This window comes from Rhinoderma darwinii, chromosome 10 (assembly GCF_050947455.1).
Source record: "Rhinoderma darwinii isolate aRhiDar2 chromosome 10, aRhiDar2.hap1, whole genome shotgun sequence".
Classification (NCBI taxonomy): Eukaryota; Metazoa; Chordata; class Amphibia; order Anura; family Rhinodermatidae; genus Rhinoderma; species Rhinoderma darwinii.
Window position 1 is genome coordinate 53,993,658 of NC_134696.1, and position 72,089 is coordinate 54,065,746.

Below are 72,089 nucleotides of genomic sequence, written 5' to 3' on the forward strand. Positions count from 1 at the left end.
ACAGGACAAGATTTAGAACTGTTCCTGCTGTATGGGGTGCCGCTGTTTTTGTTTTTTTTGTAAATATCTTGCCTATCAAATAGGTGTTTCATTAATCTTTCCCAATATTTCCTGTTCTACTTTCTTCTGGTATATGTGCAGCCATTCAAGGATAGCAAAGAACTTTAACGTATTTAAAAACTCTAGATAAGGCTTTAACCACAAATTCAGAATAATGATTTTAGCTGTCAGAGTTGTCAAGGAGATAATTCTCCTCATCTCAATTGGACATTTTTCTAATTCAGTATTAAAAATAAGGATCCAGGGATCCAGAGTTATAGGCTCACCTAATACAGCATTTACAAAAAAAAGTATTGAGTCCGAGAACCTTTGAATCAGTGGGCACCTTCACAGGCAATGCCATAGTCGAGCCTTAGGGAGTGCACATTTTGTGCATATATCAGTTGGTTGTTGTTTCTCTTGGGTTTTTTGGGTCACAATAGTCTTAAGTTTAAACGTAACATTAAAAGTACTATAAACTCTACAACTTATCTTCCATTGAAGTTAGTTTAATATCTGGGATTTTATCGTTACATTAACCCCTTCATCACAGCCATACGGCTATATATACACGTTCCAACTGCCAATAAACGTTGGCAGCCTGGAACGGGGTTTAATGAGTGCAGTACTGCTTCAGTGTGAGCAGCACTGCACTCTCATGTTTGCCGGGGCTTTGAGATCCCTGAAATACACCCCCTCTGTAGATAACGCCACACGCAACCCCCCTGTAAATAGCACAAACCCCCCCTGTAGATATCTCCACCTAAGCCCCCTCTAGGAGAGGAATCCCCGGTCAGTGCGCTCCTAGAGGGAGCCCCCGACGTCTCTCTATCCCCCTTGTAGCACCATCCCCCCTGTAGATAGTGCCACTCCACTGCGTATAGCGTCACCCATCCTGTAGATAGCACCCCCATGAAGATAGTGCCACCCACTGCAAATGCTGTCACCCCCTGCATATAGCATCACCCCTCCTGTAGATACCACCCTCCTGTAGATAGCACCATCCCCCCTGTAGATAGCACCCCCCCTTGAAGATAGCGCCAGCTAATCTCCCTCTAGGAGCGGAATGCCCGGTCAGATCACTCTGGCCGGGGATTCCACTCCTAGACGGAGCCCCTGACAATAATGCCCATATATGGACAGTGACGTTAGGGGATCCCTGCAGGAGTGGAATCCCCAGCCAGAGTGTCAGAAACACTCTGCCCGGGGAATCCGCTCCTAGACATAGCCCCTAAATTCACTGTATAAATTGATATAAATATAATTGTGCTCCCACAATATGAAAAAATTAAAGGGTTCACTGAAGTGACAACTGAGTAAAATATACCTTTTAATAGTAACTCGTTTTAAAAACAGGGGTAACACACCACTGTGAAATGAGCCCCGACGTGAAAATTAAAAAATGTATTAAACAGAAAACACTGAGTCATTATGATAAATATATCTCAGTGTTTGTAACAATATTTTTCTGGAACCAGCATATATCCTGGGCACAACAATAGTACAATCCCCAAAAGAAGCACCAGTGTCCGAAATAAATCACCGGATCTACTAGCGCTGGGTGTAACACAATGTTCCTGTCCCCTATGCAGACATTCCATATACAATAAACGACCCTACGCGTTTCAGATACTCATCCTCAGGGGTCCGTATCTTGGTAACTCTGGCCTCATCACCAGCGATAATAGTATTCAACAGCAGATATTCTGCTGTGCGTCACGGGAAGATGCATGTATCGATGTCAACGGCATACTTCATTGCAGGCGCTGGGTTACTATAAACACCTAAACTCCACCCCTCGTATTTGGCGGCGATACCTGAACTGACCAATCACAACACCCTCTCGATTCGTGACACCTGCCCATGTGACCCCCCGCCGTCAGCTGACAGCCAGGGGTCATCATCGACCGCATCATGCCGAACGCGCAGGCGCAGTAGAAGCCAAGGACGTGTCGCCCGGACTGCCAAGCAAGAGGAAGGTAAGCGCAAAACGATAATTAATTTTGTAAGTATGTCTTGCGGGACAGTTACCCACCGCAAGTGGACTACCTCACAAAGCAACTCTTAGGTTAATAAACACATATTAGGTGGACAAGATTACTGAGTCCCTCCCATTTGAAAAAACGACAAAAGATCTCTTTATATGTTGGCTGGCCAATACGGCCATATCGAACATAGTGCACTATGCAAATAGAACCCACCCACCCACAAAGGCAACCCAAGGTGAAATTTGGCCACCTTAAGGGGAATGGTATTGCATATTAAATAAAACACGTATAATTAGTCTGCTCGTTTAAACCCGCTGGTTGTATGCATGCCAGTCTATGGATCCATTGGGCTTCTTTGCGTAGAATTAGGTTGTCCCAGTCACCTCCTCTTTTTGGGGGTCTAATGAGTTCAATTGCTTGAAATTTTAAACATGCTGCATGGCCTTGGTGTTTAGCATGCACATGCTTAGATATTGGGGTGTCCCTAACATGGATAATATCTCCAACATGCTCCCTTATCCGGCGTCGAAATTGTCGTGCTGTTTTGCCCACATAATTTAGGGGGCATGGGCATGTAATTAGGTAGACCACCCCCGCTGTTTTGCAATTGACAAAATCCCGAATGTTGTATTTTTTCTGTGTTGCAACACTGGTGAAGCTGTTCCCTTTGAGAATGAAATCACACGCTTTACAGCTACCACATCTGAAAGTGCCTGGAATTTGTCTATCCAGCCACGTACCTCTAGGTGTAATGGGGTCAAAACAACTGTGCATGACTCTGTCCCTAATGTTTTTCCCTCTCCGATACGTGACAGAAGGCCACTGTGTGATCTGATCTACCAAATCTATATCAGAACTGAGAATACGCCAGTACCTTTTCAGGATCTGCATAATATCATTTTGTTTAGAATCATAGGTGCCTATGAGTCTCGTAACTTGTTCTTCTTTACGTTTTTTAGGAACCAGGAGACATTGCCTGTCTGCGTCCCTTGCTCCCTCATAGGCCTTCCTAATTACACTCTTGGGGAAACCTCTATCCTTCAATCTTGTTTTGAGTTCCTGGGCCTGGCACTCAAAATCACCCATAGAGCTACAATTCCTACGTACTCTCATAAATTGGCCTTTCGGAATGCCACGTTTGAGGGGATAAGGATGACAGCTATTCCATTGCAAGAAACTATTGGTTGCTGTTTCTTTCCGATGTACCTTGGTACGGATTGTGCCTTCTTCTGTTTTTATAATTTTCAAATCCAGAAAAGACAATTCTTTTTCACTGATCTCACATGTGAACTTTAGCCCTACATCATTTGTATTGAGGGCTGCTACAAAACTATGGAACTCCTCTGCTGTAGAGTTCCAGAGAAGCAGCACGTCATCAATATATCTAATCCATAATCCAACGGATGAAGTCCATTTGGCAAAGTTGTCCCCAAAGACAATTGTCTCCTCCCACCAGCCAAGAAATAAATTTGCATAGGTGGGAGCAGCAGGACTCCCCATTGCAGTGCCACATTGCTGATGAAAGATCTTGTCTTCAAAGATAAATATATTTTTTTCAAGAACAAATTGTAATAACTGCAAAACAAACTGGTTATGGGCTGCAAACTGAGTGCCTCTTGATCCAAGGAAGTACTCGATCGCCTTATAACCCAATTTGTGAGGTATGGATGAATACAACGCCTCAACATCCAGGCTAGCCAGGAGTGTGTCTTTTTCTAAAGAAATACCGTCAATCTGTTTCAAGACATCCATAGTGTCACGTACATATGATGTGAGACTCAAGACAAAAGGGCGCAACACCTGATCAACATATGTACTCACATTTTGAGTTAAATTATTAATGCCTGAAACAATGGGTCTGCCACGTAAGGGGGGATACCCTTTGTGGATTTTGGGCAGGCTATAAAAACACGCCATGATAGGAAATTGTGGGAACAGGAACCCAAACTCACTCGCACTAATCAAAGATCTGCTCTTTGCATCACTCAGAATGCCCAGCAATTCCTTCTTGAATAGTGCTGTGGGGTTGTCCTTTAAAATGGTGTAACAGTCAGGGTTGAGTAAAATGTCCTCACACATTTTTTTATAATCATCCCTACTCATGACCACGATGTTCCCACCTTTATCAGATGCCTTTAGAACAATATTTTGTTTTTTCTCTAAAGTGGTCAGAGCTACTCGTTCGGACCAAGACAAGTTGTTATCTATGCCCCTAATATCCTGACTAAGATTTTTGATCTCATCTCCCACCATCTCCACAAATAAATCCACATTGGTAAAATCTCCTATAGGTGGCAACTTTCTACTCTTCATTTTTAGGTTGGTGAAGGGACCTAAACCTGGGGTTCTACCAGATTCCTCTAGTAACCCCTCTAAGGCCACAAGGCCTTCCATATCAGATTCTTCTAGCCCCAATTCCATGCATTTTTTTCTATTATGGTGTTTGAAGAATTTGATCCATTTGAGCTTACGAGCAAATAAATTGAGATCCTTTAACCAAGAAAATGAGTCAAATTTAACTGTGGGGACAAAGGAAAGTCCCTTTTCTAATAATGTACTCTCTGATGCACTCAATGTGTATTCAGATAGGTTTATGATTTGTAGCCTATCCATATTACTTCCCTTCACTAATCCTTTTGTCCCCTCAGCATGTAGCGGGAAATGGGGGGATTGTTGGCTAAAAAATTATTGCCACTATTAGAAGAGGCTCTAGCACGGCCTCTATTTCTACCTCTAGCTCCTCCCCTGTATTTTTGTTTCCCACCACTACCGCCAAAGAAAGGGCCCACTCTTTCAGAGTCTGTTGTTTCACTCTCTGATGTGGAAGGGTCAGATTCCCTCAGCCCCCTATTGGTCTGTTGATATTGCTGTTGTTGGGTATTAACAAAGTCGTAAGCTTTTTTCTCCCTAAATTCCTGTAGGTCTCTCTGGAATTGGAAGTGTTTACGTTCCTTTAAATGATTAGTGAACCTTTCTAGAGTTTGTTGAAGGATTTTGTCTTTTTTATCAAAACCAGGGGTATCTACCAAAGACTTAGCTGCCTCAATTTCTTTTTTAAGCTCAGCACTAATAGAGTCAAACTGGACTTTCTCTTCCTCCACTAAAATCTGCATCAGCCTAAGTGAACTCCCTGTGATCTCCTGTTCCCACCTATCTTTTATATTAGTGGTTTTTAATCTTGATGCTGGAACAATGGGGACCCTAAGGCCTCTGGGAACTATATTGTTTTTTAAATAGTTTTCCAGACTCTGAATCTCCCACCAACTTCTAGTGTAATCCTTATGCAATCTATTAAGGTTTTTAAAGGTAGATTTGAGAGATGCACCCTGTGCTGTATACACCAGTTCACATTCAGAAAATACACTTTTTGCCTCACTCATCCACCCTTCTGTGTTTAAATCAGAGAGTGCAAAGGCTGCCATACCCAGATATAATGAAATTAATAACTGTATGAACTAAATATAAATTCACTGTATAAATTGATATAAATATAATTGTGCTCCCACAATATGAAAAAATTAAAGGGTTCACTGAAGTGACAACTGAGTAAAATATACCTTTTAATAGTAACTCGTTTTAAAAACAGGGGTAACACACCACTGTGAAATGAGCCCCACCGTGAAAATTAAAAAATGTATTAAACAGAAAACACTGAGTCATTATGATAAATATATCTCAGTGTTTGTAACAATATTTTTCTGGAACCAGCATATATCCTGGGCACAACAATAGTACAATCCCCAAAAGAAGCACCAGTGTCCGAAATAAATCACCGGATCTACTAGCGCTGGGTGTAACACAATGTTCCTGTCCCCTATGCAGACATTCCATATACAATAAACGACCCTACGCGTTTCAGATACTCATCCTCAGGGGTCCGTATCTTGGTAACTCTGGCCTCATCACCAGCGATAATAGTATTCAACAGCAGATATTCTGCTGTGCGTCACGGGAAGATGCATGTATCGATGTCAACGGCATACTTCATTGCAGGCGCTGGGTTACTATAAACACCTAAACTCCACCCCTCGTATTTGGCGGCGATACCTGAACTGACCAATCACAACACCCTCTCGATTCGTGACACCTGCCCATGTGACCCCCCGCCGTCAGCTGACAGCCAGGGGTCATCATCGACCGCATCATGCCGAACGCGCAGGCGCAGTAGAAGCCAAGGACGTGTCGCCCGGACTGCCAAGCAAGAGGAAGGTAAGCGCAAAACGATAATTAATTTTGTAAGTATGTCTTGCGGGACAGTTACCCACCGCAAGTGGACTACCTCACAAAGCAACTCTTAGGTTAATAAACACATATTAGGTGGACAAGATTACTGAGTCCCTCCCATTTGAAAAAACGACAAAAGATCTCTTTATATGTTGGCTGGCCAATATGGCCATATCGAACATAGTGCACTATGCAAATAGAACCCACCCACCCACAAAGGCAACCCAAGGTGAAATTTGGCCACCTTAAGGGGAATGGTATTGCATATTAAATAAAACACGTATAATTAGTCTGCTCGTTTAAACCCGCTGGTTGTATGCATGCCAGTCTATGGATCCATTGGGCTTCTTTGCGTAGAATTAGGTTGTCCCAGTCACCTCCTCTTTTTGGGGGTCTAATGAGTTCAATTGCTTGAAATTTTAAACATGCTGCATGGCCTTGGTGTTTAGCATGCACATGCTTAGATATTGGGGTGTCCCTAACATGGATAATATCTCCAACATGCTCCCTTATCCGGCGTCGAAATTGTCGTGCTGTTTTGCCCACATAATTTAGGGGGCATGGGCATGTAATTAGGTAGACCACCCCCGCTGTTTTGCAATTGACAAAATCCCGAATGTTGTATTTTTTCTGTGTTGCAACACTGGTGAAGCTGTTCCCTTTGAGAATGAAATCACACGCTTTACAGCTACCACATCTGAAAGTGCCTGGAATTTGTCTATCCAGCCACGTACCTCTAGGTGTAATGGGGTCAAAACAACTGTGCATGACTCTGTCCCTAATGTTTTTCCCTCTCCGATACGTGACAGAAGGCCACTGTGTGATCTGATCTACCAAATCTATATCAGAACTGAGAATACGCCAGTACCTTTTCAGGATCTGCATAATATCATTTTGTTTAGAATCATAGGTGCCTATGAGTCTCGTAACTTGTTCTTCTTTACGTTTTTTTAGGAACCAGGAGACATTGCCTGTCTGCGTCCCTTGCTCCCTCATAGGCCTTCCTAATTACACTCTTGGGGAAACCTCTATCCTTCAATCTTGTTTTGAGTTCCTGGGCCTGGCACTCAAAATCACCCATAGAGCTACAATTCCTACGTACTCTCATAAATTGGCCTTTCGGAATGCCACGTTTGAGGGGATAAGGATGACAGCTATTCCATTGCAAGAAACTATTGGTTGCTGTTTCTTTCCGATGTACCTTGGTACGGATTGTGCCTTCTTCTGTTTTTATAATTTTCAAATCCAGAAAAGACAATTCTTTTTCACTGATCTCACATGTGAACTTTAGCCCTACATCATTTGTATTGAGGGCTGCTACAAAACTATGGAACTCCTCTGCTGTAGAGTTCCAGAGAAGCAGCACGTCATCAATATATCTAATCCATAATCCAACGGATGAAGTCCATTTGGCAAAGTTGTCCCCAAAGACAATTGTCTCCTCCCACCAGCCAAGAAATAAATTTGCATAGGTGGGAGCAGCAGGACTCCCCATTGCAGTGCCACATTGCTGATGAAAGATCTTGTCTTCAAAGATAAATATATTTTTTTCAAGAACAAATTGTAATAACTGCAAAACAAACTGGTTATGGGCTGCAAACTGAGTGCCTCTTGATCCAAGGAAGTACTCGATCGCCTTATAACCCAATTTGTGAGGTATGGATGAATACAACGCCTCAACATCCAGGCTAGCCAGGAGTGTGTCTTTTTCTAAAGAAATACCGTCAATCTGTTTCAAGACATCCATAGTGTCACGTACATATGATGTGAGACTCAAGACAAAAGGGCGCAACACCTGATCAACATATGTACTCACATTTTGAGTTAAATTATTAATGCCTGAAACAATGGGTCTGCCACGTAAGGGGGGATACCCTTTGTGGATTTTGGGCAGGCTATAAAAACACGCCATGATAGGAAATTGTGGGAACAGGAACCCAAACTCACTCGCACTAATCAAAGATCTGCTCTTTGCATCACTCAGAATGCCCAGCAATTCCTTCTTGAATAGTGCTGTGGGGTTGTCCTTTAAAATGGTGTAACAGTCAGGGTTGAGTAAAATGTCCTCACACATTTTTTTATAATCATCCCTACTCATGACCACGATGTTCCCACCTTTATCAGATGCCTTTAGAACAATATTTTGTTTTTTCTCTAAAGTGGTCAGAGCTACTCGTTCGGACCAAGACAAGTTGTTATCTATGCCCCTAATATCCTGACTAAGATTTTTGATCTCATCTCCCACCATCTCCACAAATAAATCCACATTGGTAAAATCTCCTATAGGTGGCAACTTTCTACTCTTCATTTTTAGGTTGGTGAAGGGACCTAAACCTGGGGTTCTACCAGATTCCTCTAGTAACCCCTCTAAGGCCACAAGGCCTTCCATATCAGATTCTTCTAGCCCCAATTCCATGCATTTTTCATAGCCCCTAACGTCAATGTCCGTATATTCCTGGTCAGAGCTTAGGTGGCGCTATCTGCAGGGGGGGGGGGGTGTCTGGTGCTATCTACAGGGGGGATGGTGCTATCTACAGGGGGATGCTATCTTCAGGTGGGGTGGCACTATTTACAGAGGGGGTGGAACTATCTACAGGAGGGATGGTGCTATCTACAGGGGGGATGATGCTATCTACAGGTGGGTGTGGTGCTTTTTTCGGGTGCCATGTCGTATTTGCAAAAGCCCCAAAACAGTGGAAACCTCCAAAAGTGACCCCATTTGGGAAACTACACCCCAAGGAATTTATCTAGGGGTATATTGAGCATTTTGACCCCACAATTTTTTTGCTGAATTTATCGGAATTAGGCAGTGAAAATCAAAATCAACATTTTCTTCACTAAGTGTTGAATTTTTTCATCTTCACATGGAATAAAGGATAAAAAGCACCCCAAGACTTGTAAAGCAAGGCCCTTCCTACCCTGTTGATGCTAGGCTGCTGCTGCTTTATTGTATCTGGCTGGTTATGAAAAATGGGGACCCCACGTCATTTAAAAAAATAAATAAATAAAAATAATTGGAAAGAACGATGTGGGGTCCCGCCCAATTTTCATAACCAGCCAGATACAACACAGCAGCAGCAGGCAGCATTACCAGGGTGGTAGGTACCACTGTTTTTGGCCTTCCCCAGCCTAATACTACCAGCCTGCGGCCACCCCGGTGCCTGCCCGTCACTACAGATGGTCGGGTACTGATTCGTACCCGGCTCTTCCCTGCATCCCTGGTGGTGGTGGGTACCGGGGTAATAATGGGGGTTAGTGTAGCCTCTGCACCGGCTAACATTAAGCCTCGCCTTAGTAATGGAGGTTGTCAATCAGCCAGCGGCCATTACTAAGGCGGTGATAATAAAGTTTAAAAAGATACAAGCACATAGAAAAAATATTTTATTGAAATAAAAAAACACAACCCTCATTAACCATTTGATTGAGAATAAAAAAAATGCCGTCATTGAAGTCCTCGAATCCGAAGTCCAACAACCGAACCTGTAAAAAAACACAAACACAAAAATAATCAGTAACACAAAGAAGCAAAATTATTATTCTTACCTATCCTGGGTCCAGCGCTAGAGCCGCAATGTCAGCGAGCTGAGCCCTGTATCTAATCCAATCATGTGTGATACTGTCTGCTGAGCTGTGTATCTAATCCAATCATGTGTGATACTGTCTGCTGGGCCCTGTATCTAATCATATCTTGTGTGATACTGTCTGCTGGGCCCTATATCTAATCCGATCATGTGTGATACTGTCTGCTGAGCCACTGTATCTAATCCTATCATGTGTGATACTGCCTTCTGAGCCACTGTATCTAATCCTATCATGTGTGGTACTGTCTGCTGAGCCACTGTATCTAATCCTATCATGTGTGGTACTGTCTGCTGAGCCACTGTATCTAATCCTATCATGTGTGGTACTGTCTGCTGAGCCACTGTATCTAATCCTATCATGTGTGATACTGTCTGCTGGGCCACTGTATCTAATCCTATCATGTGTGATACTGCCTTCTGAGCCACTGTATCTAATCCTATCATGTGTGATACTGTCTGCTGAGCCACTGTATCTAATCCTAGCCATAGTTTATAGGGTCGTAGTGCTATAGATATGCTATGCTCTCTCCTATACACACATTTTTTGGGGGGACACATATGTATTGGGGCTATTTCCCTGACATTTTAAGCCCTCAGGGTATGTTCACACGGCAGCGTCTGTTACGGCTGAAATTACGGTGCTATTTTCAGGAGAAAACAGCACCGTAATTTCAGCCGTAATGGCATGTGCAGGCGTCTTTCGCTGCGTCCATTACGGACGTAATTGGAGCTGTTTTTCTATGGAGTCCATGGAAAACGGCTCCATTTACGTCTGAAGAAGTGACAGGCACTTCTTTGACGCGGGCGTCTTTTTTACGCGCCGCCTTTTGACAGCGGCACGTAAAAAAAAATGACGTCTGAGCCTCATTTTCTGAGCCTCATTTTCGGACGTAATTCAATGCTAAAACGCCCGAATTACGTCCGTAAATAGGGTGTGTGAACCCAGCCTTAGTGACGCCCCTGGCTGCTGGTGCTGCATTGTTGGGTCACTTAGGAGACCCAGCGATGCAGCTGAAAGCAGCGGACCGTCGGCCATGAGAAGTTTGCGGAGGGGGGGGGGGCAATAAGAACTTTTGCATCGGGGCCCATGAGCCTTTAGCTACGCCCCTGGATAAAGGCTAGTATATATAGCCAGGTTGTGTATTTTGGTATATTTGCCAACAACCCCATTTTGTGGGAGACAGGCCAGCAAGCCGGGTTAGGAAAGGTGGTGTTTATGCAAATTTGTGTTTTCAGGCAGAAAGGGGGCGAGTCATCAATGCTTTGCTACTATGGATTTGGGTTGATTGGTAATGATAAATAGTACGGGGAAGGGGTATGAATGAGATTATAACCTATTTGTTCATCCACACACTAACGCTCTGTGCAGTAACGGGACGTCTCTGTAATGGAAATGTCTCCAGATTTATTATTGACACAATCCATTATAACGTTCATTTTTATATCCATGTTACAGACAATTCTTTTGGTTATTGATATAAATTAGACTTTCAATGTTAGTGTTTACTGAAAATTACAATGTTATATATGTCTCATAATGAGAGCCACTGTCGTTTATATGAGAAGAATGTGTTGTGCTGGTTACTATGGTGATATCAGCCATCTTGGGGCTTATGTCAGAAGAATGCATTGTGCTGGTTGCTATGGTGATACCAGCCATCTTATATGAGAACAATGTGTTCTGCTGGTGGCAATGGCAGACATCTTGGAGCTTATGGGAGAAGATTGAACCTCATTTAACACAACTGTCTAATAGAAAAACTGGATTTGTTGATTATAACAACCAATCACAGTGCAGCTTTCATATTTCCAGCGCAGTGGGGGGAAAAAATGAAAGCTCAGCTTTGATTGGTTGCTATGGGCCACAGGATATGTTTTTCTATTAAACAGTTTTGATAAATGTTGCTCAATGTGCTGTGCTGGTTACTATGGTGACGGCAGCCATCTTGTTACAGTGAAAGGCAATTGGTGTGAGCTGCCTGATACTGAATAGAACTATATAAAGTTTGTTTGTTTGAAGCCCGATCAGGGAATAGCTATTTTTGATTGGACATTGAAGAAAGTTTGCCTCCTTTTGCGATTTTTGATTGGATTAAACATCGCTTTTACTGAAAGTCACTTTTACTGAAATTTACTTTTCACTGCCATTCACTTTTCAATTTGCATCGAAGTACACACTTGCCTGATCGTGATTTTTGATTGGTTGAAAAACAAACCAACACGATTTTTTATTGGTTGTAAAACAAACCAGTAGCGATTTTTTATTGGATTGGACATTTCACAATGTTTGCGACCTTTTGCAGATTTTGATTGGTTTAAAAGTCACTTTGATTGGTTGAAAAACAAACCAATAGCGATTTGTGATTGCATTGGATATCGAACAAAGTTTGCCTCCTTTTGCCACTTTTGATTGGTTTAAAAGTCACTTTTACTGAAATTTACTTCTCACTGACCATGGCTCCCAAAAGAAAAACTCCTGATCAAAGAGATGGTCGCTGCTTGGCTCAAAGAATACGTCGAGCAGCAGAAACGCCAGAAATGACCAATGCTGGGCTTGAAGATCAAAGATTGCGACAAGCGACCGCAAGAGCTGAAGAAACACCTCAAGCGACTGATCATCGGGTTCAAGCACAAGGCGCAAGAAATATTGTTTCTCTACGAACATCTTGGGATTGCATGAACAAAGCTGCTATGCAATACGACCCAACAATTGAATATGATCTGCACGACTTGGTCAATATTGGAAACATGGACACGACCTGTGAACATTGTGAAGCACAGAAGTGGAAGTCAGAGCCACCTGGCATGTGCTTCTCTGCTGGCAAGGTTCAACTACCCCCACTTACTGCACCACAGGAACCACTCAAGTCACTGATGACTGCGAACACTCCCCAAACCAAGCACTTTCTGGGAAATTTGAGGCGCTACAACTCTTGCTTTCAGATGACTTAATTTGGTGTGAACGAAATTCGAGAGAGAGGCTTCATGCCCACCTTCAAAATTCAGGGACAAGTTTGCCATCGACTTGGGTCGCTCCTGCCATTGCCCAATGAACCACCAAAGTTTCTGCAGATTTATTTCATGGGCGATGAAAAGCTTCAAGTTCAGCAATGACAGAGCAACGTCCCTGGAACTCGGGCCGACATTTTGCTGGAACTGCAGCAGATGCTTCACGAACATCACTGTTATGTCGAGATATTCAAGAGCTCTTTGGAAATGATGACTTCGGATAACTACAAAGTGGTCATCAAGGCTGACCGAAGGCCAACAGGAGAGCATGAGCGGCGGATACAACGCACCAACTGTCAATGAAGTTGCTGTCGTCATAGTTGGGGAATTTGAAAATCGGGATATTGTGCTGCAGAAGCGTGATAATCAACCTCAGAGAGTTTCTGAAAACCATCGATCATATGACGCACTTCAGTACCCACTGATCTTTTGGCAAGGCGAAGACGGATACGATATTCAAATCTTCCCAACAAATCCAAGTACTGGAAATGTTACCGCTGGAAAAAAGTTTTGTGCATGGCCTTCTACGCCTATCGAATTATGATGCGGGCGAGCCATTCAAATCACCTCTTGATGTGCCAAAATATTTTCCATCAGTTTTTGGTTGATATGTATGCCAAAATCGAAACAGAGTTACTTAGCTTCATCCATTTCAATCAGAAGGCACTTCACGCTGAAAGCTATATCCAACTTCGAGATGCTGTCGTCAACGATGGAAACACGAGCAATGTTGGTCAGATGGTTATCTTTCCTTCCAGCTTCACAGGGAGCCCTCGACATATGCACGAATACACTCAAGACTCCATGACATATGTGAGGCCTGGCCTGTTTATTACTTCTACGTGCAACCCAACATGGAAAGAAATTAGCCAAGAGCTCTTGCCAGAACAATCGGCAACTGATAGACACGATCTGGTAGCCCGAGTCTTTCGACAAAAGGTTATCAAGTTCATGAATGTCCTCACGAAGGGCAAGGTATTTGGAGAAACTCAATGCTTCATGTGCACAATCAAATGGCAAAAACGAGGTTTGCCTCATGCACATATACTAGTCTGGCTGAAGGAAAAGATCCAACCAAATCCGATCGATTCTGTCATTAGTGCAGAGATCCCAAATGCACAAAAACTTCAAAAGCTATTCGACATCATCATGAAGAACATGGTCCATGGACCATGTGGAAGACTGAATCCAAGCTCCCCATGCATGAAAGAAGGCTTCTGTACAAAGAGATTCCCAAGACAGCTGATCCATGAAACTCAGTCTGGAGATGACAGTTTTCCACTATCGCAGAAGAAAAGTGGGAGAAGGCGGGTTCACTGCATTGATGAAGATGAAGATTGGCAATAGTTACCAGGACAAGGTCGACAACAGATGGATTATACCCTACTCGCCATTTCTTTCCAAGACCTTTCAATCTCACGTCAATGTTAAATATTGCAACTCAGTTAAGGCGGTCAAGTACATCTGCAAATATGTCAACAAAGGATCGGATCAAGCAGCATTTGGCTTGGAAAGACAAGGAAGAACAACTGATGAAATCAATCGCCAAGAAAGACAAGAAAGGACAATTGATGAAATTGATCGCTTCCAAACTGGATGTTACATCAGTAGAAACAAGGCTGTATGGCAAATTTTGGACTTTCCAATTTACGACCGCTATCCGACGGTAGTTCATCTCAATGTCCACTTGGAAAATGGACAGAGAGTCTACTTCACCGAGGAAACTGCTGCACAACAAGTTTTGCAGCCCAAAGACACCACGTTGATAGCATTCTTCAAGCTTTGCCAACAAGATGACTTTGCAACGACACTCCTATTCTGTTCCAAAGTATTATACGTGGAATAAATCTACAAGAGTTTTCAAGCGAAGAGTCCAAGGAACACCAGTTGAAGGTCATGTTGGAATCAAGTCAAGTGATGCTCTTGGCAGAGTCAACACAGTGCACCCAAACAACAAGTGCTTCTTCCTCCGGTTGCTTTTCACACAGTAGCAGGCCCGACATCGTTTGTTAGCCTCAAGACTGTTGGTGACCATGTTTGTACAACCTATCGGCAAGCACGTCAAGAAAGGGAACTACTTGAGAGTGATTCTCATTAGGACAAGACTTTAGAGGAAGCAGCAACCTGCCAATTACCAGCAAGCTTTCTAAACCTATTTGCTGTCATACTCATGACGTGTGGAGCATCCAAGCCACTTGAACTGTGGGAAAAGTACAAAGAGCACCTCTCGGAGGATGTTCTTCTGCGAGCACGACGGCAAAACCCGGGACTCAGATTGGACAGCTGTACTCCGCAAATGTTCAACATGTCATTGATCCTACTTGAAGAAAAGACCCTCATGATGGTTGGAAAGAGACTTGAGCAGCTGGGACTTCCCGCGACGGAAAGGAACAACGACGAAAGACTTGGACGGGAATTGTTTTGAGAAACAAGCTATGACATGAGCGCTCTGGAGACTTATCTTCCAACTAATTAACCTCTTTTGGTTGCTGACAAACAATGGCGTACAAGCACAAAAGACGATATAGCACAAATAACCTGCTCCACTTGCTCTCAAATGTGAGAGCAAGTGGAGCAGGCTGAAACAAAGTCTTTAGTGTCTTGGGACATGGAAGGCCACCAGTACTGACGGCCAATCAAATTGAGAGTCTTTTTGATGCCAGGGTGCCCAGAAACCCTGGAGGCATGACCCCAACGAAGAACACAATCCCTTTGTTTAGGGGGTACGTAGGTCTTTCCGTGTGGAATGTGTACCACTTCAGCTGGAGCAACGATCATAATACTGTTAGGATCTATAATAAACTGCGGGCTGGGCTCTTGGTCTGTGGGGTCAAAACAGCGAGATAAAGCGTCAGCCTTGGTATTCTTTCCTGCGGGTCTGTAGTGAGGCTGAAAATCGAACCTGGAGAAGAATAATGCCCACCGAGCTTGATGAGAATTTAGGCGTTGAGCAGTCTGTAAGTTTAGGAGGTTCTTATGATCTGTGTAGATGATGATAGGATGCCGTGCACCCTCAAGCAAATGTCTCCATTCCTCCTGGGCTAATTTAATAGCTAAAAGTTCTTTATCTCCAATACCATAATTTTTTTCAGCAGATGTGAATGATTTGGAGAAAAAAAAACACAGGCCACCAGTCTCCCTCTACAAGTCTTTTGTGAAAGAATAGCTCCGACTCCCACAGATGAAGCATCAACCTCCAGAACAAAGGGTTTGGTGGAATCCGGTCTATGTAGGACTGAAGCCGAAGAGAAGGCAATTTAAGGACTTGGAATGCAGCTTCAGCCTCCGTGGTCCAGTCTTTGGCATTAACCCCCTTTTTGGTCAGCGCTGAAATAGGAGCTGTCATAGAGGAAAAGTGAGGCATAAACTGGCGGTAATAATTTGCGAATCCCAGCAGGCATTTGACAGCTTTGAGTCCTTGCGGACGAGGCCAGTTGAAAATAGGAGATAGCTTGGCTGGATCCATTTGAAGTCCCTGGTCTGAAATGACATACCCCAAGAAAGGCAGGCTGGTTTTCTCGAAGAGGCATTTCTCTAGTTTGGCAAACAGAGAGTTCTCTCACAGACGCTGTAACACTTGGTGCACATGCACATGAGTTTGAATATTGGAGGAAAAGATTAAAATGTCAGCTAGGTATACCACCACACAGCTGTACAACAGATCCCGAAAAATTTCATTAACAAAAGCATGGAAAACCGCAGGAGCATTACAAAGTCCAAAGGGCATGCTGAGGTATTCAAAATGCCCGCCACGAGTGTTGAATGCGGTTTTCCATTCTTCTCCCTCGCGGATAAGGATGAGATTATAAGCTCCACAAAGGTCTAGTTTGGTGAAAATTCTCGCCCCCTGTAGGCGGTCAAAGAGTTCTGAGACCAATGGTAACGGTTACTTGTTCTTTAGCGTGATATTATTCAATCCTCGGTAATCAATACTGAGACGCGGGGAGCCTTCTTTTTTCGCCACAGAGAAAAACCCTGCGCCAGCGGGAGAGGAGGACTTACGGATTCTCTTGGATATACCGAGACATGGCCTCCATCTCGGGCAAAGACAAAGGGTAGACTCTACCTCTGGGAGGCGTGGCGTTGGGGACCATGTCTATGGCACAGTCGTATGGCCTGTGAGGAAGCAGCGATTCAGCTTGTTGTTTACAGAAAACATCCGAGAAGCTTTTGTATGGAGTAGGAAGTCCTGCTGAGTTAGGTTCTGTAGACTGATGCATGGGTGGGCGAATAGATTGTAGACAATGTTGGTGAAAGAAGTCACTCCAGCGGGTAATTTGACCTCCAGTCCAGTCAATAACAGGAGAGTGCTTCTGCAACCACGGTAGACCTAGTAGCAAAAGGGTTCAGAGAGTTCTTTAAAACATAGAAGGAGATACGTTCCTGGTGCAGCACCCCTGTTAACAAGAGAATGGGCTCGGTGACGAGATTGATAGTCTCCTGTAGAAGCCTCCCATCTACAGAAGCAATGGACAACGGTTTGGTTAGTTTTTGCACTGGGATTTGGTAGCGATTTACCAAGGACTGGCACAGAAAATTCCCAGCGGATATTGAATCTAGGAAGGCTTCAACGCAGAAAGTGGTTCCTGCAAAGGACAGTTTTGCTGGTATGGTCATTTTTTGAGAGGAAGGTATTCCACCTAGGGTAGCCTCTCCTACTTGCCCTAGGCGTTGGAGAATCCCGGCCTCACTGGACAGTCCTTGAGGAAGTGCGTTTTACCACCACAATACAAACATAAATTCAACTTGCGTCTATTCTGGCGCTCCTCAGGTGTGAGTCTTGTTCTCTCCACCTGCATGGGTTCATCCGACCGAGAGGAAGATGAGGCCAGAAGAGGCCTTTGGAAAGTTGTTGCCAACCGTGATTTCCGATTGCCTCGAGCAAATTCTTGTTGTCTCTCGGAAACGTATATCTATTCGATTGGCAAGAGTGATCAAGTCATCCAAGGACGGTGAAAGGTCTTGGCCAGCAAGTTCATCCTTGATTCGGCCTGCCAGACCCTCCCAAAAGGTAGATACCAAAGCCTCATTATTACATTGGAGTTCTGTAGCCAGGGTGCGAAATTGAATGACTGTAAACAGTCAGTAGGAAGACTGGTAGAGGGTAGGTATGTGCCACTGAGATTTTTTATCTCAGTGGTGTAAATCTCTGGGAAGTTTGTTGCTCAGCAAGGTTAGCTGGTGAGAAGGAGTTTTTAGGCTGGATTTCAGGGTCTAGGATTTAGGAATGGCTGTAGAGATTCTGGGTGGGATGGCCATTTCCATACCTCCACTCCAGGTTTTGGTTTCTAAAGGTTCTGAGTCTCAGCGGGCCCTGATTAAAAGGGAAGCTGACAGTGTGAAGAGGAAGAGAGAGTGAGGAGGAAGGAGATTGTTGTTCCTCCAGGGAGACTGCTATGAACGAAACACCTAACAAAGGGCACTTGCATGCTCAGGTGGTGGCTGCTACAGCGTGAGAACTTTAAAGATTGTTTTTCCACAAGTTATATTGTTTTTTTTGTTGCTTTACCCAGTGGATGCAAGCTCTGTACAAAAAGGATCTGTTTGTTTGGTGCACATAAAAAGTACCCGCTGTTTGTGTTTACCCCGTTTACATGTGCGTGACTGCCCAATACAGCAGCCCAAGTATGACGCCAGCTCACATATGGTGGGGAATGCGGGCATCACGCTAAGGGTAAACGCACAGTTCCTTAATTTAATTGGACTTCCCGTATGTCCTGAGTAAAAACAGCAACAGGATTGAAAAAAGAGACTGTTATGGAAGAGCTCGTAAAACAGATGGTGCAGGCAAACCTGCAACTGCAGCAAGCGATCGCACAGCAACAGAGAGCTCATGCGGAGGCTATACAGGTTCAACAGAAGACCAACCGCCTGATGGATGAGCAAGTTTCCACCCTAAGAGAGACGGTCGTGGCTCAATCACAGTTACCACGGGAAACAGCCACCACTCTGATAAATGTGCGCAAAAAAGTGCAAAGCAACCTGCAAAAAATGACTGCTGCAGATGATGTGGAGGCATATATAACCATGTTTGAAAGGTTGGGGGAGCGAAAGAAATTCCCTCTGAAAGAGTGGGCAGAGGTCCTGGCACCATTTTTAGTGGGAGAACCACAAAAGGCATACTTCGACCTGACACAGGAGCAAGCCAGTGACTATCACCTATTGAAAGCAGAGATCCTGGCTCGGTTGGGGGTTACCCTTTCTGTGCGGGCTCGTCGGGTTCATGCTTGGCGGTACGAGAGGACTAAACCGCCGCGATCCCGGCTGTTCAATCTCCTGCATCTGGCACGCAAGTGGCTTCAGCCGAAAATCCTAAATCCTAAGGAGATGGTGGAAAGAGTGGTGATGGACCGCTACATGAGTAGCCTGCCAAGAGAGTTGTATCGCTGGGTTACCCAGGGAGACCCCCAGACTCTAGACCAAATGCTTTCGGCAGTCGAGAGGTATACCTCTACTGAAGATTTTCTTGCCCCTGAACCAAAAGTGCGACCTCCTGAGCGAGGCTACGAGGTCCACCCTGCTGCGGTAGGAGCGAATCCAGTCCCCAGGACCCGAATGATGGAGTTGCCACGAGGAGGGAAGCTAAAGTTTAAACCCCTAGCACCAGGCACCAACAGTTCCAATCTCCAATCTGGAGTAGACCTGACTTTCTCTGTTGGAGGTGCCAGCAGCCGGGCCACATTGCGGTCCACTGTACCCAAAACGCGGAACCGATGGATTGCAGTGCCACTCGACGATGCTCCCTGTTTGCCCATTTGGCCTGCAGTGCTGGTTCCCGACAGGATGAGGGACTACAGGAGCGACAAGTCCTTGTGAATGGGGCCGTTGTCACAGTCCTCCTGGACTCAGGGAGTCTGGTCACACTCTTGCGGGCCACCCTACCACAGGAACTGGTTAACCCGGAAGACGGGTGGGCGTGATATGTGTACATGGGGACACCAAGGACTACCCGGTGGCCAATGTCACTATAGAGACTGACTGTGGGTCTCAGGCCCATGAGGTCGCGGTTGTAAATAATTTGCCTTTATCATTGGCCGTGACTTTCCCTTGTTCTGGGAGCTGTGGGACCATAGGTCGGCTAGGGTAGGCAGGAATAATGTTGATACTTTGTCTTTGCACCCTGTTCCTTTAAATGAGGATGGGCCCACTGAGGCAGTAGCGGTAACCGAAAAGGGGGCCGACAATTTTCCATTTTCCTCTGGCGGTTTTTGCAGGAGAAGAGGGTGAGTCTGCAGGTCCCAAGGCAAGTCCCCCTGATCTTGAGGTATCCCGGGACTACTTTGGAACAGCTCAACTGAGAGACCCCACCCTAAAAAATGCCTTCGGAAATGTGACCGTCATTAATGGTGTTCCGCCCCCGTGTAGATAGTGCTGCACCCTCCCTGTAGGTCGCGTCGATATAGCCGTATAAGGGCTTGTTTTTTGTGGTACGAGTTGTAGATTTTCAAGGCACCATTTATTTTACCATAAAATGTAGTTGGAAACTGTAAAAAAATATTTGTTGGGTGGAATTGGAAAAAATAGCGATTCCTGAATGGGTGGTTTCGTTTATACAGCGTTTACCATGCAGTAAAAACTGCCTGCTAACGTTATTCTGCGGGTTAATATGATTACGGCCATACCAAATTTGTATAGTTTTTTTTTTTTACTACTTTTACAAGAAACAAATTATTGTTAAAAATAAAATTTGAGTTTTGACGTTTTTTTCTGAGAGTTTTTTTCAGCGGTATGAGGGCTTGCTTAATTTGTGCGGGGCGAGCTATAGTTTTGGGATACATAAGACTTTTTAATCACTTTTTGTTCAATTTTTTGTGGCAAATGAAGTGACCATAAAAGCAATTCCGGCGGTCTAATTTCGTATGGCCTTTACCGTGTGGGCTAAATAATGTTATATTCCAATAGTTTGGACTTGATACCAGTTATGTTAAATTGTAATTTTTTTACATTGTGCAAAGGGAAAAGGTGAAAAGATTTTTTTTTATACTTTTAACATGTAATTTTATTTTATATATATTTATATATATATATATATATATATATATATATATATATATATATATATATATATATATATATACACTACCGTTCAAAAGTTTGGGGTCACCCAGACAATTTTGTGTTTTCCATGAAAACTCACGCTTATATTTATCAAATGAGTTGCAAAATGACTAGAAAATATAGTAATACAGTGACAAGGTTAGAAATAATGATTTTTATTTGAAATAATAATTTTCTCCTTCAAACTTTGCTTTCGTCAAAGAATGCTCCATTTGAAGCAATTACAGCATTGCAGACCTTTGGCATTCTAGCTGTTAATTTGCTCAGGTAATCGGGAGAAATTTCACCCCATGCTTCCAGAAGCCCCTCCCACAAGTTGGATTGGCTTGATGGGCACTTCTTGCGTACCATACGGTCAGGCTGCTCCCACAACAGCTCTATGGGGTTGAGATCTGGTGACTGCGCTGGCCACTCCATTACAGATAGAATACCAGCTGCCTGCTTCTTCTCTAAATAGTTCTTGCATAATTTGGAGGCGTGCTTTGGGTCATTGTCCTGTTGTAGGATGAAATTGGCTCCAATCAAGCGCTGTCCACAGGGTATGGCATGGCGTTGCAAAATGGAGTGATAGCCTTCCTTATTCAAAATCCCTTTTACCTTGTACAAATCTCCCACTTTACCAGCACCAAAGCAACCCCAAACCATCACATTACCTCCACCATGCTTGACAAATGGAGTCAGGCACTCTTCCAGCATCTTTTCAGTTGTTCTGCATCTCACAAATGTTCTTCTGTGTGATCCAAACACCTCAAACTTCGATTCGTCTGTCCATAACTTTTTTCCAATCTTCCTCTGTCCAATGTCTGTGTGCTTTTGCCCATAATCTTTTCCTTTTAGGGTATGTGCACACACACTAATTACGTCCGTAATTGACGGACGTATTTCGGCCGCAAGTCCCGGACCGAACACAGTGCAAGGAGCCGGGCTCCTAGCATCATACTTATGTACGATGCTAGGAGTCCCTGCCTCGCTGCAGGACAACTGTCCCGTAGTGTAATCATGTTTACAGTACGGGACAGTTGTCCTGCAGCGAGGCAGGGACTTCTAGCATCGTACATAAGTATGATGCTAGGAGCCCGGCTCCTTGCGCTGTGTTCGGTCCGGGACTTGTGGCCGAAATACGTCCGTCAATTACGGACGTAATTAGTGTGTGTGCACATACCCTTATTAGCCAGTCTCAGATATGGCTTTTTCTTTGCCACTCTGCCCTGAAGGCCAGCATCCCGGAGTCGCCTCTTCACTGTAGACGTTGACACTGGCGTTTTGCGGGTACTATTTAATGAAGCTGCCAGTTGAGGACCTGTGAGGCGTCTATTTCTCAAACTAGAGACTCTAATGTACTTGTCTTGTTGCTCAGTTGTGCAGCGGGGCCTCCCTCTGGTTAGAGCCTGTGTGTGCTGTCCTCTGAAGGGAGTAGTACACACCGTTGTAGAAAATCTTCAGTTTCTTGGCAATTTCTCGCATGGAATAGCCTTCATTTCTAAGAACAAGAATAGACTGTCGAGTTTCACATGAAAGCTCTCTTTTTCTAGCCATTTTGAGAGTTTAATCGAACCCACAAATGTAATGCTCCAGATTCTCAACTAGCTCAAAGGAAGGTCAGTTTTATAGCTCCTCTAAACAGCAAAACTGTTTACAGCGGTGCTAACATAATTGCACAAGGGTTTTCAAGTGTTTTTTAATCATCCATTAGCCTTCTAACACAGTTAGCAAACACAATGTACCATTAGAACACTGGAGTGATGGTTGCTGGAAATAGGCCTCTATACACCTATGTAGATATTGCATTAAAAATCAGACGTTTGCAGCTAGAATAGTCATTTAACACATTAACAATGTATAGAGTGTATTTCTGATTAATTTAATGTTATCTTCATTGAAAAAAACTGTGCTTTTCTTGCAAAAATAAGGAAATTTCTAAGTGACCCTAAACTTTTGAACAGTAGTGTATATATATAAAATTAATTTTACTGTATTTAACTTTTTTTACTAGTTCTCCAGGGGACTTGAACCAGCCATCGTTGGATCGCTTGCATGATATACTGCAATAGTAATAATTTTTAGGAGCGAACTGTGGTTTCCATTGGTACCATTTTGCGGTACATTAAGCTTTTTGATCACTTTTTATTCAATTTTTTGTACGAGATTAAATTCCCCAAAACAGTGATTCTGGCTTTTAATTATTTTTTTTCGGCGTTCACAATGCGGGCTACATAATGATATATTGTAATAGTTGGGACTTTTACAGATGCAGGGATACCAGTTATGTTCATTTTATTTTATTTTTTACATTGTGCTTGGGGGAAAATAGGAAAATGTTTTTTTTAACGTTTAATATTTAAAAAAAATGTTTATATATTAAAAAATATATATTTTACTGTATTTACCTTTTTTTTTTTACTAATTTCCCAGGAGACTTGAACCAGCGAGTACAAAGATAGCAGACCTGGGGGCATTCATCAGGCCCCCAGGCTGCCTTGCCAACCATCGACACCCCGCAATCACATTGCGGGGGGGCTATTGCAACGTTACCCCCTGTTTCTAACCACTTAGATGCCGTGGTCACTATTGACCGTGGCATCTAAGGGGTTAAATAAGTGGGATCACGCTCGAGTGGGATCCCGCTCGTTACACTGAAGTGTCGGCTGTAAGATGGAGCGGGCTCAGCCCTCGAGCCTGCTCCATACTCCCCCACCCGACGTGTGGCGTATATGAACGACAGATGTTAGGAAGGGGTTAATAAAGTACATTTCAGTTCATTGTGTGGCAAGAACATTCACAAAAAGGTCATTTGTTATCAATGAGTCCCGCAGAGAGTTTCCAGAGATAATTGTCCCAAGGAAAATCAGTATAAGTATTACATCAGCATCACCAAATGTGGCGTATAATAAACACGGCTGTCAATATGGGAAATACAGCATAGATTTTTTTCTTGCTGCATCATTGACCTTACATGCAAATTGGATACCTTGCCTGAGATTAGATATGACATTGTCATGAAATTCCGAGTCTGCTGCCACTAAGCTTCACATCTGCTTTATATGGAAACATAAGCAGCTCTTGTTCGGGGAGAGAGTACAAGTGTGTATGTGTGAGGTCTGTAGCTGTCACGAGGGCCAGAGCTACAAGAAGGACTTGACCTATATAGATCAGGGGACACAAAGCAATTTTACATAACTACTTGGTCTTAGTACTGGAGCTGGTCATTTAGAGCAAATTCAGCCAATCCAAATATCCTATAATAATGTGATTACATTTAGCAAATCATAAAATTTATATAAAGGGCAATAAGTTTAAGTTTCTGTTAGTATTTGATATCAGTATTAAATGCAATTCAATATGTTTAAGATCTACTATCTCAATATTGTTTTAAGCTTCTGCATATTAAGGAATTTATTTTCTTATACTTCTTTTACTAGATGTGCAACAGAGCTATCTAGCACTACTGAGATGGCAGCTGAAAAGAATTCAAAATCTCTATGACTGCCCATCTATGGGCGGCCCTGGGGAAGGTACACCTGCTGAAGGGAAAATTTACATATAAATACGAAATCATGTATATATATGTATATTTTTCATAGTTAGGCACTTACAGTACTGGGGGAGGAGCCAAGGACCCCCACAGAGGGACAGGACATGTGAAGGGCTGTAGTGGGTGTTAGATGTTGACAGAAGGGCACAAAAATTGTCTGCCAACAAAAAATTAAAGGCCATACATGACTGAAGGTGTGGCCTGCTTGAGAGGTGCAGTCAAAGCCACCAAACAATTGTGGCCTATAGGCTCCTGAGATGTAAATCTGTCACTGGCTGGTGACATCACTTGCGTGTATTTATGTAAGTTTCCTTTGATTACTCTGGATACCTCGCACAGTATCAAAATAAGTTTCTAAGTAAATTGGCTTTCCATGATATCAGTCCTAGTTTATGTGAGTATTTATACTTGACAGAAACTAATGTGAATGAAAATTTCTTCAAAGAAATTGCAGACATTTTATAGCAGCAGCAGCTATAAAATAACATGTAATAAATCAAGGTAATAAATAATTGTGCAGTATAAAATTAATCTTATTATAATCATTTTATATTGCATTACATTATGTTTGATATTGTGAGGAATAAGCTGGCACTAGACATGGGCACTTGCCAGCGATGAGAATTCTTAACAGAACACAGTGTTCATACATACTTGGCATGCTAACCAAAGCTATGGGGCCATTCTGTTTTCTTTTATTGTGTATGTCAAGATATAATTCTTTGGGTGCCATTGTGGATGTAGTCTAAAGTTAAAGGGCATAACTATAAATACCCCTCATCCATGGAATATGATATATGCTGTCTGCAAACTGGATACAGCTCTATAGCCGTGTGTGAGACCTCTGGTCACAAAACTTGCGGGACTACCCTTAATTTTCTTTTGAAAAAGACAAAAAATGAAGGTTTTGTCTGCTTTGGGCAATGTTTTTTTTTTTTAAATTAGAATAGTCCTCCAAAAATAAGCCGATGGTACACCGAGTGTTAAGCTGTATATAGGTAGCAAATGAACATGGTAGCAAGTATTTAATACCCCTGCAGTGCCACCACAGGGGGAAATTAAGTATTATATGGTACACATTGAATTCCATGAGCTGTCCGTGTAGTGCATGGATGCGCCGTGTCCTCCAGAGAGAGGTGCTATTTGTAGGCGCTCTCTGTGCCAGCTAATTGATGGAGGTCTCTAATGAGGGATTTCCCTCATTATCTTAGAATGCCCAAAAAGGGTCTTTGAAATTGGGATTTCAAAACCAGACAACTCCTCTAATAGTAGCACAACAGTGACCAAAAATGGTACCAGAGTATGTCTAAATAATATCACCATACAGTTCCTAAAACAGTACCTGACTGTGTATACATAATACTGCCAATTGTGCTTAGGAAATAGTGCTGTATAGTACCCACATAAAACCACTATACATTGCCTAAATAATACCACAGCCTGTGGTATAAGGTATGCATGAGGGGGCAAGTTGGTGAAGGAGGTGAAGGCGACTTAATGGTGGAAATTGCCTTTTGTATTCTAGCTTTGAACTAAAACTGGCCATACACTATCGGATGAACACCCATTCAACCAACAGCTATTCCTCTCAACTACACCCTAAACACCATAAACATGAACGTCCGGCTCAGCCAAGCAAGCATTCTTTTTTCAATTTGAGAGGGAAATTGCTAGACACCTCTGGTAGCATCTTATCTCCTGCAGTAACAAAGGGACGGGCATGTTAAAATATAACATGCCTCAAACCTTCTTTCTATGGCAAAGATGATATTTGTGAGTCTCATACACATTAAAGAGTAGGCCGATCTCACTGAAATCTACGTTTTACCTATTACAACTCTGTGAATATACTGACATTTCTGCCAAAACACTATTTTTAATCATGTAGTAGGCTTATAAGTTTCTACTTCTAAAATGTGTCCCAATTGTAGAAAGGGTGATGTGGGAATATTGAATTCCTAGTTTATCTTTATCTGAAGTCTGATCACACATCTGATCTGCTAGAAATAAAATATTAAACCTCAGCTCATGAAAGCATTACAATAGGAAGAATGGCATAAAATATGACATTAAACTAAAGATTACAGACAGAGATAGATGTTGTACATAAAGCCTATATTATAAAATCTCTCTCCCTCCCTCTCTTTCTCGCTCTCTCCCTCTTTATGTACAAGTATATTCTCCAGCAGAACATTTACTATTGTTTCTCCTTTTTGTTGTAGGATTGGTTAAAAGTTCTGCATCATGAACATTTTGTGCCTTTAAAACTTCTGGGGACCTGATTTTCAGATCAAACCGACAATCTCTCAACCATAGGATGGGAAGCACCACCATCCTCCCTCGTGGTGCCCTAGCCATGGGGGTAGCGCGTGCCATTCGTCGATTCAGCACAGAAATTCCTGACCCACTCCGTGAGGAAGAGGAATCAGAACTGACTCCGGGAATGAGGCCGACTGCCTACCGTAATGGAAAAGTACACACTAGGCCTGTTCGTCAGCGCAGTCGCTTTGTACAGAAAGATGGCCATTGCAATGTTGAATTTATCAATCTCAGTGAGAAGAGCCAACGTTACCTGACTGACCTTTTTACCACATGTGTGGACATTCGCTGGAGGTGGATGTTTCTCATATTTTCCTTTACTTTTGTAGTTTCCTGGCTCATTTTTGGTTTCACCTTCTGGCTTATTGCATCAATGCATGGGGACTTGGCTCCACCGCCTGAACCTGGCTCAGAGGAGACCCCTTCCTCTCCATGCTTTTTACAAGTCACCAGCTTTATGGCAGCCTTCCTTTTTTCCTTAGAAACTCAAACGTCCATTGGCTATGGATTTCGAAGTGTTACAGAGGAATGCCCATTGGCAATATTAACAGTGGTTCTGCAGTGCATTATGGGATGCATTATTGATGCCTTCATTATTGGAGCCATCATGGCAAAAATTGCCAAACCTAAAAAGAGAAATGAAACTCTTGTGTTCACAGAAAATGCAGTAATTGCTTTAAGAGATGGCAAATTGTGTCTCATGTGGAGAGTTGCAAATCTCCGGAAAAGCCACTTAGTAGAAGCACATGTGCGAGCACAGCTCCTGCAGGTAAGCAGTATTACAGTATGCAGTATTTTTTCACTCTTCAAAACTAAGAGAAAGAATCAAGAACCATACTAACTATACACGGCTCAGTGGATGGATGTTTTGTGGTGCACATGACAGCAGATACAACCTTAAATAATGTAATTAAGAAAAGTTGCATCATTTGTGATGCTTTATGGAGCTTGTTTTTTAGAGGAATATTACTGGGTTTTCCTATTGTGCAAGAGAAACGCATGAACTGTATGAGTTACATACAGGGCCATCCTTACGTTGGATGTTGCCATGCGTGGCACGTTTTTGTAATACGATAACCATACCAAACAGTGCCTAATTATAAGTACCATACAGTGTCATATGTTGGCCAAACAACACTTGTATGCAGTTGGCTAAATTACAATGCAATATAATGCAGCCATCACCATATTCTGCATAAATAATATACTATACACTGCCTTAGAAGCAGTGCCACACAATGACTAAGTAACCCCTCCGATTGTAGGGTAGAGAAGAACTTTTTTAAATGTATTTAGTTATATAATAGGAAACCATACAATTTTCTAATCTATATGCGTTTAATTTGACCCCCCCCCCTCTCAATACACATCATGTGGCCCCTGGCAGTTAGCAACATGGTTACATGACATACATGTGCTGGGTCAACATACAAGACATATCTATGAGTTAAGTAAAAAAAAATCCAGAATAATGATTATTATTATGGTTATTGCAACAACTACTTCACTGTGCATGTATTAACATATAGCATGGCTGCCTGTCTCTAGGTAATGTATACCAAGTCTGCCTGTATCTAGGTGATGTACAACATGGCTGTCCATCTCTAGGTGATGTATAACACGTCTGCCTGTCTCTATGTGATATATAACATGGCTTACTCATCTCTATGTGATGTATAACATGGCTGACTGTCTATAGGTGAAGTTCTCATGTTGTTAATGAAGTTAACTATTAAAAAATAACACAAACATAGAGGAGACAGGGAGAAGAATGTAAGAGCTGCTCATCAGAGACACTGACAGACATGATGATGAGATGTTGCTGGAGGTAGAAATACTTTATAACTTCTGCACCTCAATAAACTATTATTCAAATGTTATATACCTGGACAGTGTTACCTGAATACCAGGGGTACCATTACCTAAGAATGGGGGATCACATGATTGATGCCATATTTAGTCCTATTCAGTTAACCCATGGATGCTTCACACTGGACTACTCTGGTGGCTATAACATGTATTAACATTAAAATGTTTAATTGTCTGTAAACATTTTGAGACAGAAGCTACTGTTCTGGTATACAAAAAATATCATGAAAGAATAATATTAAAAAAAAAATATATATAATATAATACTCAGGTCTAAAATTTACCTATTTCTTGCTTCCATGCTGTTCCTTCTCAAATTGACAGGACCCTACATATATGCAGCCAATTACAGAGTACTGTAACTTTTAGTTTTTGCACTAATCACAGTACAAAGAAAATAATAATTGTTGCTGTTCTTTTTTGACAGCCGCTCTGTTCTCTCTGATTCTCAAACATGATCAATAACATGCTACAAAAATTGGTACAATTTGGTATGATTCCTGATGTGGTGGTATAGGCCTATAAGTTCAATACTGTACTACCTAAATTGGTACAATTGGACAGTATCCCTCTACTATCAGCAATGAAGTCAATGTATGATCTACTTTATATGCCAATCTTTATCTAAAGAGCACTGGATTAAGATACGCCTAATTTATTAAGAGGTTGCACACGTCTTAATAAATTAAGCAAATCTCTGGGCGCCCGTGTGCCAGAATGGGAAATCTACGCCAGCTACAGTTTTCGACGTAAATTATAGTGAATTTGTCAAGTTGAGGCGCCGGGTGCCTTGTATGCTAAACCCACCCCTTTTTTTAAAAAAATGGCAGCGGTGACGTAAAATGGCAAAAATGTACAAATTATTGCACAAACCTGGTGTGCACCATAAAACGCGACTTTTTAACGCAACACTACTGGAGTACAGTCGTTGATAAAAAAAAACCTGTTCTTAATTTTTCTTTAAAAAATACATACAAAATCAAATCTGCACTGTCTGAACAAGGCCTCTGTTAATAAAAAAAAGATGCTTCAGCCGCTCTTTCAACATGTTAGATTCTGTCTATTGCTTATATTTTTGAAAAAAGCAAATCACCATCAATATATATATATTTTTTTTATATCTCGTGGTATAGGAAAATTAGAACTAAGCGAGGAAATATATATGGTATGGCTCTGATCACATCACATTTGAATCATTCTCTTGACGTACACATCAGAAAATAGGATGCCTCTAATGTACCGAACCATATGCCATAAAGCTGCATATGTCACCCATAGGCCCAAATTGTAAAAATAAAAAAAATAAAAAAATATACTGCAAGTTTATTTCAATTTCAATTGTTTTTACATTTTTCAAAAATATACATAAAAGCAAGAAGCAAAAGAAGAAATTAGAGCAGTAGAGCAATCCGGACTACAAAGGGAGTACAAACGTAAGTGCAGTTAGAACATAAAAAGATATGTCAGTTCAGTACAATACAATGTAGTACCACATAACAAAATACTAGAAGAAACACAAAGTTCCATGACTGTGTACAAGTACAAGTGGTCACATAGAGTACACATAAGGTACAAATAATACAGAGCAGAAATAATAGGTTGCAATGACTGTAAGAAAAACAGAAAATGCTAAATGTTCACAGCAGAATCATGAGGAATATATACAGGGTGGGCCATTTATATGGATACACCTAAATAAAATGGAAATGGTTGGTGTGGCGAAACGGGTGACGGTTACAGGCATTGTACCCAAATAAAGGTTAAGCCTGCCGCAAACCGTCGCACTCCCGCCATCCGGGTGCCATAGTTTAGATGGCACCCGGTGCTAGATGGGATATGTCCCCTCAGCATTACGTTATGTTTGATAACCAGTTGATTTATATTATATTGTATTCAGTGCTGCTTCACTGTCCTCCCCTCTAGGGTTAATCTTACACTGTAGGAGAGTGAGTCACAGGCTGCAAGCGGGAACTTGTCTGAATGTAAATAAGAAAAAGGAGGGGGCAAGAGCAGAAAGCACATGGCCTGATTCCTGAGGGAGGGGTGAGTGAGGGAGACAGTGGTGCTGTGTGAGATCTCCGTCAGTTCCTGTCCAGGAGAGGATGAGATAGCAGTGTGAGCTGCAGGCAGGGGCTATCTACCTCAGAGATGGTACCTGACCTAGGGACAGTAATAGAGGGCAAGTGCTGGAGTCCCATCTAACTAAGGAGGATCTGGAGACACCCCAAAGGATGAAATTTACAGTGGAGAGACCCCATAGTGAGGTAGCCTGTCACATCCAGCCCAGAGGGGAGAAGCAGCGGTGCATTGTTTCTGTGTGTGTCTGTCCCTGTTAATAAACGCACCTCTGTGGCTTGTCCCCTGTTAATCTGTGTCGCTTGAATCTATCGCCCACATTCTCTTGGCGTAAACCGACCCCCACTGACCCGGTTTCGCCACATTTGGTGGCAGCGGTGGGATAGATTCAGCCCGTTCTAGGGGAAGCGGCAGGGCATAGGTACCCTGGTACCATCCGGCGCTTCGCGGCCAGACCTCAAGGGCGGACTGCCACACGTGCTGCAGTACAGGGGGACCACAGGCACCTAAATCACCAGTCATGGAGCCTGACTCTATGGATCCTCCCGGTGGAGCAGAGGCTGTCCCCTATGTCAGCTACCTCCGAATTACACTCCAAGAGCTGTGCCGGTTCCGGCGCATTGCCTTCTCGTCCCGCGACATCAAGGATCGGCTGATTGAGAAGCTCCAGGCCTGGGACCTGGCGAACCCGGCCGAGATGGAAGAGATGGCCGAGGGTGACGTTGACTACTGCCCCGAAGAACCGGCCATTCGCCAGGGAACCGGCCGTAGCGCCATCTCGGACGCCCAGGCCCTGCGGATGGGGGATCTGCTGACCGCTCTGGGGCCTCAAAGCTCCGAGGCCGAGCGCCTGATCATCGTTGGGGCCGTGGCCCGTGCAGTGGCACTCCCAGAACCAACAACCCCAATCCCTGCCGGGCCCCAAAGACCCCAACTACGATACAACGACCTCCCCAAGTTGGATCCTTCGTCCACGGACATCGATGCGCACCTAACCATGCTGGAGACACAGCTACAGGTGCATGACATCCCCACCACCGAATGGGCTCGCTACGTGGGGCCCAGCCTGCAAGGGAGGGCCCTTGAAGTCTACCGGAGCCTAGGTCCAGAGGACCGACGGGACTACGGTTGCCTCTGGGACGCCCTGCTGAAGAGGTATGCGATCACCCCAGAGACTTACAGAGAGCGGTTTCGTAATTTGACGCTCGCCGGCCAGGGTACCCATGTGGAACTGGCAGCCCAGCTCCGCTTAAGCTGCTCCAGGTGGGCCGAGGGGAAGAAGGCCTTCAGTCGGGAGGCCCTGGAGGACCTCGTCATTTTGGAGCAACTCCTCTCCAGGATGGAGGTCCCCGTTCGTGCCTGGGTCGGGAACCGCCACCCCAGCACCCCTGAAGATGCCGCCACCCTGGCCGACGAGTTCTTGGCCCACCGACCTCAGTGGAGAAGCCTTCCACGCCAGGACCAATGCCGAGAGCTCCGAGCCCCTACCAAAATAGCGGAACCACCCCGGCCAACTTCGATGAGACCCCAGCCGCAGCCTACGGCCGCCCCGATTGCTCCAAGGGTCCGCGGCCCTACGGACTCCCGCCAGTGTTATGGGTGCCACCAGCCGGGGGAAAACATCCGACGGGACTGCCCCCTGGCCCAATCAACGGTGCCCTTTCCCAGACCAACCCCAACCCGGGTCGCCTTTTGCCCGGAGGCGGGCGACCCCGATGAGTGTGACCACCTCCTAGATGCACCAGAGGTGGAGGAGGTGGTCTACCACGTAGAGCTTGCGAGCCTCGTGACGAACCAGGTCCCTGCCAACATGCAGGGCCACCGACAGCCCGTGGTGTTGGGACGCCGCACCGTCCAGGGACTCCGTGACTCGGGGGCATCCCTCACCCTTGTAAGAGCGGACCTGTTTCCCCAGTCTAAGGTTCTTCCCCAGCGATTAGCCCGGATTGCCCTGGCGGACGGACAGCAGCGGTCCATTCCCCGCGCCAGAGTCTACCTGGACTGGGGCCCCGGAAAAGGAGAGGTCGAAGTCGGGCTCATGCCGGATCTCCCCGCCGATGTCTTATTGGGGAACGACCTTGGGAACGGTCTCACAAGTCAGTTCGCTGGGGCCGTGACCCGCAGCCAAGCCCGGGAGAACCTTTACCGGCCTCCACCACCGACCAGTGTAACCACCGAGGCTCCTCTCCCGGAAGCCCCGCTCCCCGAACCGCCGGTGGTAAGTACCCAAGCCCCTGACGCCTCACAACTGACCGACCAGACGAACCCTCTGACAGACCTGGGGGAGGTGGATAGGGTGGCTTTTAGGGAGGCCCAGCATACGGATCCTTCCCTGTCCTCTGCCCGTAGCCTGGCCGATCGACCACCCAGTGGAGGGGCCCAGGCAGGGTTCCAGTGGGACAACGGGCTGTTGTACCGGGTCGAAGCCCCGACCAAGCCCGAGTCGCCCTGGACCGCCTCCAAACAGCTGCTTGTTCCCCAAGCCTACCGTGCACGACTGTTAGCCCTGGCCCACGATATACCCGCGGCGGGTCACACTGGGACCAGGTCCACCAGGGCCCGGCTCTCGAAGGCTTTCTTTTGGCCAGGGCTGACTGAGGACGTGCGGCGGTACCGAGCTTCGTGCCCTGTCTGCCAACGGGTGGCGGGGGCCCCGCGCAAGGTGCCGCTCAAGCAGCTGCCCCTCATCCGAGAGCCCTTCCAGCGGGTGGCCATAGATCTGGTTGGCCCCATTAATCCCCCCAGCTGAGGGGGAAAGCGTTACATCCTAACCCTGGTAGACTTCGCTACCAGATACCCGGACGCAGTGGCTCTGTCCTCCATAGATGCCGAGCACGTCGCCCAGGGACTCATGGACATCTTCAGCCGGGTGGGGTTCCCGCGTGAGGTACTCACAGACCAGGGATCTCAATTCCAGGGAGAACTCATGCAGGACTTCTGGAATCGGCACGGGGTGAGTTCTCTAAGAACCACCGCCTACCACCCCCAAACGAACGGACTGTGTGAAAGGTTCAACGGTACCCTCAAGCAGTTGCTACTCCGATACGTCCACTCGGAGGGGAGAGACTGGGACCGCTCCTTGCAGCAGCTTCTCTTTGCCTATCGAGAGGTGCCGCAGGAGTCTACCGGGCACTCCCCATTCGAGTTGCTGTTCGCGAGGCGGGTCCGGGGACCCTTGGACTTAGTCCGGGAAGGTTGGGAAGGGAAGTTTGCAAGCCCTGAGATCCCGGTAGTAGACTATGTGAGCCAAATGCGGGAGCGCCTAGCACGGCTGATGGATTTGGCCCATCAGCGATTGGAAGTAGCTCGAAGCCGTCAACGGGACGAGTACAACCGTAGCGCCCGACCCCGAGAGCTGGGGGTGGGGGAGAAGGTACTGGTCCTCGCGCCAGAACGAGGCAACAAGTTGCAGGCCAATTGGGCTGGACCGTACACTGTAGTGGGGCGACAGGGGACGACGAACTACCTAGTAGCCCACGACAAGGCAGAAAAGTGGGTACGGAACTACCACATAAAACAGGCTCAAGGCCTATGTGGTAAGGGAGGTAAGAGCGGTCGCGATATGCTGCCCGCCCATGGACAACCCTGACGTGGACCGCATCCCTGACCTACTGACAGAGGCCCGACGCCAGACAGGGCTGGCAGATGTGCAGCTTGAAGTCCAGCTATCGCGCTTGCAGAGTAGGGAGATGGGGGAGGTGTTAGCAGCCCAGGAGGCCCTGTTCACCGCGTCCCCCGGACGTACCTCCCTAGTCACTCACGAGGTCGACACTGGAGGAGCCCGACCCCTGAGGCAGCCCGTGTTCCGAGTGGCTCCCTCAGTGCTGACCGCGATGAGAAAAGAAGTAGAAGAAATGCTGGAGATGGGGGTCATTGTACCATCTCACAGTCCTTGGGCCGCCGGCGTTGTGTTGGTCCCCAAGAAGGACAAAACCACGAGGTTCTGTGTAGACTACCGGCGGCTGAACGAGGTAACCGTTACGGATGCCTATCCGATGCTCCGGCAAGGGCTACTGGCAGATTCCTCTGACCAAGGAAGCCCAAGAGCGCTCGGCGTTCATCACCCCGTTCGGCCTGTTTGAATTTACGTGCATGCCGTTCGGGATGAAGAACGCCCCCGTGATCTTCCAGAGGGTGGTCGACCGGATCCTCGTGGGGTGTATGGAGTTTGCCCAGGCCTATATCGCTATCTTTAGCGAGACATGGGAGGAACACTTGGGGCACGTGGTGCAGATCCTGGAGCGCATCCGGTACGCCGGCCTCACCATCCGCCCCGACAAGTGCCAGATGGGGATGGCAGAAGTCGCCTACCTGGGGCACCGAGTGGGCAGCGGACAGATCCGCCCCGAGCCGGCCAAGGTGGAGGCCATTCTCCAATGGCCCCGGCCGGCCAACCAGAAGCAGATTAGGGCCTTTCTGGGAGTCACAGGGTACTACCGAATATTCATCCCGCAGTATAGTACCCTGGCCAAGCCCTTGACCGACTTGACGTCCAAAAGGTTCAGTCGACTGATGCCCTGGTCCCCTGACTGTGAGGCGGCCTTCGGGAGCCTTAAGACTGCCCTCTCCACCTCCCCTGTCCTGGCTGCCCCTGACTTCCACCGGCGGTTCATAGTCCAAACCGATGCCTCAGACGTCGGGCTGGGAGCGGTACTGAGCCAAGTGGACCAGGCGGGCCACGAACACCCGGTCGCGTACCTCTCCCGGAAGCTGCTGGACCGAGAGAGGGCATACGCAACCATTGAGAAGGAGTGCCTGGCTGTCGTGTGGGCTCTAAAGAAGCTCCAGCCCTATGTTTATGGGAGGGAGTTCACAATAGTCACAGACTACAGTCCTCTCAGTTGGTTGAACCGAACCGCCGGGGACAATGGCCGTTTACTACGGTGGAGCCTGGCCTTACAATCCTATAACTTTACCATCTCTCATAAAAAGGGCCGGGACCACGGGAATGCTGATGGACTCTCTCGGCAGCAGGACACTGATGGGCGGAGACTGACAGCACCGGGCCCAGATCTCATCACTGACCCGACAGAGGGTCAGCAGGACTGATTCTGGATCTAAGCTGGGGGAGGTCTGTGGCGCAATGGGTGACGGTTACAGGCATTGTACCCAAATAAAGGTTAAGCCTGCCGCAAACCGTCGCACTCCCGCCATCCGGGTGCCATAGCTTAGATGGGGCATGTCCCCTCAAACTGCATTACGTTATGTTTGATAACCAGTTGATTTATATTATATTGTATTCAGTGCTGCTTCACTGTCCTCCCCTCTAGGGTTAATCTTACACTGTAGGAGAGTGAGCCACAGGCTGCAAGCGGGAACTTGTCTGAATGTAAATAAGAAAAAGGAGGGGGCAAGAGCAGAAAGCACATGGCCTGATTCCTGAGGGAGGGGTGAGTGAGGGAGACAGTGGTGTTGTGTGAGATCTCCGTCAGTTCCTGTCCAGGAGAGGATGAGATAGCAGTGTGAGCTGCAGGCAGGGGCTATCTACCTCAGAGATGGTACCTGACCTAGGGACAGTAATAGAGGGCAAGTGCTGGAGTCCCATCTAACTAAGGAGGATCTGGAGACACCCCAAAGGATGAAAGGTACAGTGGAGAAATCCCATAGTGAGGTAGCCTGTCACATCCAGCCCAGAGGGGAGAAGCAGCAGTGCATTGTTTCTGTGTGTGTCTGTCCCTGTTAATAAACGCGCCTCTGTGGCTTGTCCCCTGTTAATCTGTGTCGCCTGAATCTAGCGCCCACATTCTCTTGGCGTAAACCGACCCCCACTGACCCGGTTTCGCCTCAGTTGGTGATATTAACTTCCTGTTTGTGGCACATTAGTATATGGGAGGGAGGAAACTTTTCAAGCTGGGTGTTGACCATGGTGGCCATTTTGAAATTGGCCATTTTGTATCCAACTTTAGTTTTTTCAATGGGAAGAGGGTCATGTGACACATCAAACTTATCGAGAATTTCACAAGAAAAACAATCGTGTGCTTGGTTTTAACGTTACTTTATTCTTTCATGAGTTATTTACAAGTTTCTGACCACTTATAAAATGTGTTCAAAGTGCTGCCCATTGTGTTGGATTGTCAATGCAACCCTCTTCTCCCACTCTTCACACACTGATAGCAACACCGCAGAAGAAATGCTAGCACAGGCTTACAGTATCCGTAGTTTCAGTTGCTGCACATCTCGTATCTTCACAGCATTTTGTTCAGTGATGAGGCAAACTTTTATGTGAAGGGTGAAGTTAACAAACAAAACCACCGCTATTGGTCTGACACTAACCCACATTGGATAGATCCCTCCAAGATTGTTGGAACACAAAAATTGATGGTATGGTGTGGTATATGGGGTACAAAGATAGTGGGGCCATTCTGACATTTTTTAAATCTGACATGTGTCAGTTTATGTGGTAATAACTCTGGAATGCTTTTACCTATCCAAGCGATTCTGAGATTGTTTTCTCGTGACATATTGTACCTTAAGTTAGTGAAAAAATTTGGTCGATATATTCAATATTTTTGTGTGAAAAACACCAATTTTTTTTAGAAAATTTGCAAAAAATTAGCATTTTCAATATTCAAATGTATCTGCTTGTAAGACAGATAGTTATACCACACAAAATAGTTACTAGCTAACATTTCCCATATGTCTACTTTAGATTGGCATCATTTTTTGAACATCCTTTTATTTTTTTTAGGACGTTACAAGGCTTATAAGTTTAGCAGCAATTTCTCAAATTTTCAAGAAAATTTCAAAAGCCTATTTTTTTAGGGACCAGTTCAGTTCTGAAGTGGCTTTGAGGGCCTTATATATTAGGAACCCCCACAAATCACCCCATTTTTAAAACTGCACCCCTTAAAGCATTCAAAACAGCATTTAGAAAATTTCTTAACCCTTTATGCGTTTCACAGGAATTAAAGCAAAGTGGAAGGGAAATTTGCAAATTTCATTTTTTTTGCAGAAATTCCATTTTAATCCATTTTTCCTGTAATACTGAAGGTTTTTACCAGAGAAACACAACTGAATATTTATTACCCTGATTCTGCAGTTTTTAGAAATATCCCACATGTGGCCCTAGTGCGCTACTGGACTGAAACACCAGCCTCAGAAGCAAAGGAGTACCTAGAGGACTTTTGGGCCTTCCTTTTCTTAAATTATATTTCAGGCACCATGTCAGGTTAGAAGAGGTCTTGTGGTGCCGAAACAAAGGAAATCCCACAAAAGTGACTCCATTTGAGAAACTACACCCTTTGAGGAATTCATCTAGGGGTGTAGTGAGCATTTTAACCCCACAGGTGTTTCATAGATTTCATTAGAATTGTACAGTGAAAATGAAAAATTACATTATTTTCCAATAAGATGTAGCTTTACCTCAAAATTTTTATTTTTTTCAACAAATAAATGAGGAAAAGCACCCCAAAATTTGTAAAGCAACTTCTCCAGAGTACGGAAATACTCAACATGTGGTCATAAACTGCTGTTTGGGCAAGCGGCAGGACTCGGAAGGGAAGGCATGCCATTTAGCTTTTGGAGCGCTGATTTTGCTGGATTCATTTCTCTTCACCATGTCGCATTTGTAAAGCTCCTAAGGTACCAGAACAGTGGAAACCCCCCAAAAGTGACTCCATTTAGGAAACTACACCCCTTAAGGAATTCATCTAGGGGTGTAGTGAGCATTTTGACCCCACTGGTGTTTCATAAATTTCATTAGAATTGGGGACTGAAAATGAGAAATTACATTATTTTCCAATAAGATGTAGATTTACCTTAAAATTTCTTATTTTTTTCAACAAATAAATTAGGAAAAGCACCCCAACATTTGTAAAGCAACATCTCCAGAGTACGGAAATAGCCAACATGTGGTCATAAACTGCTGTTTTGGCAACCAGCAGGACTTGGAAGGGAAGGCACGCCATTTAGCTTTTGGAGTGCTGGATTGATTTCTCTGCACCATGTCGCATTTGTAAAGGTACCAGTGCAGTGGAAACCCCCCAAAAGTGACTCCATTTGGGAAACTACACCCCTTGAGGAATTCATCTAGGGGTGTAGTGAGCATTTTGACCCCACAGGTGTTTCATAGATTTCATTAGAATTGTACAGTGAAAATGAAAAATTACATTATTTTCCAATAAGATGTAGCTTTACCTCAAAATTTTTATTTTTTTCAACAAATAAATGAGGAAAAGCACCCCAACATTTGTAAAGCAACTTCTCCAGAGTACGGAAATACTCAACATGTGGACATAAACTGCTGTTTGGGCAAGCGTCAGGACTCGGAAGGGAAGGCACGCCATTTAGCTTTTGGAGCGCTGATTTTGCTGGATTCATTTCTCTTCACCATGTCGCATTTGTAAAGCTCCTAAGGTACCAGAACAGTGGAAACCCCCCAAAAGTGACTCCATTTAGGAACTACACGCCTTAAGGAATTCATCTAGGGGTGTAGTGAGCATTTTGACCCCACTGGTGTTTCATAGATTTCATTAGAATTGGGGACTGAAAATGAGAAATTACATTATTTTCCAATAAGATGTAGATTTACCTTAAAATTTCTTATTTTTTTCAACAAATAAATTAGGAAAAGCACCCCAACATTTGTAAAGCAACATCTCCAGAGTACGGTAATACCCAACATGTGGTCATAAACTGCTGTTTTGGCAACCAGCAGGACTTGGAAGGGAAGGCACGCCATTTAGCTTTTGGAGTGCTGGATTGATTTCTCTGCACCATGTCGCATTTGTAAAGGTGTCAGTGCAGTGTAAACCCCCCAAAAGTGACTCCATTTTGGAAACTACACCCCTCAAGGAATTTTTCAAGTGGTATATTGAGCAGTTTGACCCCATAGGTGTTTCATACACTGGGCAGCAAAATAATAAAATGTAGATTTTTTTTTTCAAAGAAAATGCTGCTTTAGCCTCAAATACATAATTTTCACAAGGGCTTAAAGGAGAAAAAGCACCCAGTTTGTTACGCAATTTCTCCTGAATGCGGCAATACCCCATTTGTGGAGATAAACTGCTGTTTGAGCACGTGGCAGGGCTCAGAAGGTAAAGAGCACCATGCAACATCTGAGGCCTAGTACGATGGCATTTACTGCCCTGTGTCATGAAAACAGAGGCTCTGGGGTGTCAAAACATTAGAAACCCAGAAAAGTGACCCCATTTAGGAAACTAAACCCCTCAAAGAATTCATCTACCGGTATAGTGAGGAGATTTAGATTGTAATGTAACACCTTTCAAGGTATTCATCTAGGGGTATAGTGAGAATTTTTAAATTGTGAAGTGACAACCCTCTAGGTGTTCATCTAGGGGTATAATAAGAAATACTTTAATTTTAGTAAATAAGGAGGGCAACCTGGAAAACCCGCTATGGAGGGAGAGGGAATGGCAGGTCCCACTACCAACCTACCCACCATTCCATAAAATCCAGCCCAAAAAATAAATCAAAGGCCTCAGCAAAAAAAGATTTGCTGAGACAACCAATCTTATCTGGATTTATTCCTCTCACCCAGATTTGCAACCTGGATGAGACAGACACTCCCTCGGGTCCTTGGTATAGTGAGAATTTTTAGTTTTGTTTTAGGTGTTTTTTTTTACAAATTTTAAATAATCAAATTTTAAATGGGGCAGTTCAGTAAAAAAATGAATAATTATTCATGGCCAATATGGGAGACAGAAAAGGTGAATGAAGAATAAATGAATTAAAAATCTAAGGAGGTATGATAGGTGTCCTTACGAATGCCTCGCTTGGCGCACACACAGCATTTTTTTGGGGGCTTCTGTTTTTTTTCAGTGGGGGGGATTTCAGTAGGGAAATGCTGGCCGGGATTATCCTGCTGACGGAAGAGACGGATGAACTGCCCTCCCCTTCCTGGTCACCAAATATCAGGGACTTTATGATGTTTTCCTGAAATTGCAGGAACGTATCTCCACTGCTGGCATATCTGCAGAGGACAAAGGCGTTGTATAAAGCCATCTGTGTAAGATGCACAGACAGCTTCTTATACCATACCCTGGTCTTGCGCATGGCGCTGTATGGTTTTATAACCTGGTCGGACAGGTCAACGCCACCCATATACTTGTTGTACTCCTGTACGCAGAATGGTTTGGGAACTTGGGTGGTGGATCCGCGTACAGGGACAAGGCTGCCTCTGCTGTCGTGAATGCTGGTCAGCATAAGGACGTCCCTTTTATCCTTATACTTTAGGAAGAGCAGATCGTCGCTGCAGACAGCTCTGCTCTCTCCTAATTTTAGGATCTGACCCAGCAAATTTTTGGGGAGGCCCTTCTGATTTCTGCGGATTGTTCCGCACGCCAAGGTGGATCTGGACAAGAGAACTTTTAGCAATGGGACGCTGTTGTAGAAGTTGTCCAGATATAAATTATATCCTTTGCCGAGCAAAGGATGGACAAGATCCCATACAATTTTTCCACTAATTCCTAGGAAGGGGGGGGCATTCTGGGGGATTTATTTGGGAGTCTTTTCCCTCATAGACCCTAAAAGAGTACGTGTAACCGGTGGCACTTTTTTTTTTTTTTACATTTTTTTTATCAAAAAATAAACCGCTACTCTCAACCGTGGAATGAGAACAGACCCTGCTGTATTCAATGAGTAAGGGTACCCTACCTACCAGGGGAAAAACTAAATGAGACGTGGCATTGCTACCTAACAGGGAACTCGGGCAGTGGGCAATCTAGGGACACAGCAGGGTCATGGCGACCGGGTACTGCGACAGGTGACAGATCACAGCACGGCAGAAGGGCACTGTGAGGGACTGAAATGATATATAATATATATATATATATATATATAATATATATATATATTTTTTTCTTAACCAGTGGGCACCAAAGTGCGTGATCACTGGTTAATGGGCACAAAAGGGCAGAAAAGGGGCAGATCGCTGAGTTTTTTTGTTCTTTTTTTCACTTTAACACCGTATTTCTTCTTGTCTCGGACTCTCACAAGCTCTCTGACAGGAATGAGCTTGTCAGAGACGGAGATGCCGACAAACCACTGCTCCTGTGCTGTGATTGGCCTGTCAGTACTGACTGGCCAATCACAGCTCGTGCCGGCACGGGACCACTCTGATTGGTCCTGTGCCCGCGAGTCCTGCTCGGCAACTGTCTATGACAGTTGCGATCGGGACACTGTCACCATGTCTGTTGACATGGTGACAGTTTGAAGCTTGGGCGTAACTGTAAGCCCGAATGCAGGAAATCACTTGCATTTCCGACGTGCAGTCACGCCCGTGTGCGGGAAGGGGTTAAGGTTGTGCAGCCATAAGCACAACTCCGTAATGGGCTATAAGAGGACCATAGAACCGCTGCAGCCTGGTTCAAAACCGGTAACTAGAGTTAATTACAGCTAGGATTATTTGTGGAAGAGAGAGAAAAAACCCTGGTGTTTGTGATCACACCACCTACAAAGGTTTTTACTTTTTTACTGTTCTGTATACTTGGCCTGATGGTTCAGCGTCGAAACGCGTAGCCTCTTGCAATAATTCTTATGCTATCTCAATATCTACAATTTTCTTCCACCTTTATACCAGCTGCGCCGTATATGGTTCACTATTGTTTAATTGTTTTTCCTCTCTTCCACACTTAAAATTTAGCTCTGGGGGCCTCCCATTTCTCTAGATCATCTTTGAAATGTTTCTACACCTTGAATGGAGTCCACCTGTGGTAAATTCGTTTGATTGGACATGATTTGGAAAGACACAACCCTGTCTACATAAGGTCTCACAGCTGACAGTGCATATCAGAGCAAAAACCAAGCCATGAGGAGGAAAGAACTGCCTGCAGAGCACAGAGACAAGATGGCGTGGAGGTAAGGTTCTAGAGATGGGTATAAAAAAAATTCTGCTGCACTGAAAGTTCCCAAGAGCACAGTGGCCTCCATAATTCTTAAATTGAAGAAGTTCAGAAACAACCGGGACTCCTCCAAACTAAGTAATTGAGGGCGAAGGGCCTTGGTAAGAGATGTGACCAATAGCCCAATGGTCACTCTGGCTGAGCTCCAAAGATCCTGTGTGCAGATGAGAGAAACTTCCGGAAGGTCAACCATCACTGCAGCACTCCACCAATCTGGGCTTTCTGCAGAGCAGCCAGAAAGAAGCCTCTCCTCAGTTAAAGACACATGAAAGACCGCCTGAAGTTTGCAAAAAAGCACCTAAAAGACTCTCAGGCTGTGAGAAACAAAATTCTGTGGTCTGATGAAACCAAGATTTAACTTTTTGCCCTCAATTCTAAGCGTCATGTCTGGAGGAAACCAGGCACTGATCATCACCTCTACAAGACCTTCCGTACAATAAAGCATGGTGGTGGCATTATCATGCTGTGGTGTTCTTTTTCAGCGGCTCGGACAGGGAGACTGGTCAGGGTGGAGGGAAAGATGAATGGAGCGGAGTACACAGATATTCTTAAAGAAAACCTGATCCAGAGTGCTTTGGACCTCAGACTGGGCCGTAGGGTCACCTTCCAAATGACAATGACCCTGAGCACAGAGCCAAGACAAAACAGGAGTTGCTTAGGGACAACTCTGTGAATATCCTTGAGTGGCCAAGCCAGAGCCCTTGCTTGAAACCAATTGAACATCTCTGGAGAGACCTGAAAATAGCTGTCCACCGACAGTTCCCATCCAACCTGACAGAGCTTGAGAGGAACTGCAGAGAAGAATGGCAGAAAATCCCCAAATCAAGGTGTGCAAACTGAGTAAAGGGTCTGAATACTTATGTCAAGGCCTTAACATAACAAAATGTGAAAAAATTGAAAGGGTCTGAAGACTTTCCGAATGCATTGTATATAGGTGAAAACAGCTTAAATTCGAAAACCTGAGTAAACGATAACTAGGTTGGGCCAGAAACAAGGGAGGGAGTTCCAGATGTCACATAGGTGGACCACAGGGACCATTGAGCTAGAAACTTGCCAGTTGAGTTAAAGGGAGCAGCTACCATTTTTCCATCGTGTAGTCAAAGTTTGCCAAATTAATCAATTGCACTAACCTAAGGGAAGCAGAAGTCTTCCAGGATCTGTCAATTATCAGTCTTACAGTCAGAATAACATGGCCCACTACACATCGAAGTTCTTCTGGGACCTCGGAAAGGCCAATAAAACACAGTGCTAAGGCTGGGGTTGGGGTGATCTTAAGTTATGTAATGGAGGAAATAAAAGCAAATGTAGCTGTCCAGAAGTTAAAAACCAATGGACTATTCCACCATACATGCAGCTAATTACTGGGCCGACCACAATCTCTCCAACATAGAGGGGAGTAGCCCTACCGATATGGAGGATAAAGCCAGTAGATACAATCTGAAATTTGTGGGATTCCCCAAAGGGGTGGAAAACAAAGATTGTGAAAAATGTATGCAGGAATGGATTCTGGAACAGATAGGTTGGTGCATTAGCGAACTATGTGTGGGGTCTTGGGGGATGGTGTTCGTGGGCGGGGGGAGATAGAGAGACTTTTTTCCTTTTTTTTTTCCTGTGTTGGCCATTTATAAAGAAGAACCATGCTGAAAATAGTGCCATGGAACATTAGGGGGGCCACTGCAAGCTAAAGAGGTACGCTATCTTTAACTTAATTAGGAATTACCACCCTTCGATTATATGACTACAGAAGACCCATTTGGTCAAAGATAAAATTAGTAGCTTTCAGAGGGGCTGGATTGCTCGGTCTTATCATTTGGTTTACATGTCTTTTTCCGGGGTAGTTTCCATATTAATACACAGAAAAGTAGACGCTCAGATTTATGACACTCTTATCGATATAGAGGGAAGGTATATCATCCTATATGGATGTTTTGATGGAGTAACCTGTGTTCTTGCAGCGGTATACATCCCCCCTTTTTCTTCATGTGTGATTAAGGTGGTCTCGCAATATTTGGTATCAAAACCAAAATGCCTTTTCTTAATCACTGGAGATTTCAATAAAGTCATGGATGCAGAGTTAGATCGATTCAGGAAAAATTAAATAATATCACATAGGTCAGCAACTAAGCTAATAGGTTTAACATCTGAATTGGGCGGGCTTGATATATGGTGGATGAGGAATCCCCATGTTAAGAAATTTTCATGCGTTACAAGTTCTATGTAGCTAATGTCAAGAATTGACCTCACCTTCATTAATGAACTAATGTTGAAGTATATAAAGAAAGTGTCTTATGAACCACGTGGGGTCTCAGACCACACTCCTCTTGTGGACGAGCTCGATCTGAGCTCAGGAGGGGTTAGTAAGGTTATAAGATCTTTCTATCAGTCTTGGTGAAAATTCCATTTGAGATATATAATGAATTGTCATTGTTTCTGGAAGACAACTCGGGTTACCTGGATTCAGCGATATTTTGGGATACTCTAAAAGCATTCATTAGGGGAATTGTTTTCAAAAACCAATATATTATTAAGAAAACCCAGTATATTTAAAGAGATATTATTAAAAAAAACAACTAGAGGAGGCGGAAAGGCAATATGTAGATAATCCTTTAGAAGCTACCGAATCTCAATGTAAAGTCACCCAAATTATATTTGTATGAAAACTTGATACAGAACGCACAATCATTATTTTTTTTGAGTTGCAAACAATACTATTTTGAAGCCAGTAAATCAAGTACAATTTTGGCACATATTGTAAGTAACCATCGGCCTTCTAATTATATTTCCTCCATTAAGAACACAAAGGGGTAACTTGCTCACGAAGCTAGGGAAATAGAATAATTCAGAGGAGTCTATCAATACCTGTACCGTAGGTTAAAACACTCTGAGGATAGCATAGATTGTTACCTGGATAGAATGGAATTCCCTAATATTGATAACAAACAAAGATCAATATTAGATCACCCGATAGCATCGGAGGAATTGAGAGCGTCCTTGCTGGAAACGGCAAGTAACAAAGCTATGGGGGTAGATGGAATTCCATTTGAACTATATGAGTTATACCAGGATAAATTAATCACTATTCTAGTGGAAAGAACACATTTTTCCTATGTTAGAGGTAGGCTTCCCGAATCTATTGTGAAATTATTGTGATCCCTAAGAAAAATAAGGACCCTCCCTTGCCGGAATCGTACCAACTTATTTCACTGTTGAATACCGGCGTCAAGCTTTTGGCCAAGGTTTTGGCCGGCCAGACCGTTTAAGGTAATGAACAGTATAATTAATCCGGATTAGACCGGGTTTAATCCGGGCAGGGTTATGGTAAAGAACGTCCGCCGAGTCTGTGCTAATTTACAATACGGGAAAAGGTACGCTAAGAAGGGTGCGAGCCTCTTAATCGTGCTATGAAAGCTTTTGATACAGCGGAATGGCATTTTCTTTTTAGGATTTTGGGTTGTTTTGGCTTTGGGGAAAAATTCACAAACTGGATTAAATTACTGTATGGACAACCACAGGCCAGAGTAGGCATAAATGGTCAGAAATCAGCGTGCTTTAACTTAGAAAGGGGAGTGCGGCAGGGATGTCCTTTATCCACCCTTTTATTTACTTTAGTAATTAAGGTTTTGGCAATGAATGTAAGAAACTCTGAGAATATAGTGGGTTTCCAAGTGGGTAATAAGGTTGATAAAATCTCGTTATATGCAGACGATCTTCTGTTTATAGGGGATTTATCCTCGGTCAACCATGTAATTCGGCTATATCAAGAGATTGGTGGGCAGGCCGGCCTCTAGTTTGTTAAACATCTCGGCCAAGGTTAACCCCGATCAGATTTCTTCCTTGAATTCTGTTCAAGTGTTCGAATATTTATGTGTGAAAATCTCTAGGGATCCCGCTGACTATATTACACTGAATATAATTCCTCTGTTTGAATATTTGAGGGGGAAAGTTAAAGTATGGAATAAGTTACCATTGAGCAGAGCTGCAAAAATTGCACTGATCAAATTTTTTTTTTACATAAAATCTGAATTATTTTTTTTAAAACTCCAGAAGCTATCTAGTTCCGACAATTAACGGGACTGGGAGGGCCTGGGGGCTAATAGATTTTAGTTGAAAACACTAGGGGAAAAATGGTTTAATATATTCGAAGCTCTAGAAGCCGGGGTTCTGAATTCCCTCTAATTATGATAACCAGCAGCAGGTCTGGGATGCTGTCAAACTCATTGAATAAATTAATACCTTTATTGAAGTCACTCCTATAATAGGAATATTGGAGAGTTTGACGACCTCCCGGTCTCTTGGTTTTGGAAAAAGCATCACATCATAAGGATATCGTATTTATTTGATAATGCACAGCTAAAAACTTTCACAGAACTGCAGAGACTGTACAAGGTCCCTGATTACGGTCTGTTTAGACATTTTGAAATTAAACAAGACTTTTTGGCCATTAAATATAAATCATGTTTCGTTTTAATACCTTTTCAATCATTAGAATGTTTACAAAATAAGAAAGGTCTATTGTCCTCACTATATAAAAAAAACATTTTAGTGGATGAAGGAAATAATATTAAAACACAAGGAAAATGGGATAAGGATCTTGGGGTTTGGATTGACTGGGAGTCAGTTTATAAACATATTGGAGAAGCATCATTAAATCACGATCACCGATTTATTTGTTTTATGATCAATCATAGACTTTATTATACACCAAAGCTTTTAAAGGTTATGGGGTTAAAGAATAACGATAATTGTCAGAAATGTCGAATATACCATGCAGATCTCATCTACTTGTTCTGGCGTTGTCCCAAGCTACATAGAGTGGGGTGGCAGCATCTATTTCTAAATTAATTCGGAAAGAGGTTCCAATGGAACCGATGCTATTTATTTTTGGCATCGTCGGTCTTTCGAAAGATTGTGGTTGCAGTAAATTAATTAGAAAGATTTTGTTTCTGGCAAGATTGGTTATCATTTATAAATGGATTTCAAAAGATTTCCCACAGGAAGTAGAATGGCCCCATATGGTAAATAGAGTGATATTTTTAGAAAGATCATATTACTTGACACTAAGTAAAGAGGAAGGGGATTTTTTTTTTAATAAGATCTGGAACAGTGGAATTATCCCTCGAACAGAAAAATACCTTAGAGCTGGTTTAAAATGTGTTAGTAGTTGTTTGGGTAATGTTTTGTTTTTTTCTCTCTCTCTCTCCCCCCTCCCCATGCAATATTTTGCGGGGTTTTAGTGGGTGATTGTTGATTCTTCAGTATTATCTATTTTAACCCCTTTCGGGATAGTGTCTGTACTACATAACACTTTGTTTAATATGATGTTAACTTGGAACATTTCCTTTGTTTTTTTGTTATATAGTATGGAATATTTTGATGTAATTCAACAATAATAAAAAATTATATTATAAAAAAAAAAAATGGGGTCCTACCCTTGGAACCCCCATGATTCAGTTAAACTATGAGGCCTTTACACTCTATGGAATATGGTGGAGCTCTAGTACCACAGATCTTTGTACTGCTGATCAGTGGGAGTCTTTGGATCAGACCAATTAAGGCCTTTTTTTTTTTTCCCAGACAACCCCTTTGACAGTGCATACTAGAAGTGTCCTATATCTTCCCTAACAATCTAGCCCTTTCACAACCATTTATTTAATAATTTGTCTTTGGTGTGACTGAATGGACTCTATGCCCAAACATCTGTATATGCCTACAGCGGCCCTTACTATTCTTTTAAATAAGATGCATCCAAACTCATTCTACTGTGTTTAGTGAAGGAACATTTATTCAGCGGACTTTTAGTGACCACTGGTTATCAGGAAGGTTGGCACTGCACCAGTCAATAAAAAAATGGCTGCTATATAGCGTTCCTTGTACTGACTATTGATTTATAATTTGCTAGACTCAATCATGCACAGGGATAATTGTGATGTATTAGCTGAAAGTGTCAGACACCTACAATTCAATATCTGAAAAACCTAGATAGCTGAAATTGAAAACAACGTGTTCTACACTGAACAATGCTTAGTCTACCAGGGACTCATATTTCGTACTCATGTAACCTTGAACTGCACCTTTAAGACTTGTACCCAAAACGAGCAGTGCTGTGCCATACTGAAATCAGAAATTTGCAGCTGGCTGCCTTTTATGATTTTCCCAATAGAGGTGTGCCATGCAAATTTGCAGGTCTCTAGACTAGACTACACATTTACCAATTAACCTGTATTGTTTATTTCAAGAGCTATAAGAAAGTTATGTAACCCATCACAGTGAAAGCGTTCTATACTTAGCAGTAATGAGTAAAGAGTTTATCTACTGGCATTCAAGGTCACACTGACAGAAACACCAGTGAAAATATGTCGGGTGTATTGGGTTACAGGATTTAATTTCCGCTAATGTTAATTTACGAGTCGGAGAATAATCCGGTTTTGTATTTAATATATATTTTGACTCTTTAATAGAAAATTCAAAAATGATATTTTTGGAGTTTCGATCAAAGACACATAATATGACGTCATGTTCATTTAAAAACATTGTTTTCAAAATACATGAATATGTTTTATGCCATTCTTATATACTGTATGTAGTATAAGAGTTTCAATGCTGGACACCCACTAAATTCGCACCATTTGATTTCACAAACATTTACGTTACCCTTCAGGTCATCTTTCATCATATTTCATTATCTCTACAACCCCCACATACTTGGCCCAAAAAGCCAGAGTGCAAAGTGCATAAGTATTTGTATTTGACATATAAACTGCTACTTATATTTATACAATAGTCTTGTAGCTTGTGCATTGATTCTTATGATTTTCACTTTTATGTTTTTAACAGCCTAGAGTCACCCCAGAAGGAGAATACCTTCCACTGGACCATACAGATATCAATGTTGGATTTGACAATGGCACAGACAGAATATTCTTGGTATCTCCAGTTACTATTGTTCATGAAATTGATGAAGAAAGTCCTTTGTATGAGTTTGGCAAGGCAGATGTAGAAACGGCTAATTTTGAGTTGGTAGTCATCCTGGAAGGCATGGTGGAGGCTACAGCAATGACTACACAATGCCGCAGTTCTTATCTACCTTCTGAGATCCTATGGGGTTGCAGATTTGAACAAGTCCTATTTGAGAAACGTAATCACTATGAGGTGAACTACCTGCACTTTCATCGCACATACGATGTTCCAAATACACCCACATGCAGCGCCAAAGAGCTATCTGAAAGAAAATATTCAATTGTGGCTCGTAGTTCCTTCTGCTATGAGAATGAAGTGGCCCTTAACTGCATCTGTGATGAGGAGCCACCTGCCCTTGTGGGCACTAAATCATTGAATCCAGAGGTTTCACTTGAGTTAGACATGTTCAGGGTTGTGGATCCCTTAAATGAAATATTACTAACATGATTTTCTAAATGATTCTACTTTAACAGGTGGGCTTTGAGGGTGAAAAATGGAGACTGGAACTGACAGTCTTTTGGAATTAAACATGCAGAAGAAGATATCTTTTTACATGAAAAAAGGCTTTTCGGTAAGGGGGAGTCAGAGATTTGGGCAAAACTACCATTGATATTTCTTTACCACTAAGCTTTGTGAAAGTGGTCACCAATTGAATAAGTCAATCAAGTCATTTGCTTTATGATACTAGATTGCTTTCTTTCATTTCCGTTTCAGAAAATGCTGCTTGTTCTTTGTTTGGTGGTCCTGAGTAGCCAAGAATTTATAACTCACATGTAATACAAGTTATAACTATGGGACATGGCAAGGTATCAGCAAAGTAAACTTACTATGAAATCCTCACAACCAAGACTAGTGTGTCTTGTTCTAACTAGGACACCTTATTGACTTCTGTGAAGTGTAGACAAATAATTCGCTCTGAATGTCATGTAAACATTTGCTGAGAAATACAATTCCAAAAAGTTAAAACACCAAATATAACCAAATGCAACACTGAAACTTTAAATTGTAACCAAATTTTACTTATTACCTATACACCATGGAGAAGCATTTGGGGTTGGCTAATAAGATTTATGGAATCCTCAGAGGCATAAAACTATAATTATCTGTTGACGAGGCTTGTGACATTATGTCCCTGGCTCCTAGAGAATCGTTAAGACGGCATCAGATAAATATTGTTTTATCCCATAAAATAGCTCTCTCCCATTGTATATTCATTGTGGTACTTTTTATTACACATTATGGTCCCCCAAAATGAAAAAAAAAAAAAAGTATTGTAATCAATTCTTCTAGATTTATAATTAAAAAAGGAAAAACACATTTTACAAAGACAAAAAGTAATAATAAAAATAATTTACATGTATAAAAGGTTTTTTGGTACACATGCATTAGCATCATGTACATCTTAAAGTTTACCTTTTCAAAATGTTCAAATATATCTTTTTTGTAAAGAAAATAGGTGAAATATTTGTTGATGAAACTAAATTGGAGTAAGTTAGAGAAAAAAAATTTGGAGGATGGCAAATTGTATTATGGAAAATAGGTTTGTTCGGTGCTAGGGGCATAAATTGACACATTTCAGTTTTTTCTGATGTTCATCCATGCAAATCTGACTTGAAAAGAAATGTACATTTTAATGTGCACAGTAATGTTCTTTCAAAGTTATGTTGCTTACTGTAAAAGAATACATGCATTGTTAAGGAAGTATTGATTTTAAATGGTCATGCACAATATGTACGTTAATGTGGACAAAATATTGTGCTTCAAAATAAAACACTTCTCACTATAATTAAACATTTTATATCTACTGAAGAAACATGACTTTAGATTTCAATTGTACAGGGTGACTGATTCGGTCACCAATGAGTTAAAGACTTAGGGCGTCTTGCACACGACCGAGTGCCACTTGGTCCGTTTTTCACGGCATCTGAGTGGTACCCAATAGTTTTCACGAACCCATTCACTTCAGTGGGTAAATCGGGTCCGTGAAAACGGATCCGACTCTCCTATCCGTGGAACATAAAACATGTCCTATCATTCCACGGATCACGGAGGGGACTCATGCGACACAAACGGTCATGTGTAAGAGCCCTTATCTCTTCTATAATCAAAGACACATAGTCTTAAAGGGGTATTCCCATCTTAGACATTTATGGCATATCTGAGCTCTGGGACCTGCACCAATCTCCAGATAAGTGGTTAACCGACTCCTGTCCTGCCTGATGACATCCAGGCGGAAAATTAATGAAGAGGTGGCTGCTTGCTCAACTGTTTTCGTAACTCCCGTAGGAATTAATAGAGAGCTGCTAACATGTGCTGCCACCGCTCCATTGATTCTCTGCCTGGATGCGGCAGCTGGCAGGTGGCCCCCATTCGGGAGATATGAGCAGGACGTGAAGCTGGGACCTGCATCTGTCAGACATTTTTTGCATATGCCGTGGATATGCCATAAATGTCTTAGATGGGAATAACCCTTTAATGGACGGCCACCAACCGTTTGCATAGGGAGCAAGCAGAAGAAAGTGACCTACAGTATTGTAAGTCTGACAGCATGCTTATTATGTTATACTGTAGCACTACACAATGTCATCTGGTGGTAGACACGAATAGTACCAGGATTTGTTTAGAACAGTTTCCTTGCCATATTTTCAGTTCCAAGGAGAATCTGACAAGTCTTCATTGCAGGTTTTCTTTTGTAAAATTATAACACTTTAGAGATCTTGTCTTAAACATTATACACTATCTTCAATGGATGCCTTCCTGACATATTATCTTATACCCATGTCCATAGCTAAAGAGGCCAACCAAAAAGATAAAAACTGTGCTACACCTTAGTAATCCGCCATATTCAGAATGATCATTGCTGATTTTGTTAATGTTCAATGTGAGGAGAAACAAGACTTTGTTACCTATGTATGAAAAGTATAACTGATGTTAGATTTTTGGACAGGTTTCTTAAAGAGGCTCTGTCACCAGATTTTGCAGCCCCTATCTGCTATTGCAGCAGATCGGCGCTGCAATGTAGATTACAGTAACGTTTTTATTTTTAAAAAACTAGCATTTTTGGCCAAGTTATGACCATTTTTGTATTTATGCAAATGAGGCTTGCAAAAGTCCAAGTGGGTGTGTTTAAAAGTAAAAGTACAACTGGGCGTGTATTATGTGCGTACATCGGGGCGTGTTTACTACTTTTACTAGCTGGGCATTCTGACGAGAAGTATCATCCACTTCTCTTCATAACGCCCAGCTTCTGGCAGTGCAGACACAGCCGTGTTCTCGAGAGATCACGCTGTGTCGTCACTCACAGGTCCTGCATCGTGTCAGACGAGCGAGGACACATCGGCACCAGAGGCTACATTTGATTCTGCAGCAGCATCAGCATTTGCAGGTAAGTCGATGTAGCTACTTACCTGCAAACGCTGATGCTGCTGCAGAATCAACTGTAGCCTCTGGTGCCGATGTGTCCTCGCTCGTCTGACACGATGCAGGACCTGTGAGTGATGACACAGCGTGATCTCTCGAGAACACGCTGTGCCTGCACTGCCAGAAGCTGGGCGTTCTGAAGAGAAGTGGATGATACTTCTCGTCAGAACGCCCAGCTAGTAAAAGAAGTAAACACGCCCAGATGTAACACACATAATACACGCCCAGTTGTACTTTTACTTTTAAACACGCCCAGTTGTACTTTTGCAAACCTCATTTGCATAAATACAAAAATCGTCATAACTTGGCCAAAAATGCTCGTTTTTTAAAAATAAAAACGTTACTGTAATCTACATTGCAGCGCCTATCTGCTGAAATAGCAGATAGGGGTTGCAAAATCTGGTGACAGTGCCTCTTTAAGTTTCTTTCAGGGTATTTCATCTATTCTTAAGTAGTACCACGCAAGAAACTGTGATGGACTAGTGGTTCAAAATAATAATGAACTTATTTTATTAATGAAAAACTTGAAATAGAATGGTGTCAAAGTTTTGCATCTAATATGAAGTGCCAAATGTAAAACTTGAAGGAAAACTAGAATCAAAGGCTTCTCCATCACAGTATCACAGGGAAATATTTCTCCAAATTGGTAGTAGTTAGCTGAAAAGCCCTACAAGTGCTATGTACCGTTTATGATGAGATGTGAAAAGAGTCCTATACTGGACACGCACAATGTTCTTGTTATAGTTTACTGTGAGTGTGGTCGAGATGAAGAATAAGAAACAATAGACATGTGCATCATTTACCCTATTCGGACATAAATTATATCAATAAAGTTTTGTCCAAATAAAAAAATATTCACATGTATAGCTGGAAGTAATTCCAGCATTGTTGACAGTTATACTCTGATACCCCTGTTCAAGGTGCAAATGTTTCAGGTTTGTTGCAAATAAAGAATATTTTGGATCTTAGCGGAATGGTTCTGTTTTATTTTCGACCATTTTTTTTATTAATAACTGCAATTGTTTTCAAAGAACTGGTTTATGGAGCATGTAAATCTTTTGCAATCTATATTTGTGCAGTTCATTGGAGTTAAGGCCATTTAAGAGCGGCTTAGGTTTATGTCCCATTGACGCTCGGGGGTGGAGCCTGCCCAGTTGTAAATGTATTCATGAATTTGCATATCAGCCGCCAAAAAGAACGGAGCTGCTTGCAGAAGAACGTAGTCACCTAAATACATCAAATAATTGGGAATAACAAATATATATCACCTTTGTTGGCAAACTCCTCTTTTATTGAACCCGTTTGTCCCAATTCAAAAAGTTGAACAATATCTAGTGAATTCTTAAGATGGTGATACACATAAGAGAAAATCGATCATATTTCCACATATAAGCTGTTCACATCTGCGTTGGGGTCCCGTTCTGACATTCCATCGCAGGTTTCCGTCAGAACGGGAACCTGAGCAGGCACAATTTCCGTCTACATCACCATTGATTTCAATGGTGACGGAGCTGGTGCCCCTGGTTTCCGTTTGTCTCTTTTGTGCACCGGACCCGTAGTTTTGCCGGCAGCAATAGCGTAATCGACTACACTATTGAAATCAATGGTGACAGTTTGTGTCTGCTCAGGGTCCCGTTCTGACGGAAACCTCTGACGGAACGTGAGATCGGGACCCCAACGCAGATGTGAACAGAGCCTTAAAAAGGTTTTCACATTTTTACTGTTCATTAAAGGGCTTTATATATTTATTCTGGTCGGTCTAGTTTTATAAATGTTTTTATAGATTTCATAATTAGGGTAAAGAGCTCACTGATATAATTTTATATGTACTGTAGTTTGGAGTTGCTTGGTATAGTCATTACCTTTCTCATTCCTTATCCTTTTTTATTTTGCACTATTAATTATGACATAGATGGTGCTCAATTGTTTTCCATTTTAACAGTTGGAGATATTCATCAAAATATTCCCATTGAGATTTAACTTTTTCTTAAAGTGGCCATAGACATTAGTTATTTGTTGGCCTATCCAGCCAATCATGGTGGAATTTGCTGACAATCTTAAAGGGAATGTGTCGCAAATTAAACCTTTTTTTTTTAAGTGTCGTTACTTATTTCTATTATATTTTTTACGTTTTTTTGCTGTATTTTTTATTTTTTTTCCTGTATGGTGGAAAGTATTAAAAATTAAATAATAATTTGACATGTTTTCCAATGTTGGCCACCAGGGGGAGCACTTCCCAGAATTACAGCAAGGTGAATAAGGCAAAGCAACCTGACTCACAGCTGCTGTAAATGTGGGAGGGAACCTCACCCCCTCCTCCCACAAGCCAGGTAAAGGTGTCTTCAAATTGCTAAGCAGTGTCCGGCAGCCATATTGGGTGTGATTGTGCAGCTGGAAGAAGTTATAGGACACACCAAAAGGCTAAGTGTATGTTCACACGCTTACTAAACAAAGGGAAAACAGCTCCTGATTTTCAGCCATTTTTTAATCAAACTCGCGTTTTTTAACGGCCGTTGACTATAAAGTCAATGAAAAACGGCTCCAAAAACGTCCCAAGAAGTGATGTGCACTTCATTTTGGTCGGGCGTCTTTTTACGTGCCGTTTTTGGAAAACTACCACCTAAAAAACGCCCTGTCGGAACCATTGAAACCAATGCGCAGATGTTTGTAGGCGTTCTGCTTCCGATTTTTCAGCTGAAAACATTGTGTGTGAACTAACTGCATTTACGTCTGAAATGACGGAGCTGTTTTCAGGAGAAAACAGCTCCGTCATTTCAGACGTAATTGCTCGTACTCGCGTTTTGCGAGGCGTCAATTACGGCCGTAATTTGGAGCTGTTCTTCATTGAATTCAATGAAAAACGGCTCAAATTACGTCCCAAGAAGTGTCCTGCACTTCTTTGCCGAGGCTGTTATTTTACGCGCCGTCTTTTGACAGCGACGCGTAAAATTACAGGTCGTCGGCACAGTACGTCGGCAAACCCATTCAAATGAATGGACAGATGTTTGCCGACGTATTGGAGCCGTCTTTTCAGGCGTAAATCGAGCCGTAAAACGCCTCGTTTACGCCTGAAAATAGGTCGTGTGAACCCAGCCTTAGAATGATGAAAGTGAAGTGAATGACTTTTCAGTTGACCGGTTCACACGCCGTGTATTTGACATGTTTTTTTTTGCACATTGATTTTGCGTGTTTGGGGGATTTGTGTGTGTGTGTGTGTGTGGGGGGGGGGGGTGCTCGCCGCTGATTCTTCAAAACAGCTGATAAGCGGCTATGAAGTATCAGCGGCGCCCGTGCACACTCCGCTCTGCCACACACACACACGGGAAAAGTCTTAAAGGGGTCGTCCAGGAAAACATGGCGCCGCACCTGTCCTCAGGTCGTGTGTGGTATTACAGCTCTGTCCTATTCACTTCAATGGAGGTGAACTGCAATACCAGACACAACCTGAGGACAGGTGCGGCGCTGTGTCTCCAATCCGGACACCCCTTCTGTCCTGAGATGACCCAACGGGGGAGGCGGGTGTCAGAGCCACCCACCGCCATCACTGCAGACAGAACCACACAACTACGGCATGAGGGCTGGGCTTGTCCTGAGTGCACTGTCTCTTGTTATGGACAGATTTATAGTCACATGAACCCCGTCTGATGAACCGGTAACCTAGGTCCAATCAAATGACAGAGGGGGTCACCAAAAACCCTGTGCACCCTCAGCCCGTCCATCCAGACCTTTCCTGGTTATATCTGCGTCTGGGAAAGCTGGGTGACCACCATTACCCCTCATACTGGAGTGTTTAGGGATATGACTAATGAACCTCTCACACTCGCAGGGTATGGAGCACGCTCACCGCGTGAATGCGCTCCATACTTCTCCCCCTTCACCCTGACGTAAGTGCACGTCAAGGTGCGTTAAGGGGTTAAACATAGCAACACATGACAAATATGTCCAAGGTACTCTATATGGCCAACAATATGTGCACACCTGACCATCAAACCTATATGAGCTTGGACATCCAATGCCAAAACCTTGGACGTTAATATGTAGTTGGACCACTTTTCGGCTACAACAGTCTCCACTCTTCTGGAAGGGTTTTCCACAAGATTTTGGAGTGTGTCTGTGGGAATTTGTGCTCACTCAGAAAAAAAAATTGAAGAGGTCAAATTGGATGAGAAGGTCTGGCTCACAATCGACATTACAATTAATCCTAAAGGTGTTTAAAGGCTATGTACACCTTTTGAAATAGTTTTCTTTTTTAGTGTGATTGGTGCAACTTTCCAAAAACTTTTTATTAAAAATTATTTTAACTTTGAGAATACAGCCGCTTTGTATCCTGTATACAGAGGAGCTATATCTTGCACTACATCCTGTATCTGTCAGGTCCGCGGGACTGACGGGTCCAGTGTCAGCGGGTCCTGTGTGTCTCTGACACGCAGAATCAAGTGGTCTCTGACATGCAGGACCCGCTTTCACTGAACCCGTCAGTCCCACGGACCTGACGGATTTGGGTCTTAGGGCACAATACAAAGCAGCTGTATCTCAAAAATGTTAAATCATTTTTATTAAAAAGTATTGTAGGGGCGTGGCTTTGACATGGCGGTGTGAGGACGTGTTTCTCAGGAGCTCCGGACCCACACTTCAGTAAATCGCCCACAAAGGGCTCACTTACCTGTTCATGGTGAGTGATGACGAAGGGGAGGCACCGCAAGAGCCTCTCGGTCACTCCCGTAACCCCGTCCATAGACAGGTTCCTCCGTTCCCGCCGAGACGGAGCTTCTCCTCGGCCTTCCTCCACTTCTGCTGTAGGCCACAGTCAGACCACGCCAGCACGTGAGTGCTGACCCGCTGCCAGTTCCTCTGTTCCGGCGATCCTCAGCTGCCGCTTTCAGGACTGCACTCCCGTCATCCTGCCGTCAGAGGTAGGTCAGAGCTCAGCAGCCATGTCTGGGGCGTCTCCTCCGCCGTTGGCGGATGTCCTTCTCCCCCTCCAGCCGCAGCCTGAGTCAGGACAGGACAATGGCCACATGGCCTTGCAGGGTGGGGTGGTCCCGGCGCCATTTTCCCTCACCTCGCAGCGGTTCTCGTCCTCCGTGGATTGGCTGCATCTAAGTCAGGGGACGCCGGCTATTTTGAGGAGGCCACTCACCCCATCAGCTGTTTCGGGGGACCATCTTGCTGCCTCATCCCCGGGAATGCCCCTCTATGGAACAGACCCTAGCGGAATTGCGGGAAATGGTGCGGGTATTGCCCACCAAATCTGATCTGGATGTACGCCTCTCCCGGCTGGAAGGGAAGCACGATAGGGCCATAGGGGCTGTTTCAAAAGAGGTACGCTTATTGGCGGGTGGACACTTTGGAACGCCAGAACTCTGTCCACACCTTGGACATCTCGGTTCTTTCCCAGACCGTGGAAACCCAATCTACTCAAATGCGGGATTTTTTCATTACACCTGGATGATGTGGAAAATCGGGGGAGGCGGAACAATCTGAAATTGAGAGGCATCCTGGAATCTGTGCCCCCAGAGGGGTTATATGATGCGGTTACTCATATCTTTAATAAGCTCATGGACAGACCACGTGATATGGCCATTGAGATGGACAGAGTGCATAGATTGGCGGGTCCTCGGACCAGGGAAGGTAATCGCCCATGGGATGTCATATGCAGAGTGCTCCTTTACAAGCAGAAGGAGGATATTGCACGGCGGGCATGGCAGAAGGGGGCCATTCCCTTCAATGGCTCAGAGGTTACTGTCTTGCCGGGTGTCTCCAGACTGAATCTTCACATGCGCAGGGTTGTCCGCCCCTTGCTGGAGGCAACTAAAGAGGCGGGCGCTACCTATCGATGGGGCCATCCCTTCCACATCATACTGCGCCGTCAGGGACACTCGTTTGCTGTCTGCTCCCCGGATGATCTGGAAGAAGCCTTCAGTTTTCTGGAGATCTCCCCAGTGCGGCTCCCAGATTGGACAGAGCCCCCCATCGCTCTTTCCTAGAGGCGGCTCCTACCCGGATCCTGCGCGTCCGAATCCGCCTCGTTCCAGAGATGGGTCTGTCGGGCTGAGGTCACTGGGGCGGCGTTCCCCTCGCAGAGACTGTCCTACCTAATTATGACCGCCTAGTTTAATTCTCACCGCAGGGGCCTTGATTATGGTTGAATATTATCTGTGCTTAACTTTTCCTTTGCAGTGTTCTTCATGAGAGGCAGATGTCGGCAATGGTGGTGATCATGAACAGGACACTTTGTTCAGTATGTTGGGTTTGGGGTTATTGTGTCGGGGGATTTATCTCTGTTTAGCTGTCAAGGGACGGGAGGTCCAAGCTGCCCACAATAGTTTAACGGTTGGGTCCGGGGTTCCGTTTAGCTCATTTTGATCTTTTTAGTTTAATTTGTACTTCCTTGAAGGATTGCTTCTTTTGCACCGCTGTCGTTCTTCATTCCCCATTAGGGTTCCGTGCTGTTGTCTCGTGGTCGGGGGGTATTTTGCCTCCTGAGGACGACGTATCACGCGAAGAGTTGGTGAGGGGTTTTGTACTCCGCTACTAGTGAGGCAGTCTTGTTCTAAATTCTTGATACTTTTGTTCTGCCTAAGGGGGTCTTTCCATTTCTCTCCCCCTTTGCCTTCCCTTCTCTGTCCTACCTTTTCTCCCAATATGTCTAACATCACCGTTGTCTCCCTGAATGCACAGGGCCTGAACATCCCGGAAAAGCGATCCTCTATTCTCCGTCTCCTCTGGAAGAAGAAAGCACAAGTGGCGTTTCTTCAGGAAACCCACTTCCGGGCAGATTGCATACCAAGATTGACGGACTCCCATTATACGGAGGGGTATCATCAGGGGCGTAACTAGGAAAGACTGGGCCCCATAGCAAACTTTTGACTAGGGCCCCCCCTCTGCTGGGTATCACGCAACCCCCCCCCCCCTTTATAGATAGTGCCTCCCTATAGATTCCACCACACAGCGCCCCCCTATAGATAGCACCATACACAGCCCCCTGCAGATAACGCCATACAGCCCCCCCTGTAGAGAATGCCATACAGTCCCCCCTGTAGAGAATGCCATACAGCCCCCCCTGTAGATAATGCCATACAGAACCCCTCTGTAGATAACGCCATATAGCCCCCCCCCCAAAAAAAAAACGGCCTATAGTTTGTCCTACAAAAGACATGCATCCCCTATCCACAGGATAGGGGATACATGTGTGATCGCTGGCAGCGATAAGGAGAATGGGGGACCGAAAGTCCCCCGAAGTTCTCCATGACTAACCTCGGACTTCCGGCGTCTGCGCAGTTCAATAAAAATGAAAGGAGCGCTAGTCACGCATGCGCACAAGCGCGACCGGCGCTCCATTCATTTCTACGGAGCTGCCGACACAGACCCCGGAAGTCCGAGGTTTGTCATGGAGAACTTAGGGGGGACTTTCGGTCCCCCGTTCTCCTCATCGCTGCCAGCGATCACACATGTATCCCCTATCCTGTGATTAGGGGATACATGTCTTATGTAGGAACAACCCCTTCAGTGGCGTCGCGCTGTAGCAGCCATAGCGGCTGCTAGCGGAGCCTGCGGCCATGGGAGGGGGCCGTGCCGGCGGGTGGCACGGGCCCCCTCATGCTGCAGGCCCTGTAGAAGTCGCTACGGCTGCTATAGCGGTAGTTACGCCACTGCGTATAGGTTTGTACGGCGTATAACTACAGCTCCCAGCATGGCCTGAACAATGATAAGGATATGCTGGGAGATGCGGTTTCACAAAAAAAATCCTATCACCATCATCTCGCTGCAGATCATACAGTGACTACATTACTGATTAGAGGCAGAATAAACATTTACATTAAGTGACTCACCGGTGACGTCTCAGATTCTAGTTCTTTTCTTCTCCCTCCGGCTCAGACATCTATGATGGATTTCTACCGGCCATGACCCATTTCTGCAGTTTTCCGTTCAGATGTCTTCAGCTTCTCACTTTTAAAACATTTCTGCACCTATAAACAAAGTTAAAATTCTCAACACATCTAAATATAACTGTCACAAACACACAACATGCCCCCTGTAGATAGTGACCTACATAGAAGCCCCTATAGATAGTGCCCACATATGGACTCCAGAGCTGCAAGGCAATAGTGCTAACCACTGAGCCACCGTGCTGCCCTACATATAGCTTCCCCTATAGTTATTGCTCCACGTATAGGCCACCTCTGTACATAGTGTCTCACATATAGCTCCCCCTGTATATAGTGTCCCACATATAGCCCACCCCTGTAGACTGTGCACTACATATAGCCACCCTGTTGCTAGTGCCCCACAGGTAACCCACCCCTGTATATAGTGGCCCACATATAGACCCCCCTGTATATAGTGGCCCACATATAGACCCCCCCTGTATATAGTGGCCCACATATAGACCCCCCTGTATATAGTGGCCCACATATAGAGCCCCCTGTATATAATGGCTCACATATAGAGCCCCCTGTATATAGTGGCCCACATATAGACCCCCCTGTATATAGTGGCCCACACCCCCACATATAGACCCCCCCTGTAGCTACTGCCCCACATATAGACCCCCCTGTAGCTACTGCCCCACATATAGAACCCTATATATAATAGCCCACATAAAGATGACCCCCCCCACTATAGATAATGCCATTCGCATTTTTATGAGGGAAAAAAAACAAAAACTTGACATACTCACATTCTCCGGTTCCCACGCTGTTCACTGGCGATGCAGACATGCTCTCTTCTGAGCATGTCTGCAGGAGCTGAACGAGCGTCCTCCAATGACGCTGATTGGCGGGGCAGAATGACTTGCCCCGCCAATCAGCACCTTCTAAGCATGGAAGCGGCGCGATGATGTCATCGCGCCGCTAGCCAATCAGTATCATTGTAAGGCACTGGATGGTCAGGCACGGAACATGCCCGGCCATTCAGTGCTAATACATGTATTTGGCTGCCGCTAGCACTGGGGCCTCCTCCGGTGCTAGCGACACCTACAGGCATGAGAGGGCCTGTGTAAGGCTCGGCGTCGCGGGCCCCACAGTAGCGACGCTACCGCTGTAGTAGCCATAACGGCTGCTAGCGGCGCCACCGGGCCCCCTCAAGCCCCGGGCCCCGTAGCAGCCGCTACTGCTGCTACCGCGGTAGTTACGCCACTGGGTATCATAGTGCGTCACCTGATTCCAAGACCAAAGGGGTCTCCATCCTGATCTCGCGTTCTCTTCCTTAGGAGCATGTGGAGACTCGGGCGGATGGAGAGGGAAGGTATCTCTTCGTGAAAGGTAGGTTGGCTAACACACTGTTCACACTGGCTTCATATTATCTCCCTAACACTAGTCAGGTTGCCTTCTTGGAGAGGGTTTTGGTGGAGTTGGATGGTTTCCTGGAAGGAGCTCTAATACTGGAACGTGAATCTGAAGCTGTTTGCTAAGATCCTGGCTCATAGGATTACCCCCCTCCTCCATAATGTGATCCATTACGATCAGGTAGGCTTCATGCCTCTTAGGGTAGCTCGGTATAGTACCACAAGGGCAATTAACTTGATACACCACGCGGCTGCCTCGGCCCTGCCCATGCTCTTTCTGTCCACGGATGCGGAGAAGGCCTTCGACAGGGTCGGCTGGGACTTTATGCTGGCCACCTTGCGGCATATTGGGTTGGGCACTCACATGATGCAATGGATTTCAGGCCTCTACTCCCCAGGTTAAGGTCAATGGTACTTTTTCGTCCCCTCTCGCTATCTCTAATGGCACTACGCAAGGTTGTCCCTTGTCTCCCTTCATTTTCATTTTGTGCCTGGAGCCCTTCCTGTGTCAGGTTTGCTCCAATTCTGACATAGCGGGTGTATCGCTGGGAGGACGGTCCCATAAGGTCGCTGCGTATGCAGATGACCTGCTTTTCTTTCCTTTCTCACCGCGCCCAGGATCTCCTTGCCCAATCTCCTGGTGAAGATGAGTAGATACTCGAAATTGTCCAACTTCAAAATTAATTATCAGAAGTCGGAGGCTCTAAATGTCTCGTTGCCACAGTCTCTGGTGTAAGATCTGTCCGGGGTCCTTCTCTTTCAAATGGGCTAGAGACTCGCACAAGTATTTGGGGGTCCAGCTCTCCAGGGATCTATCTCCCCTTTACACAGTTAACTACCCTCCCCTTCTTCAACGTGTAAACAGCGATCTGGATTCCTGGACGAAGGGCACCTTTACTTGGTTCGGCAAGTGTGCAATTTATAAAATGAATATCCTGCCGCGGATCTTGTACCTCTTTCCGGCCCTGCCGATTCATATACCCCGGACCTTCTTTCAAGCCCTGTTGTCCTTACTCCATAGATTCATATGGGTGGGAAAACCAGCCCGTATAGCCCGTTCCATGCTTTTCCGTTCCAGGTGTGGGTCTTCCGGACTTCGTCTCTTATCATCAGGCCTCACACCTTTCATGGATTCTGGATTGGTTTAGGCACATGGAGGTTAAACAGTGGGTCTCGATGCAGCAATCCATGCTGGCAGTACCTCTGCAGGCTCTGCCTTGGTTGGGCAGGGATACTTCCCTATCGGCGCGGACACACCCGACGATTGGACCCACCTTGGCGGTTGCGTCCCGGCTCTTTCCCCGGACAGATATTTCTCCATCTCCCTCCCCCCCTGTTCCCAGTCCTGGGCAATCCCGCATTCCCCCCAGGGCGAGAAAGGGGTCCATTCCGGCGTTGGTTGCAGGCAGTTAAGGGGCACGCAGCGCATTTCTTACAAGGGGAGGCGTGGTTGACTGGCCCACAATTATCTGCTCTGACAGACCATCTTCCTTTTACCGCTTGGCAGATCACTCAATTGAGACATTTCCTCGTGTCCTTGCCTAACCCTTCGGTATATCCGCGGGATAGTTCCCCTTTTGATCTCCTTTGTACAGGCACGGGCACATTGCGTCACTATCTGTCCAGGCTATATACTCTACTGATTTCCCTTTCCAATCTTTCCACACCTTCCTACCTGCTCAGCTGGGAGAGGGACTTGGGCCTAACATTTACCGCAGAACATAAAGATCGTTTATAAGTCCTCCATGGCTATCAGGTTTCAGGAGGCGAGATTTAAGATCCTATCGTGTTGGTATAGAGTTCCTTCCAGGTTGCATACAATGATTCCTGCGGTCTCACCGCTGTGTTGGAGATGTGGAGACCAGGTGGGCACGATTTTGCATATTTTCTGGGAGTGCCCGCGGCTGACAGATTTCACGCATTTCCACCTTCCGCGTACACCGGCCTTCTTCCTGCTCCATCTGTGCGAGGCACCATTATCCATGTACCGTTGCTCTGTTGTTCGCCATCTGGTGAATGCAGCTAGAGCGTGTATCCAGGCGCTGTGGAGACAAACTTGCCCACCGTCAATTGGTATGTGGTTCGGTAAGATCCAGGAGATTATGAGAATGGAGGATCTTACGGCATCCATGAGAGGGACCCATGCTAAATCTCTCAAAACTTGGTATCATTGGGTCAGATTCCAATCTTCTGTTGAGTTCAGGAATATTATGGCTTCATGAATGCATAGGGGGCATTGTGTGGTTTCTTCCCTCCCTTTCCTCTTTCTGTCTTATCTTCTTTTGTGCTTTACTCTCTCTTTCTCTCTCTCTCTCTCTCTCTCTCTGATTTGTCTACCCACGGTCCTTTGTGCATGGCTGCGGGTTCAGGGTGGATAGGGTGTCCGTTTCCATTATTGTGTCAGATGTGTTATTGTTCTTTTTTTGCACTTAATGTGTAATTACACTGGCCTGCGAGCCGATGTTTGTGCTGTTGATGTTTGCACTATCGTGTCTAGTTTACTGGAAAACGGAAAATAAAAGAATTTATAAAAAAAAAAAAGTATTGTAAAAGTTGCACCAATTACACTGATAGACATTTGTATTAAAAAAAAAAAAAGAAAAACTATTTCAAAGGTGTACATAGGCTTTAATGGTTTTGAAGTCAGGGCTCTGTGCAGGCCACTTGAGCTCCTACACAACAAATTTGTTAAGCTATGTCTTTGTGGGCATTGGCAAAGTAATTCAGGACCAGGAAGTGCCTTCCCCAAACTGTTGCCAGAAAGTTGAAAACATACAATTGTCTAAAATGTCTTTGTATGATGTAGCATTAACATTACCCTTCACTGGAGGGCCTAGCACAAACTGTGAAAAACAGCCTCAGACTATTATCCCTCCTCCACCATATTTTACAGTAGGCACTATGCGTTTCAGTAGGTAGTCTTCTCTGGACATCTGCCAAACCAAGATTTGTTCATCAGACTGACCGATAGTGAAATGTGATACATCACTCCAGAGAACACATTTCCAATGCTCCCCGCGTCCAGTGGCAGCGTGCTTTACAACACTGCAGACGGCACTTGGAATTGCGCCTGGTGGTCTTTGGCTTGTGTGCAGCAGCTACCTATGACAGTGCCACGTTTAAAGTCCCCGAGCTCTTTAATACACCCCATACTACTACTAATGTTTGTCTACAGAGATTTGCAATATGTGTGGCTGAAACACCTGAACTCAATAATTAGGAGGGGTGTCCATATCATTTTAGCCGTATAGTGTATATTCAAGTTTCCTCCTTCTTAAAAAAGTTGAGATTAATTTCAGCACAAGAGGAAGCAAAATTATCATAAAATTTGTGGTTTAACCACAGTCTATAGCAATGAAAATAAAAATAATTTTTTACTACTGCAAATAAAACACATTATCCAGGCCAGACATGCACATTTCATACTTATGCACATGGCTTCTGATATCACTGGTTTCTTGTAAACGGTTGTATAGCTTTAAATATTGATCTTGGTTGCCAATGCTTGCTGATTATCCATATGCCTATTTTATTAAAAGCATAACGTGCAATATTGATTAATAAGTGAGGATAAAAATAGGACATTTGGGCAAATTCAATTGGACACACACTTGGAAATTTAGTGTAGTGTTACCAATATTATAGAGAATTGCATTACCATCTATGGGGTACTTCATCCTAAAAATGTCCAGACTATTACAAATATGCTGAAATATAAGCTCCACATACAAAGCATGTACTTTTGTGCAATAACCAGTACCGTATTATTAGGGCCGGCCGTAGGGGTGTGCAACCTGTGCCATTGCACAGGGCGCATCACTCCAGCAGATGGAAGGGGACGCTGCGCTGGCTCCCTTCCCCTGCTTGTGTTTCAGAAGCGCCCGGGCCTGGCCACTCAGCAGCTGCCTTTTCGCCCCGGTGGTTCTTCTCTCAGTGGCGTCGCTACCACTGTAGAAGCCATAGCGGCTGCTAGCGGCGACACCGGGAATGAGGGCACCTGCGCCGCCCATTGGGACAGCCCCACCATATGGCCGGCGGCGCCGGCGTCATTAGGCCGGGTTCCCACGTAGTGTAAACGCTACAGAATTTCCGCAACAGAATTGTGTGCGCAAATTCCGCATCATTTACAGAAGCAGCAAAGTGGATGAGATTTAAAAACTCTCATGTCCACGCTGCGGAAAAAAGAAAGCTGCGTAAACGTTAATAAATTTACCTCCGGTGTGGAATTTAATTCCGCAGCATGTGAATTTATGCTGCGTTTTTGTTGATTTTCTGTTGCGGGTTTTCCCCTATTGAATTCAATGGGGATGCAAGACCAGCAACAGAAAGACAACTCTGGAAAAAAAAAATCATATCCAGTAGGCCCACAGGCTGCAGTGTCACATTGCCTGTAACATCATTGTAGGAGGCCGGAGAGGACGTCAAAGGAGGGGGGGTAATTTTGAGCTCTTTTTTACACAACAGAAATTCCGTCCGATAAAGCACACCACAATGTGGTTCAGTTTTTCGTCCGGAAGGTGCTGTGGGTTCCAGGTCGGATACGCTGCACAGCTTTTACGCAGTGTATCTGACCCGAGGGAACCTGCTCGGATAAGCGCTTTTTCATCTATGTTTCTGCAACGGTGGGGGTTTCAGCACCCTGACCCCTACAGATCCAAACTTCTGATATTTGTCTTCAGTTTTCTGAAACTAGTTAGGGTATGTTCACACAGCCTATTTTCGGCCGTTTTTTGGGCCGTAAACGACTGAAAAATTGGAAGCAGAACGCCTTCAAACATCTGCCCAATGATTTCAATTGGAAAAACGGCGTTCTGTTCAGACGGGCCGTTTTTTTACGCGGCCGTTTTTAAAAACGCCCGCGTAAAAAAACGGCCGCGAAAAAGAAGTGCAGGTCACTTCTTCGGCCGTTTTTGGAGCCGTTTTTTATAGGCTCTATAGAAAACAGCTCCAAAAAGGGCGTAAAAAAAACGCAGCGAAAATCGCGAGTGGCTTAAAAAATTTCCGAAAATCAGGAGCTGTTTTCCCTTGAACATACCCTCACTCTTTAAGGTCAGGATCAGTTTTGATGCAGTTTTCGATGCAGTTTTTGATAAGGCCAGAATTGCATCCAGAAGGATGGAAAGGTTTAAAGAAAAGATTGATGCATCTCCTTTCTTTTGTGGATACTTCTGTGTAAACACTGCATCAAAACTGTGCGTGTAATCCGGCCCTAAAGGTTACTTATTGCCAGTCATCATGTAAACAGTGTACATCTGCCAATAAATTTATTGTTATACTTCTACAGATTCCTTAATTTTACTGCACTTCGTAATTTATTTTACTAGGGGGTCAGAACGTCGTTATCTTTATATTCTGCTTCTCTGTCTTATAAGTATTCATACATAAGTAGCAAAATTTTGGAGCTCATCTGACGCTAGGGGGCTTGATCTATATTTAAGCCCTACAGACATCAGTTTATGGCTCATATGCAGCTCCTATTAAGGTATATTGGGATTGCATTTATAATTATATATGCATACCTTCCAACCGTCCCGATTCCGGCGGGATAGTCCCGGTTTATAACCGCTGTCCCGCCGCCCCGGCCGGTCTTCAAAATGTCCCGCTGGGCGCTGCATCAAAACAGCTGATCGCTGCTGACTGCAGCAGCGATCAGAAGAAGGCAGGAGTCTTGCGGCGGTGTTCTCACTGGGATCGATGCCGGCCCGGGAGTGGACCAGTCCAGTCACCTCACCGATCAGGTGACTGGACTGGTCCACTTCCGGGCCGGCGTCGACACCAGTGAGAACGCCACTGCAAGACTACTGCCTTCTTCTGACGGTGAGTGAAAACAGAGCGGAGAGTGGCAGCAGTAGGGCCGGCTACCTCTACCGCTCTCCTCACAAAGTATAAGGGGCTGTGTGTTGTGCTACCTACAGGGGGGCTGTATCTGGTGCTATGTACAGGGGGGCTGTGTCTGGAGCTATCTACAGGGGGACTGTATCTGGCGCTATCTACAGGGGGCTGTATCTGGTGCTATCTACAGGGGGCTGTATCTGGAGCTATCTACAGGGGGGCTGTATATGGAGCTATGTACAGGGGGGCTGTATATGGTGCTATTTACAGGGGGGCTGTGTGTGGAGCTATCTACAGGGGGCTGTATCTGGAGCTATCTACAGGGGGACTGTGTGTGGAGCTATCTACAGGGGGCTGTATCTGGTGCTATGTACAGGGGGGCTGTGTCTGGAGCAATCTACAGGGGGGCTGTATCTGGAGCTACCTACAGGGGGGCTGTGTGTGGCGCTATGTACAGGGGGACTGTGTGTGGAGCTATCTACAGGGGGCTGTGTGTGGAGCTATCTACAGGGGGACTGTATCTGGAGCTATCTACAGGGGGCTGTATCTGGCGCTATGTACAGGGGGGCTGTAACTGGAGCTATCTACAGGGGGACTGTGTGTGGAGCTATCTACAGGGGGCTGTATCTGGCGCTATGTACAGGGGGGGCTGTGTCTGGAGCTATCTACAGTGGGGCTGTATGTGGCACTATGTACAGGGGGCTGTATCTGGAGATATCTACAGGGGGGCTGTGTGTTGAGCTATCTACAGGGGGCTGTATCTGGCACTATGTACAGGGGGGCTGTGTCTAGAGCACTCTACAGGGGGCTGTGTGTAGCGCTATCTACAGGGGGGCTGTATCTGGAGCTATCTACAGGGGGGCTGTATCTGGAGCTATCTACAGGGGAGCTGTATCTGGAGCTAGGATGCTAGAACATCTTAGTTATATAAGAAACACCAATATCTTGAACATATCAAATGCAGCCAAACACTTCATATCCCACCATAACAAATCCACAAAAACTTTTCGGTGTTATGCTATTGAAAAAATTCAACAGCCAAAGCGAGGTGGAGACATCAAACGCAAAACCCATCTAAGAGAAGCGTATTGGATCTATAGGCTTAACACCAGATTTCCAGAAGGTCTTAATTTAAGAAAAGAACTAATGTATTTATACTAGCCTATACACAATCAAATAGGACCTTAAATCATGACAACACGTCTCATGACCAACAAAAAAATTAAGCCAATATGTTTCCAAACTTCATTTGAGGCATTCTTATATTTTTATCCTTGTTCACACTGTGTACAGACACAATATATGCTAGCTGTTCTGTACACATTATTGTCACATCACTAATTTCACGTTGTCAATGCTAATTTTCCCCACTTCACCAGTTCAGTTGTGGTCCTACCCACACATTTCCCCCCCGACACTACATCCTCGACTACTTCAATATAGAGCCATGCTGTGTTCAATAATTAAATTGGAAAATATTGTTCTAAGGACAAATTCGGTTAAAAATACGGGGAAAAAAAACTTTCTGCATAAAAAAGTTCATTAATAATACTCTATATAAATATAAAAGAGATATATTGATAACTACTACCCACGGAAATACCCAAGTTAAAAAACTCCAAGTGATTGCTTCTTGGAACTAAAAATCCAAAAAAAAGGTACGAAAAATTGACATTTCCAGAAACATAAATACTCGTTAGAATAATCAAAGTAAGTCAGTAATATTTCATTCACTATCATGTATGACATATCTGAACTTAGAATTTAACATAATTCAATAACACTTACCTATGTCCCGGGACAGACTTGAAACGGGAACGGAAATCGGGCTGACAGTCGCCTCCGAAGCTGATCTCAGAACGAGTCCTGGAATGCAATCAAAACAAACAAAACTTTATCAAAACAGACAATATAATAAACATACTTGTTTGGAATACAAATGTACAAATCGCTAATTATATACACATCAAACCATGTTATTTCCGTGATACATACCTGTGCAGAAAGCATCATGAACATCACATACATCGACACAATCCTTGCTAACTTGTTTCCCAACTACGAGGTTGCGTTCCACAATAAACAAAACCTTGACACGCAATCAACACATCCTTATCAGCTGTTCTCAACCCTCACATGATATAATGACAGCGCGCTCTATTCAAAAATTAACACAGCCAAGTCTAAGGACACAGCGTTGTCCGAAACGCGTAGGCTTACAGAGGATACCCTCCCTCAAATTTCTTATACACCCTGGACTTCATATCACTGGACTTCCTTTTACAATCTAACAATTAAACTTGGAAAATCGTTTTCCATTTTAAACGCTTCAGCGCTGGATCCTACCTTCTTCCCTTGTTTTCTACTTGATACTCCGTGTGCCGACACGAGGATCCGGGCGCTGTCAACGACACACAGGAGTGTGTCAGGTGAGCTGGAGGATTTTTTTCTACTTTTTTGTGTATCTGGAGCTATCTGCTGTGGGGCTGTATCTGGAGCTATCTACAGGGGGCTGTGTGTGGCACTATGTACAGGGAGGCTGTGTGTGGAGCTATCTACAAGGGGGCTGTGTGTGGAGCTATCTACAGGGGGGCTGTGTGTGGAGCGATCTACAGGGGGCTGTGTGTGGAGCTATCTACAGGCGTGCTGTGTGTGGAGCTATCTACAGGGGGGCTCTGTGTTGAGCTATCTACAGGGGCTGTATCTGGAGATATCTACAGGGGGGCTGTGTGTGGCACTATCTACAGGGGGGCTGTGTGTGGAGCGATCTACAGGGGGGCTCTGGTGGATGATTTTTCCATTGACCGGTAGCAGAGTTACACAACTGGAAAAAAAAAATCCCCATCATGTAACTCTGCTACCTGTCAATTGAAAAGTCATCCACCACAGGGTCTCCCTCTTGACTATCATTGTTCTCAGCCTTTTGGTTTGTCCTGCAGCAGCTGCCGTGATGAGCAAATGTTATACCCAAGATAGGAAAAGTAACACAAAGACGATATAACCTGATCCATAATATCTGTGATATCCAGACAGTCTATTGATCCGCAGTGAGAATGTGCGCGTGTTATTTGCAGAAGGATCTGGCCGTGATTTTATGTGTTTATGCCGGATATTGGGCGTGGTTAGGGTGTGGCTTAAAATGTCCCTCTTTTTGGAATTCAACAGTTGGGAGGTATGTATATGTATAACTAATATACAGTATTTTTTTACACTGTTATAACAGTGGACTCTCTGCGCAGATGCCTCACACTCACTTAGATTGTTATGTAGTAACCAGAGTAACCACTAATGGATCACCTGTTCCTACTTGTTAATTCACTGATTGTATTACCACACTGGATTATATATACCCTGTTAAGATTGTTGGTCATTGCTTGACAAAGAGACGGATCGAAACGTTGCATGCCTGGGGTAAATAAACACAACTCTTTTTTTCACCAATTTCCTTGGAGTGCTGCCTCTTCATTTTTTGGGGATTTCATTAACAAGGGTTCCTAGCCTCAACCTAGGAGGCCTGCACCCACTGCTGTCGCTGTGATGATTTATTCTTTTTCTCATTATATATATATATTTTTGTATATATATATATATATATATATATATATATATATATATATATATATATATATTGACACATAAGACTTGTAAAGGTTTAGCCCTTAAATCCCTGGCTGACAAGATGTCATCATTACTTATGGATAATCATTAGCTACCGAAGCCTGTCCCATGGATAAAGGATTCCACTGGTTACGTCAGAGACAATTACTCAAAGAAATCCCCTCCGGATATGACAATCTCACATGAGTGCACCTTACAGATACGGAGGTTCCTCAGCAGATATTGAACCAGTGTAGATGTATTTGTGTTGATTGAACATCCATTCAATTAATTAATCTTACAAGTTATTCTATGTCAAGAACTCCCCGTTTGGACTTCGCTGCGGGGAATCTGCAGATCGCATCCCTTTAAAGAATACGGCCTTGAACCGTGCAGATGTTACCACGAATGCAGTACAGGATCAGGATATATGATCAGGAT

General features: G+C 44.3%; 1 protein-coding gene across 2 annotated transcripts; it reads left to right on the top strand.

The window, feature by feature from the left end:
• Window positions 1-26,728: 26,728 nt before the first annotated feature.
• Window positions 26,729-53,713, top strand: KCNJ14 (potassium inwardly rectifying channel subfamily J member 14). 2 transcript variants are annotated; one of them, XM_075838856.1, is made up of 3 exons: window positions 26,729-27,519; window positions 49,391-49,795; window positions 53,529-53,713. In XM_075838856.1, exons 1-3 carry the CDS (start codon window positions 26,749-26,751, stop codon window positions 53,592-53,594), a joined length of 1,242 nt encoding a protein of 413 aa, XP_075694971.1. In that variant the 5' UTR covers window positions 26,729-26,748; the 3' UTR covers window positions 53,595-53,713. The 2 variants fall into 2 exon arrangements, with proteins under 2 accessions (XP_075694971.1, XP_075694970.1); XM_075838855.1 differs by lacking the exon at window positions 53,529-53,713 and having other exon boundaries at window positions 49,391-49,960.
• Window positions 53,714-72,089: the final 18,376 nt, after the last annotated feature.

Excerpts from the sequence above, each read along its gene's own strand:
- KCNJ14 (XM_075838855.1), top strand. The coding sequence starts at position 26,749 with ATGGGAAGCACCACCATCCTCCCTCGTGGTGCCCTAGCCATGGGGGTA. Across the intron at positions 27,520-49,390 it reads TGCGAGCACAGCTCCTGCAG|CCTAGAGTCACCCCAGAAGG; the intron begins GTAAGCAGTATT and ends TGTTTTTAACAG.